This window comes from Apium graveolens, chromosome 1, assembly GCF_009905375.1.
Source record: "Apium graveolens cultivar Ventura chromosome 1, ASM990537v1, whole genome shotgun sequence".
NCBI lineage: Eukaryota > Viridiplantae > Streptophyta > Magnoliopsida > Apiales > Apiaceae > Apium > Apium graveolens.
The window spans coordinates 26,706,817-26,778,905 of NC_133647.1; the positions used below are offsets into that span (position 1 = coordinate 26,706,817).

Sequence of the window (72,089 nt, forward strand, 5' to 3'; positions counted from 1 at the left end):
ATGCCTTCAATGGAAGACTTAACTCAAAGGTTCGTTTAGTCCTTTTTGAAATATGGTCCTGGCTTATTCTCAAGATAGTTCCTTCTAAGATAGATAGCCCGCTCATGGTGATTACACGAATTAAACCTTTACCAAACTACTATTACGGTTGGGTATTGCACAGTCATCAGAAGGAATGTCAATCTTCCAAACCATAGTACAACCTTCACGGCTTCAACTATTATCACTGCATTCCTCTGGCACAAGCGCCTATAATTATCCTCTTACCTTTAAGGTGTCGGCCACCTCTTTGGCCTTTCCTGATAGTAAAATTTCCTTACAGTCAATGTCATTTTAACCACCTCCAAATAGATTTTCCACCTCATTTCAATCACTGCTTATGTCAAGATGTTTTCCTTAAAATCTGATGAGTAAAAAAAAATATCACCATTTTTCCATAAGTTATTGCTTCAGTCTTTAGAGGTTAATCACTGTCATGACTGACTCTCAATCATACTTAGAATATCTTTTATCTTAGGCCCTAATTGCCCTGAACAATTTCGGCCTTTACTGGTTCGATCCATACTTTCTTGTGGTTTAACACGTGGCCCACTTGGCATCATTATAATTACGTCATATTTCCTTTATCAACATTTTTATTCTTGAGAATTTTGAATATTACCTTTCTCCTTGCAAACCTCTAAGGTTATCCTTGAATCGTTCCTCCTGTATTCCCTAGATACAGGGCATATCACGATACCATTTATTAATACCAGAATCATTGTCTATATACTTCTGAAAAATTTCTCCACTGATTGTTAAAGGTTGTTGTTACCTTAATCCTTTCCAATTCATACTGCCAAAACTCACGATATCCCTATTAAGGGCGAAATGCCAACCTTTATGCATTCCCCTAGGATTCATCTTAAGTTATCGAGGTTCTATCCTTAATTCAGCCTTTAAAAGGGACATGCATCCTTCCATGGATAAATCAAGTCATATATCCCTGATGAGGGTGTCTTTATTCAATCATTCCCACCTCGATAGTATATGCCTAATTTCATAATAATATCCTTATCCAAAATGAGATCAATCCGTATGGCCTCCAAAAGACAATAACGGTTATCCACTTTTCTTGCCTGATTCGGTAATGATAACAAGGATGTTCTGGAAGATATTGGTCGTGTTCAACGTGAACTTCTTCTTAATAATTCCGTATTTACTTTTGTTGTTTATCTCAACAGTCATCTCAATGTTGGGATATCTCTCATTCCTGGCATCTTCCTTCCTGGGTATCAAGCCACCGGTCTTACACTCCACATTCTTGAAGGTCACTTCATCCAATTTTCCTAATTTCTTACTTTCTTGTCTCCTCAGTCTATCCGCGTCTCATTATTTATCCTTCGAACTATCTCAAGGTTTCCCGAATCCTTCCAACTTGAAGGGGGTACAACATATATGTATCTCTTATGCCTTCAACCATCAATTTAACTCATGGTGAATCACCCTTATCCTGACGATTACTTACTTTTCTATTTCTATTGCTACGAGTCTTTAGGGTTTCCTCATACCCAAATTCCTTATTATTCCTCAAACTCTATTGCCTTTATTTTTCTTTCCACTTCAGTTTCTTTTTATTTTCCTTTCTCTTATCATTATTTCCTGAACTAACATAATATAAGCATTGATTTCAAACATCCCATCATTCTGGATTCGTGTCCTCAGAACGAATCTTGACAACTTTTACAACATAGATTCATAATTCATCATACTTGTCCGCCTTGTTCTGGCTCTAAAGCTTTTATACTATCTCCATAACCTTGGGAAGTACTTTCCTGAAAACAATTGACTGAACTGTAATCAGTTTATCATAACCTCTTGTTCCGTGCCTTTCTTGGTCTTTCACCGGTGGGTGGTCTCTCTCTTAGGAGGGTAAGTGACAAAAACACTCTTTTATGATTCGTCAATCATTTAGGATCTCAAATGATTCCTGTATTTCCTTTAGCCAGGCTCTTGCCTCGGCTGGGTCAGCTATTCCCTTGGAACTCTGAGAGCTTAGCGACTTAAAGGTCCTGAAAGAATTTCACACCACATTGTTTCCTCAAGGTGGTGGTTAGGGTAAAAGTATAAGTTTTGTTTTAGGCAGGTCCATGGATTGCCCAATAGGAGTACCATCCTGGTTCTTCCTATCTTGCTCGACTTCTGTTTTCTCAGTCTAAATATTTCTTCCTACTCCCCATAATTGGGGTCATCTTTTAATTTAAAATCTTCATTTTCCACTTCATTATATTTTGGGTTCCTTATATCTTAATTACGACCTCCCTGATTATCACATTCAAGGTTTGCCCCTAATCTTATTCCTCATGGGGGCATAATGCTTGGAAAAATTTTGAGAATCTCTGGATATTTGTCTTACTTACTTTGCTTAAGTCTTTCCCTCGTTCTGTCCTTACATGATTGCAAATTATGAATTCTCAAGTTCTATAAACTTCATGACACTCTCTTAAGTGTTAATAGTGCAATTAACAATATGAACTTATCACAAACAACTGATCTGAACTGAAATTAACGAATATATACATAACCATTTGTTCGAGGGTACAACTACTGAACACATTAAAGAGAATTACATCATTTGATCTGATCGCTTCTATCCCAAAAGTACTACCATAGATAATCATCTCATCATTAAATCTAATCATTCATAACTTAGGCTAATCCTCCAAAAGCGGTGCTACATGAAACCCTTGTCTGATCGCTCTGGCTCTGCACACTACCATGGATCAAGAAATGCGGGCACGCACGACATCCCTAACCTGCTCCATCACAGAGGTGATGAGGTCTAAGATAATGGCAAGTAGAGATGGATCAATCTGACCCTCAAGATGGTCTCTAGCTGTAACACGGGTGGTAGCCTCAATCCTTTCCATGCTATACGCTAATCCTGCCGGAAGTACCCCGCCCTCAATCCTCGGTGCAGTAAGTCGACCCAACAGATCACTCCTAACATTACGGGCCTCAGACAGGCCACCCAAAGTCATATAATAATCGGCGATAAGAGAAGCCTGAGTGGTTGCATCTAGCGGTCCATAGGGTGCAGGTGGTGCAGACCCAGGAGATCCAAATGGATAACCTAGCACGGTATCAGGTGACAATGGTGCAGGAGATAAAGGTGGCATTTCCTCAGTAGGTGTTGGGCTCTGTACAGGGGAGGGAACAGGAATTGGTGGAACCTCATGGATGTCTTCAGGAACCTCAGGAAGAGGGTCTGATACTGGTATAATTGGTGACGTGGAAGGCCCCACTCCTTCTGCCCTCATTAACCTTTGTGCCCTTGGTAACTCTTCATCCTCTAGTGCCACCCTCGCGGCCATTCTTGCTCTGGTAGTCGCCCTGACTACGATCATCAATTCCTCAGCGGTCCTCTCTTCATTCTCGTTAGGATCCTCCACGAGATCCTCCTCAGCAACAATCCCTTCTGGGATAACATCCTCAACCGCAACATTCTCAATATGAATCTCATCCGGTCCCTCGTTAGGGTACTCTATCGGATTCACAATTTGATCTCCAACATGTAATAAAACATCCTCATGTTGATGCTCCTGAACCTCAGGGTTCGGTGCCCCGCTGCCCTATACGAGAACGAACTATGTTACTATCATAATATTTATAAGGGTTCCCGTAAGGGTTTTAACTGTCAGTACTACGTTAGGTAGCCCGACTATGAACTTGGCAAGAGTTCTTATTATCTTTGTGAACTTATTATCTTAACGTCACATCATCTCTGAGGTTTATAACGCTTGGCTCTGAAACCATTTCTGTAACACCCCCAAATCCGGGGTCGGGGATTCGGGTTGTCACAAGTTCCATTTCCCTTATCAATACTTAATCCTAACAGTCAACCAACTACTGAGTACTGTGACCCCACAATATACACACACACACACCACAAGTTATAGTCTCAGAGATGAATACCAAAAATAACACAAGTCATTTTATTCCACCATTATAAACCGTTACACCTTAAAAGGGTTTCTTAATAAATTTACATTTCTTTGCCATTATTACAATTCATATAGATACATAAGTCTGGTACATCAGAAGTTGAAAGTCTAGCCTATTGGTAATTTCTACCTCAGCTACAGCGGCATCAACGCTTCCTGAAAACTGCGGAACGTTTCCTAACCGCTTGCGAATTGGAAGCTTGGTCCTATTCATCTTTTCTATCTGTTATTGTGTAATGAAAGAAGAAAGCAAGGGTGAGCAACAAGCCCACCGAAATAATATATATAATAATTAACAATGTATGAACATTCTCATCGTACTCAAGAAAGTCTTGGTTAAGAAGAAATGAACCAAGTTGATATCTTAACGCGACCAAGTCGCAAAATATTCAGTATATACATACATATATACTTTTCACAATCTTTGAAATCCTGTGACATGTATAATATACACAGAGTTCCAGTTTATAACTGTATAAAAATATCGTTGCAAGGTGATCTCATATATCTAACCTTGTCTCAATGTTTTTCTGAAAATCTTTGATATGCATAAGATAATCATTTACTAGATATAAGTTTAAAAGATGAAGTTACAAGATACTCCAATATACTTATATCTTTTCCGAATACTACTTGAACTACCACCGTTCAAGGTATAAACTGTGTTAAAAGTTCATCACATAGATAAGACTACAAGATATGATTTGAATAGATTCAATCCTTGAAATATCATTCAAAAGAAATGAAGTTACGAGATACTTCATTAAGTCCCGATATATATATATATATATATATCCATATATATATCTCTCATACATTTCCTGAAAACCTCTGTCATGTAAAGTATGAACAAAGTTGTAATATCCAATGAATTTGGAAAGAAAAGAATTTTGGCATAAACCTGATATCTTGCTGATCAGGCAAAGATACCAATAAGTAACCTTTTCTACTAGTAGATGGACGAATTCCCCATAGGTCATCACCCTGGCCGCAATAGGACCTTATGTTGGACTGCCACTCAGCCACTTACGCATTTGATGGACTCCCACTGAGCCACTTACACTTTCATGGACGCCCACTGAGCCCATGTTGCTTATGCCGACTCAATAGATGGACTTACTTCCCGAACGTTGGGTAAGTAATCAATTCATTTACCAAAGCAGCATCCTCGTTGCGAATATAAAATATACCACAGAGCCGGATCCCTCAGGTTTTGAGCGAATATTTAAATCCCCTTTAAAAGGAAGATCTTAAATATAAAAATGAGTTTTGGGATCCGCTCTAACTTTTAAAAATCATTTTGAAGACTCGAAAATACTTTAAAGAGTGTTTGGAGTAATGCTGATTTAATGAAATAAATCAGTCCCGATATATTAGAAAATTGTAAGTCATATGTCATAGACCTATTTGTATATTCGAGGATTCAACTCAACTCAAATAAGAATGTAATAAGTAAATAGTGGATCGACCGTCAAAGAGATCTCGCAAAGTAATATCTGTCAAAGGATTCAGAGACAAGGTTCATCTACAGACTTGAGGAACTAATTCACTGGAAGAAGTTCAAGAAATTGATCATGCCTCAGTGATATAAGTCAAGATTGTGGATTTAATCAAGTGACAGAGATCTCGTCAGGGTATCATTAAATTACAAGGATTTAATCTGAAGAAAATCAAAGTGTCAGAGTCAAGACATGAAGAAACGTCACGGAAGTTAGTCACTCATGAACCAGACAGTACATCGAGTGTCAACGTTGAAGTGGTGGAATTGATTCATAATTTTCAGTGATTTTCAGAAGATTTGCAGAAGAATGGTTGCTGCTCAAGACTAGAATTAATTCTCTATTAATTAATTGAGTCATCTAATTTAATTAAGAAAATAAATTATATCTGCGAAGAATAATTTATTTATTAATTGAATTAATTGATTAATTAATTCTGATTTAATTCTAGGAATTTTAGGAATTTTCAGAAGTTTAATTGGATTAAATTTAAGCTTTAAATCAGCAAGACAATTGAAAATGAACTAGCATGACAATCAGGATTGTCATACCGATTGTCATGCTAGGCCATTTTAGATTGTCTCACCGAAAGTTACTCTAGGAGGGTAATTGTCTTGCTAGTTCATTCTGATTGTCTTGCTAGTTCATTCAGATTGTCTTGCTAGTTCATTCAATTGTCCTACCGAAAGTCATACAAGCTTAAAGGATTGTCATTCCAATTCAATTAACTCAGCTGTTGATAAATAGAAGCAGAAGACTTTTCTTTAAAAAGATCTCAATCATTTTTATTCAAGAACAAGAGACAGCAGCCGCCTTGAAATATAACATCCTTCATCTGCTTTATTCAAGATCATAATTTCTAGATTGTAATGTTAAATCTAATCCACTAGAAATCTTTATCTTGTTCTTGTATATCAATCTAGCGGATTAAAATCCCTAGAACTTAATCTCAAATCGCGTTTAGCATTTGATTCTAATTATTGCAAAAATAGAAAAAGTTCATGTCGAATTTATTCTAGATTTGTGATAATTGATTTGAGATTAATACCTTGTAATCGATACAGTTGTTGTAACACCTTTCAAGTTTAATAATATTTTTATTTAACTTGAATTTTGTTTCACATTTTTTATTCCGCATTTTATTCGATTATTTGGTAACGTTTGTATTCAACCCCCCTTCTACAAACTCATTGGGACCCAACAATTGGTATCAGAGCCTTCTGATTAACGAACAAATCAAGATCCTAGACTTTTGTGATTTTTCAACTCCTTGAATTTTTATTTATTCAAAAAATTCATAATGACTTCACATAAAGTTGGAACCGTTAAAATTCCACAATTTGATAAAGAGAATTATATCATGTGGAAGAAGAAGATGCTATTATTTTTACAAGTTGCAAATCCCAAATATTCAAACTTGTTAAAGAAGGGTATAAAAACTCCGATGGTTATTGAACCGGAGGTAATAATAGATGGTGTGGTGACTACTGAAGCTAGAACCTATCCAAAAGAGCCTGAAGATTTTACTCCTGCTGAGAAGGAAGAAGCCTCCTTGGATGCCAGCCTTCAATTAATATTAATTGATTCCCTTGATCCCTTGATGAACAGACATGTGATGAACTGTAAAAATTCCAAACACATGTGGGAAACTATTGAGGTGATTAATGAAGGCACAGAGGAAGTTAGGGAGAACAAGTTGGAAATCCTAACCTCTGAATATGAACATTTCAAATCAAATCCAGGAGAAGGAATTACTGAAGTGTTTGAGAGGTACAATGCGTTGATCAACAACCTGAACATCAATGGAAAGTATTATTCAATCAGGGAGGTCAACAAAAAGTTCCTTTTAACACTGCCAGCTCATCTTGAACATAGAATCACTGCCATTAGAGAAGCTAGAGATCTGAGTGAGATTTCTTTGGACAGGCTCTATGGAGTGTTAAAAACTTATGAGTTGGAGCAGATTCAACAGAAGGAAGTCTACGGGAAGGATAGAATGGTCAGCACATCTACTGCACTTGTAGCTGAAGGTCAACAACAACAACAATCTCAACAGTTAGAAAGAATGGTACAGTTTTCCAAGGGTGAGGAAAATGAGTTAGTAGCAGAATATGATCCTCCTACTACAAATCAATCAAGTGATGATTTTTATTCCTTGGAAGAGCTGGAGCAATTGGAAGATGAATCAATGGCCCAAATTGTCAAGAGATTCTCCCATGTCAGATTCAGGAGGAATCCCAAGCTTAAGTACAAGTCCAACTACAACAAATTCCAGAAAGGTGGATCTTCATCCTCTAACACCAGCAGTGGTGGGTACAAAACAGGGATGGTTGATCGAAGCACCATTAGATGCTATAACTGCAATGAGTTGGGACACTTTGCCACAGAATGTAGGAAGCCAAAGCAAGTAAGAAAGAACTCTGAAAGGGCTTATCTGGCAAAGGGAAGAAGCTGGGATGATACTGACAGTGAAGATGAAGATGAAGGAAATCTTGCTCTTATGGCTATTGATGGAAAAGCTTCATCGTCAAGAATAGAGGTAAAACTTTCTGATGCTGAAATGGTTTATCATCTAAGAGGTAACTTAGATTGTGCACGTCGTGATAATGAACTGTTAAGTTTACAGATCACAGACCTTGAGAAAGAGGTCAATGAATTAAGACTTGTGCACATTAATCAAGACAAATTAAAAGAACAGGTATCTTTTCTAGAGAATAGAGTTGACTGTTATAGAAAACTCGAAACTATTCTCAAAGACAAGATCACCGGTCTTGAGACTAAGGTTAGAGCCTACTTCAATTCTTGTTCGAAGGCTAAAGAGTTCTACAGTAAGCAAGCTGTTAATCAAACATCTGGAATAGGTTATGATTACAATGCTGCTATTGGAGAATTAGGCATAAACTCCCCTCCTCATGTATGTGCTAAAGGGAGGGAAGTACCACATGTGCTTAAGGGTGTTGATGAACCCCTCTATAAAGCATCAATTGCTGAACCATTTGATGCGACCTCTTCTGTTATTCAAGAAGAAATACGTGCTGAGGATCATGCTTATGAGAAGATTGTTTCCAAGTCAAGTGAGTCGAAAGTTCCAGTCAAAGTTGTGAAAGCAACTGAGACTAACTCAGACACACATGAGTTGGATAACAATAATGCCATGTCTGCCATGCATAAATTGCCTGCTATTAATCACTCTCAGAAAGCATGTGGTGTTGCTAATTGTATGTCTTGTGCTTTTAATATGATGTATGCTTATTTTAATGGTAAGCATGTGTCTATTGATAAGACTACTCCTCGTCAGCATGTGAATAACAAGAAGCATAATAGGTCTAAGACTGCTAGTCCTTCTAAGGCTAGAATGGAGACATTTGTGCCTAAGCCTAACCAGAAATTTGCTAAGGCTATTTACAAGGTCAAATGTTCAGTCATTGAAAATGTTGAGATCGTTAAAATTAAAAATGTTGTTTTGTCTGACAAAGGACAGTTCTACAAGTATGCCGGGCCCAACCAAGTTTGGGTTCCGAAGAAGGTCTAATCCATTTGAAGTGCAGGGTAGTATACAGGTGTAACCGGTAGTGTGGATTCTTGACAAGTGGATCATCAAGACATATGACCGGAGATAGAGCCCTGCTATCAAATGTGGATTGAGAAAGCTGGCCCCCTGGTTACCTTTGGAGATAACAGCAAAGGTTTATCTGAGGGATATGGCTGTTTGCAAGCTGGGAATGTTATCATTGTAATTTTGTATATTGTGCTAGGTTATTATCAGGAAGCAGTATCTAACATATAGCACCAGTGACGAGACTTGAGAATATTACGACATATCAGGCACCTGCTGCACATTACACTTGGAATTGTACTCTAGTAAGATGTGTACAAGTGTACTCCTGATTGGTGAGTTAAAAGAAGAAGTCAGTGCACCACAGTTCATGGACTTTGCAGCTGCAGATCTATTGGACTATGCAATTTCTTCTTCACAATCTCACTTCAGGTTGGTATGAACTAGTATACTGCTCAAGCAATCGTCAAGGACATGGTATGGCACTCTAACAGAAGTTATAATTTTATATGAATAAGTAGAGTCGTCATATTAATAACTATCTTATCACTAAGCACAATCATATTGTTTTATATGTGCAGTGGTATATTGCTAATGCAACATAACAATTAGTATCTAAAGTACTTGACAAGTATCGGTCAATGATATCTTGTTAACATTATGTTGCAGATATTTGTAAGCTTTTGATATGAATGAGAATTACTTAGACTTTACCCTAAGTGATCAATGTTTTATCAAAAACTCATTCATATTGAAAAACAAAATCAAACTTCTTTCTACATTAGTGATTTCTTATGTCATGTAAAATCTTTTGAAATCACTATTGTAAATCATTTTCTCTCTATTACCATATGTTCTATGATACAGGTTCAGTCTCCAATGACTTTCTTTCATTGACAGTCATGAGGTTGAAAACCCACAACGTCTATCCCAGACTGTAAAGACAAACACAAAAACAGAACCAACCAACACTCTTTTACCACTAAAAGTAGTATGAATGAGCGTGAGGGAGATAGTGCCTAGTGCACCACATAAGGAAGGTTCTGTAGTCAACCCAGTAGCTCTGTCTCCTACATAGATGAGTAGTATTTAAACCGAGACAACTGCTAGCCCCCATACATCTTCTCAAAAAGATGTAATGGCTGAAAAGGCACAAAAACAGTTACTAGATTCATTCTCTCAACAGGGTGCGTCTATTGAATTTTGCCTGTCGGCCAAGGTATCCGATGTAGTGTCACCACTTCAAACATAAACAATTCTTGATGCACAAGGAGAGGTTACACACACAAAGGATGAGTTGACGGAAACAAGAGTTTCGACCATTTTAAGGTCAGATTCGATTGTTCAAGGTTCGTTAGTGGACCAATTGCCTTTACAGGTGTTAGGAGAGGATACTGATCCAAAAGCCATATGTCAGTGGTCAGTATCTACCTCCCCAGGCTTAAATCCCCTGGATGCATCTGCGGATAGTGGATCTGACATAGGCGCAGATCGGCAACTTGTTGACAATGATTCAGATATTACCTGATAAGTCACAAGGAAATGTCTTCACAGGCATTAGAAGGGAACTTTGATCTTTATGCTAAATTCTTTGGATCATTGTTTACCTTCCCAGAATTCAAATCTGGAACCCAAAAAGGGAAACTAGCAACTTGTAGATTACGACTCAGATTTATCTGACGAGTTTAACAAGGATGGGGATTTGTGAACTCCCATTGCACCACCTGTGACCTCCTTAAGGATGGCTAAGGTGATTTTCCTTGTAGGTACAGCTGATTTTTGGAGCTATGAGAGAAGAGTGATACACTTGTGAGAATGAGTGTAAACACGAGTGGAGAGAAGAGTGAAACACATGTGAGGTACACTAAACAGGATCACACACTCACAGTGAGGAAGAAAGTGAAACTACTTGTTATTTCTTTTCCAACCAAGTGAAATATGAGAACTCCTTCAGACGACGGCATACATTCCTTCTTTAAGGGGGAGATAAAAGCTTAAGTAATAGTTTGGAGGATTCCTCAACTAAGGGGGAGAAATAGCAGGGAGGAAGAAAAAGATCCTACATGTACACTACACCACACCATTGTTGTTTGTAACTACGGATCCTATTGTACGGGAGAGGTGGTAAACACAAGGTGATTTCCTAGTAAGGGAAGAAGCAGTTAGGGGAGTACCATTGGTTTTTATCTGCGGATCCTATTGTACGGGAGAGGTGGTAAAACGAAGGTGATCTTCTTTAATCAGTTGATTCTCATAGGGGGAGAAGCAAGAGATATGGGCTTCTCAACAGGAAATGTGGTTGTACAAATGAAGATGGAACTACTTGAAAATATGTTCAGTCTAGAGGAACATCTACTTGGAATCTGGAAAATGTTAAATCTCATCCAGAACTTTTCTGCTATTTACTTTGCATGTATGTTTATATCTTTTTCTTATTTGTTAGTTGAGTTATCCTCTAGGTATTTGTGTGTTATTGTCTAACAAACAAATAGGGGGAGATTGTAAGTCATATGTCATAGACCTATTTGTATATTCGAGGATTCAACTCAACTCAAATAAGAATGTAATAAGTAAATAGTGGATCGACCGTCAAAGAGATCTCGCAAAGTAATATCTGTCAAAGGATTCAGAGACAAGGTTCATCTACAGACTTGAGGAACTAATTCACTGGAAGAAGTTCAAGAAATTGATCATGCCTCAGTGATATAAGTCAAGATTGTGGATTTAATCAAGTGACAGAGATCTCGTCAGGGTATCATTAAATTACAAGGATTTAATCTGAAGAAAATCAAAGTGTCAGAGTCAAGACATGAAGAAACGTCACGGAAGTTAGTCACTCATGAACCAGACAGTACATCGAGTGTCAACGTTGAAGTGGTGGAATTGATTCATAATTTTCAGTGATTTTCAGAAGATTTGCAGAAGAATGGTTGCTGCTCAAGACTAGAATTAATTCTCTATTAATTAATTGAGTCATCTAATTTAATTAAGAAAATAAATTATATCTGCGAAGAATAATTTATTTATTAATTGAATTAATTGATTAATTAATTCTGATTTAATTCTAGGAATTTTAGGAATTTTCAGAAGTTTAATTGGATTAAATTTAAGCTTTAAATCAGCAAGACAATTGAAAATGAACTAGCATGACAATCAGGATTGTCATACCGATTGTCATGCTAGGCCATTTTAGATTGTCTCACCGAAAGTTACTCTAGGAGGGTAATTGTCTTGCTAGTTCATTCTGATTGTCTTGCTAGTTCATTCAGATTGTCTTGCTAGTTCATTCAATTGTCCTACCGAAAGTCATACAAGCTTAAAGGATTGTCATTCCAATTCAATTAACTCAGCTGTTGATAAATAGAAGCAGAAGACTTTTCTTTAAAAAGATCTCAATCATTTTTATTCAAGAACAAGAGACAGCAGCCGCCTTGAAATATAACATCCTTCATCTGCTTTATTCAAGATCATAATTTCTAGATTGTAATGTTAAATCTAATCCACTAGAAATCTTTATCTTGTTCTTGTATATCAATCTAGCGGATTAAAATCCCTAGAACTTAATCTCAAATCGCGTTTAGCATTTGATTCTAATTATTGCAAAAATAGAAAAAGTTCATGTCGAATTTATTCTAGATTTGTGATAATTGATTTGAGATTAATACCTTGTAATCGATACAGTTGTTGTAACACCTTTCAAGTTTAATAATATTTTTATTTAACTTGAATTTTGTTTCACATTTTTTATTCCGCATTTTATTCGATTATTTGGTAACGTTTGTATTCAACCCCCCTTCTACAAACTCATTGGGACCCAACAAAAATATCTGAATATTATTATTTAAATAATATTCCCATAAAGAATAATATTTATAAAAATAATTGAAGTAGAAGTTGTAAAACTTATACTTGAAATGAATATTAAATAACCAAAGATATACTTATACAAAAGTAATATCTTTATTTGAATAATCAAAGTGAGTTTGATTATCGACATATTATTCTTTAATAAAATAAATAATAATAATTAGTAAATAATCGGAGTCATAAGTCCTCGAATGAATATTCAAAATAATATTCATTAATAAAATAAACGGAGTCATAAGCCCCCGAATGAATATTCAAAATAATATTCATTAATAAAATAAATGGAGTCAGAAGCCCCCGAATGAATATTCAAAATAATATTCATTAATAAAATAAAGTTATCAAATAAACCTTATTCGATTCATAGTTTTAAAAACTATATCTATATATATATAAATATATATAATATACTCGGGAACATCGACTCCCGGTTTTAGAAAAATGTTCACCTTGGGGTCCCCTATACTAAGGGTATACGCAACTACTGCTTATCTCTAGCATAGGTATTATGCAACTGAATCGACAGATATATATCAAGATTACGAAACAGGCATGCATATATACCATATCACATGCTCCAATATATCGCAAGAATTTGTTAATTAACCATCATGCATCTATCACAAGATAATGCATATACATATGTATACATCACAACAACAGTATAACGGGTAGAAAACTTGCCTGAGCGACTGGGGGTTATAAATGGCTTGGGACGAGTCTGGTAACCTATAAACAACATATAAGTTGGAATTAAACCAATGTCACTTATAAATCTATACTTTAACCAATTTAGACTCTAACGCTCGCTTTGCGCTTAATGATTCTCTTAAGTCGCTCGAGTACCCTCGGCTCCACCATTTTTAATAAATTAACCATTAAGAGTTTTAAGGTGATTCCTTTCCGAGTGCCTTACCAACTGCCTAATACACTTTACATAAATGTTTCATATTCCAATTAGTCCTTTAAGGTCTTTAACCTATGTTTAAAAGTAAGGCGAGGGGTAATGGTTCGTTCGTGAAATGCCGTTACTTAAAACGGTCGTTTCTCCTAAACCGTACATCGGATTCAAACGAACCACATATCAAAACGAAGCTCGTAACATGAACTATATAATCATGGCAATGGTCAAAACCTAGCAGTGAGTTCACAGGTCCTAATGTTAAGAACAAAAAGTAAATTGGGCATTACGACGACTATGTTTACGTGATTACCCAAATTATACCACTCCAAATCAACCCACAACCATCCCACAATCAACATCCCAACCAAACTCCATCCATACTTCACCATAACAGCCCCAACAACTCAATATTATCAATTTATACTATTCTCAAACATGAATTTAAACTATACTTAAGTTCATTAATCAATAATCCAAGAATTACAACTCCAAAAACATCACAAAACCAACTAACCTCTACATTCACAACAATCAAGCCTCTCATGAACTATAACAACAAAACTAAACCTAATACTCAAAGTAAATTTAGGGTTTGGAGGGGTTATACCTTCCTTGGAGAGTGGAGAATCAAGTAATTAGCTTGGAATCACCCTTAAAAGTCCTTATCCAAGCTTAATCTAAACAAAAACTCAAGAACAAAAATTTTAGTTCTTGAAAAACACTATTCACCCTCTTCTTCCATGATTTTTAGGAAGAGATTGTAAATGAATTAGAAGCTCAAACTTATAGGATAGCTATATCTATGTATAAGGAGTCTTAGATAATTACCTTGTTAATTAACAGAGCTTGGAGCTAGGATTTTGACTTTTTCTTTCTTTGAAGAAGAACAAAGCCGAGAGCTTTTGATGAAGAAAGGGAAATAACTTTGTGTTTTTGGTGAAATGAATTGTTGGTTGGCTTGGTTGATTTGTTTTGTTTTGATTTATTACCTTTTACCATGGTAACTTTTGTGTGGTTCTTAATCAACCAACAACACACCTTTCTTTGTCATGCTTATGTCACCTTGTTATGTCACCCTCCCCCACTTGTCCTCCTCTTATTGGTTTGATGACATAATCATCCCTAACCTCCTTGATTAACTCTTAATTGCTTGCCTAATGACCGCTGATCTTTTGTGCGGTTAGCTTAACTTTCGTTTTCGTTTATCGTTTGAGGGATCATACCCGGGATCTTATTACTTAGGTTTCCTTAACCTTTCTCAATACATTATATTACTTTTATGATCCTCTCTTATAATCCTTGAATTTAAATCCTTTTTATTTTGTTACCTTATACTCAATTCTTTCTGTATCTGGTAGATTTCCGGGAAAAATCAATGTGTTCGGATTTGGATTCTGACGATCTTTACATACACTTATATACCACATAGAGTACTAATAATATCCCAAAAGATCAATAAAAGAACCCCTACATAGTGTGGCATGAAAAGTTTTCTTATTTAGCATAATCAGCAAAACACTATTCATAAGGGTTTCAAAAATTCCAAAAATTGGGGGTATTACACCGGAATTGGTGCAACAAATGCATGGGATAGTCAAATTGATTCAGAAGAGATTACTTGTTGCTCAAGATACGCAAAGAAAGTATGCAGACCCTGCTCGTAAGGACATCAGATTCCAAGTAGGTGAAGTCGTATTACCTTCGTATCACCGAGGAAAGGATTGTTTAGATTTGGCAAGAAAGGGAAGTTAGCACCTAGATATATTGGTCCTTTTGAAATTTTGAGTCAAGTAGGGAAGGTGGCCTATGAATTAGCTTTGCCGCCTCAGTATCAGCATGTGCATAATGTGTTTCATGTGTCATTGCTTAAGAAGTATAATCCTGATGCCAACCATATGATAGAGTATGAACCTATAGAGATTCAGACAGACCTGTCATTTATGGAGCAACCTGTCAAAATACTCGACTGGCAAGAGAAGAGTCTTAGAAATAAGTTGGTCAAGTTGGTAAGAGTACTTTGGAGAAATCCCAAGGTTGAAGAGTCAATGTGGGAACTAGAGTCGAAATGCGTAACCGGTGTCCTCACTTATTCTCCTAGATTCTGAGGACAGAATCAGGGGGAGAGGATGTTACGACTCGGATTTCTAAACCTTATCTATATATAATTGTGTGTTTATAATTGAGATTTAAATTGTGTGGAATTATAAATGTGGGTGATTTATATGTTGAGTGCATATAAATTAAGTGTTTAATGTATTAGTTTATATAAAAAATTTTGAAAGGAAAATCTTATTATTTAGTATTTTTAAATGATAATCAAAAGTATTTCATTCTATATGAAAAATCGATTTTTAAAATCTTTTAACAACAAATTTTTAAATTTTATATCATTAAATTTCTAAAATCATAAGCTATTTTATAATATTTATTTTGTGATTTATGGAAGTGTATTTATTTTTATACCAATTGTTTTATATAAATTAGTTGATTTTTAATTTGCAATTTACTTAGTTGCCCATGCATGCATTTTGCTCCCTATTCAAGATAAGGGCAAATTTGGAAATTCCAACCCCACTAACTACTACTTCACTAGCCAAGTTACTTCTTTACCCTTGCATGCAAAATTGCCACAAGCTTGCTTGAGGGTTACTTCTGTCAATTCTCAATTCCACTCACATTTTAATCAAATTAAAACCATAAAACTAAGGACAAGTTGTCATAATTCTCACCTCACTCTCACTTCACTCCACTCCACTTTCACCTCCCTCATCTCCCTCTCTCGGCCCTCTCTCTCTCTCGGCCTTCACACTCGGCCGAAGCCCCCGCCCCCTTTTTCTTCATTTTTCATTCAAACATCCATCTTCCATTTAAGTAATCTTACTTCCCATATCTTGTTCTTTAATAATCCAAAAAGTTTAGGGTGAAAAATCTATGTTTTAATCTTGCATGGTAGTGTTTTGTTAAACTCAAAGTGAACACCCTTGATTCTTGTGAATCTAAGGCTTTCACCATGAGATATATTATCATAGGGTTGAGAATGGATAGACATGAGTGTGTCACACTCATGCAAATGTTGTTTTCACCCTAATCCATCCCGCCATGACTTGTTAGGAGCTGAATGGACGGTGTTCATGTTGCCTTGTTGATTTTTGTGTGTTTATGTGATAATAGCTTGGTTTTGGAAATAAAAACTTGATAAAACTCTTTGCATGCTAAGTGATCACATTAGTCATGGTTAATTCTAGGCTTGCATGTTGATTCTATGATGAAATTTATATGGAAACCATATTGTTTTTGGCTTGTAAGTTCGAAAGCATGCATGCATAGGTTCAACTCATGATTTTCAAAAGTTCTTGATTATTTGGATTGATTTTTGTTAATAATCTATAATTTCAGTTAAGTTAGGATATTAATTATGATATGTACTCCTTGTTATGTGTTTTTGATTCGTATATATATGGAGGATTTAAGTTGTTATTTTCAAAATTGAGATGACTTGTAATTAGTATAGTATTTTGACTCTTGTTTTGCTATATTGCACTCTAGGTAAGGATGATCTCCACTAAGCCAATATTGTGTGTGGGAGTGTTAGTTTAGTAGGTTACCTTGGTTGAGGGTTAGTTTGGGTTTTGGTTGATATTTGGTTTGGTTTGTCAAGTGGGAAATCATAGTGGAAAGGGTACATTAGATTCTGCAGAATTTCAGTTTGGTTCCATGAGGTTTAGAGTGAGATTTAACCTTGTCATTATAATGCACTTTGAGGCCCAAGTTACCAGAAGCTAGTACTAGGGGAACTCTTCAGATTTTAGGTGTTTGTTAGAGGTTTTTAGGTTGTTTAAATAGGTGCACGAGTGAAAATACTAAATATGTCCAACAGGGGACAGTTTTACCGCAACCTAGAAATGGGGAGTTTTGACCATGTCATGGGTAGGCCTTCACTAGGCCTTGGTTGACCCTAGTTAGAGGGAGTGTCTGAGGAGTTTTTCCAGCCATAGTTCATAGGAATTGAGTTAGAATCATGTGTCGCAAGTTAGTGCAAAACAGGACACTTTTCTGTCTAGAAAACAGGGGAACCTTGGACTTTAAGCTTAAAGTGAGACTTAATTATAATACAAATAGGAACTTCGAATTAATAATAACTCCTAATTAGTTAATAGTTATAATTCATTTTTCTACTCTCTATATAATATCTCTTGTGTTGCTGATTTTTTGGGGTGCAAGACTTTTACTAAAACCTTAGCCACCAAGAGAGAAGATGGAGAGAGCAAGAAGAAATGGGTTTGTGCTAGTACACATCCAATCCTTGAGTTCAAGCATTCGTGTGGATACCGATAGAGCGTAGATCGCGAGAGCGGGATGCGTGGTGATTGAACAAGCTTTGGATCTCTATTAGTCAGCCAATTGGTAAAGCTTCTTAAGATAAACAATCTGATCTACGAATTAAATATATGTTTTTCGCATGGATCCTGCGGTGGGTTTCAAAAATTCTGATTGTTTATGTTTTTAATTACAGTTTCCGTTGCGTTTATGTGCCTGAAACCCAACAAAATTGACATCCATCGAGTGAGTAGCTTATGTAATAAATAAGTATTGTAGCACATTTTTGCAAGCAACATGTATTAGTCAAGTAGATTACGTAGGGTTTTCTAAGTCATGTTGATTACTAGATTGATATTCAGAATAGATTGATTAATTATAAATATGAGAAGTCTTGTAATTCTGTATAAGTGAAATAGAGTCAGGTGGCAGATAGACTCCCGACGGATGATCTACAAGACTCCCGATGGATGATCAATAAAGCTCTCGATGGATGACAAACATACTCCCGACGGATGATCAAATTCAAATAGTTATTGACAGTGACAACACGGTCACATGCGTTGGGTGTTTGCAAAAGGAATATGGCAACCTGTTAAGCAGGAATTTCAGAACAAAGAAGCATTACCATTTCCATGCAATTGTGAAGAAAATCAAAGATTTTGGAAAGAGTAATGAAGCGGCATGATTTTAGACTAGATAAATTTGTTTTATTATCTTTTCTTATTGTCATGTAACTTGGTGATATATAAACCAAGTGTAATAAGTAGAACAATTAACTAAGCAAGCTTATTTTCAGAGAAATATATCAAGCTGTATTCTGTAAGCATTTCTCTGCAGTTTTGTTTGTTCATACTTGTAAAACAGCTGTGAGCTATTCAAAGCTTCACAGGGTTCTCATTTGATATATATATGTATATATATCTTTGGTGGATACTTTCAAATCCACCAGAAAGTTTTAAAAGCTAGTGTTTTTATTACTTAGTGTTTTGATTTATATAACTCTTTTATTCCGCACCATTGCTAATAAAACACTGTTATATTTATCAAGTTAGAACACTCTTTAAATTTAAAAAAGTAGCCAGAATTACATTCAACCCCCTTCTGTAATTCTTGTTGTATTGTTAGGGAATAACGATTGGTATCAGAGCAAGCTCTTAAAGTACAAAGAGTGTAAAGATCACAACAAACAACAAGATGAACAAAAAGGATGTTGGAGTTAAATTTCATTTTTGGACAAAGATAATTATCACCACTGGAAGGTGAAGATGCACCTACATCTTCTTTTCCAAGATGAGGCCTATGTGGACTGCATAGATAGAGGTCATCATGTACCAATGAGAGTTGCAACTAGCAATGAGCCATATGTTCCAAAACCTAGGCATGAATGGTTAGACCCTGATATTGAGCAAGTTAGGAAGGATAAGAAGGCCATGAATATATTGTTCAATGGAGTTGATGGTGATATGTTTGATAACATCATTAACTGTAAAACAGCCAAAGAGGTTTGGGACACAATCTAGATTATTTGTGATGGTACTGAGCAAGTAAGAGAGAACAAGATGCAGCTACTGATTCAGCAATATGAGCATTTCCAATGTGAAGAAAGTGAGTCTCTCACTGATATTTTTAGTAGATTTCAAAAGCTACTAAATGCTCTGAAGTTGCATGGAAGAGTCTATTAAACAAAAGACTCTAACCTCAAGTTCCTTAGATCTCTTCCAAATGAGTGGAAGCCAATGACAGTCTCATTGAGAAATTCACAAGATATCGAGGAGTTCACCTTGGAGAGACTATATGGCATCCTGAAAACCTATGAGCTTGAAATAGAGCAAGATGGGAGGATGGAGAAAGGAAGGAAGAAAGGAGGGTCCATAGCACTGGTTGCTGAGTTAGAGAAAGAGAAAAAGATGAAGGTAGAAGTTGTTGAGTCTACATCAAAGGTCTGTGAAAGTAAGGGTAAAGGGCTGGTAGCTGAAAATGAAGATCAATTGAGCCAAGATGACAGGGATGATATTGATGAACATCTAGTATTCTTATCCAGAAGATTTTCCAAGATCAAATTCAAGAAGAATTTTGGAGCAGCTAAGCCAAACAGAAACATGGTTGATAAGTCAAAATTCAAGTGTTTAAAATGTGGCTTGGCAGGTCATTTTGCTAGTGAATGTAGAAAGTCTGATTCCCTCAAAAAGAAGTTTGAGCCTGTTGATTATAAACAGAAATACTTTGAGTTGCTCAAACAAAAGGAAAGGACTTTTATCACACAGGAGAATGACTGGGCTGCAGATGGATTGGATGAAGATGAAGAAACAAGCTATGTCAATCTAGCCCTAATGGCCAAATCTGATGAAACAGAAACAAGTTCTTTAAGCAATCAAGTAATCACCACTAACCTAGCACATTTATCTAAAGCTGAGTGTAATGATGCAATAAATGACATGTCCACAGAATTATATCACCTGCGTGTTACACTTAAGTCCCTCACTAAGGATAATGCTAAAATTAAAGAAAATAATTTGTTTTTAAGTGAGAGGAATAATGTGCTAGAGTCTCAATTTATTGAATTTGAGAAATTGAGAATTGAGTGTAAGATTACTAAGGATGAATTAACTAAGTCCTTGAAGAAAAAAAGATTTTAAAGAAGCAGCTTGAACGAGAACAGGAAGTGATTAAGGCATGGAAATCATCTAGAGATGTTCATGCTCAAATCACTAAAGTTCAAGGTATTGAGTCCTTTTGTGATGCATCCTGGAATAAGAGTAAAGAGAAGCTTGAGTCCAATTTGGTTGAAGGATTGTTTACAGATGTGGACTCGACGGATGATGAAAATCATCCGTCGGATAATCAAAAGGATTATCCGTCGAGTGACAAGGAGCCACATCCGTCGGCTGTGAGAAAATCAGTTAGCAAAGCTAAGCTAGCTAAGTTGAATGAGAAATATGGATCAGTTTCTAAGAACTTTATTCCAGGAGAATCAATTCAAGCCAGAAAAGAAAATAAAGTAAATGTTGGTCATTTGTCTATAAAGCAATTGAATGACAGATTAGAAAAGATTGAGGTTAAAACAAAAACTAAAAAGAAAAAAAATAGAAATGGGAAAGTAGGAATTAACAAAAATAACAAATACACACCTGATAAATATGCACCAAGAAAACTTTGTGTTAAGTGTGGTAGTGTTATTCACTTGTCTGTTAATTGCAAATTTGTTATGCCTACTTCCATGTCCGCACCCTCTTCTTTTCCCAACATGACTGCCATGCCTACCATGCCTATGAATGCTATGTCTACTCAGAATATGAATGCGCGATTTGCTAATATGCCATTTGCACTTAATCCCTACTATGCTGCATTTAGCATGCCTCAAATGCTATTTAGCATGCCTTACTAGAATAACATGTTTGCAAATAGCATGCCTTTTCATGTTAATCAAAATGTGCATGATAATTCTGTTTTAATGACTGGTTTCAAAGGTCCAACTCAGATGACTAAGGATGAATCAGAAATTCCCAAGTCAAATGAGATCAAATCTAAGAAACCAAAGAAGAAAACTAACAAGGCAGGACCCAAGGAAACTTAGGTACCAAAATTAACTTGATTTGATTTTGATGTGTGAAGGAAAACCGAAAGAATCTTTGGTATCTGGATAGTGGTTGCTCAAGACACATGACTGGAGATTCTATCCAGCTCACTGAGTTCCAGGAAAGAGCTGGTCCAAGTATTACTTTTGGAGATGACAACAAAGGTTATAATGTGGGATATGGCTTGATTTCAAAAGATAATGTCATCATTGAAGAAGTTGCCCTAGTAGATGGTCTCAAGCATAATTTGTTGAGTATCATCCAACTTTGTGATAAGAGCAACTCAGTTACTTTCAATTCAGAAGCCTGTGTTGTGACAAATATAAAGAGCAACAAAGTGGTTCTCATTGGAGTGAGAAAAGGATATGTGTACTTAGCTGATTTCAACTCATCTAATGCAGAATCAGTAACTTGTCTTCTCAGTAAAGCAAGTCAAGATGAAAGTTGGCTATGGCACAAGAAGCTATCCCATCTAAACTTCAAGACCATGAATGAGCTTGTCAGGAAAGAACTGGTTAAAGGTATTCCTCAATTGGAGTTTACTAAGGATGGATTGTGTGATGGCTGCTAGAAAGAAAAGCAGATTAAAGCATCATTCAGAAAGAAGCTTGATTCAACAATTGAAGAACCTTTGCAATTGTTGCACATAGATTTGTTGGGACCAGTCAATGTGTTATCTATCTCAAGAAAAAGATTTTGTCGAGTAATTGTAGATGATTTCTCAAAGTTCACTTGGACATATTTTCTAAAGTCTAAAGATGAAGCTAGTAAAATCATCATCAATCACATAAGGCAAGTCCAATCTTCTTGACTTTAAAGTAAGAAGAATCAGGAGTGACAATGGAACTAAGTTCAAGAATTCTGTGATGAGATCATTTTGTGAAGAGAATGGGATTATGCATGAGTTTTCTGCAGCAAGAACTCCACAACAAAATGGAGTAGTGGAAAGGAAGAACAGATCTCTTATTGAAGCTGCAAGGGCAATGCTTGAAGAATCAAAGTTACCGATATATTTTTGGGCTGAAACTGTGAATACTGTCTGCTACACTCAGAATATCTTTTTTATTAATCAAACAAAGTGCATGACACCCTACCAATTGTTCAAGAATAGGAAGCCAACTCTAAATTTTCTTCATGTCTTTGGCTGCAAATGTTATATCTTAAGGAATCAAACTGATCAATATGGAAAGTTTGATGCTAAAGCATATGAAGGAATTTTTGTTGGATATGCTGTGGGAAAAGCATATAGAGTCTACAATCTAAGAACCAACATTTTTATGGAATCAGTACATGTTGTGTTTGATGATAAAAAGGTTGAAGGACTGCAAGATGGAGATTTAAATGAAAGCCTCAAGTTTGATAATGTGGAGCTGGTTAGTGATGAAAGTGATGATGAAAGTGATAAAGAAACAGTGACTAAGGATAATGCAGAAAAATCTACAACTAATGAAGCACATAATTCAACATATGTCGAGTTACAAAATGCTTCATTCGTCGGGAGACAATCTGCCTTATCCGTCGGGAGACAATCAACTTCATCCGTCGGGATACAATCAACTTCATCCGTCGAGATACAAAGTGCATCATCCGTCGGAATAATGAGAGAAGCTGAGAGTCAGAATAGATCACCTACAGAAAGTACACCTTTCTCAAATCAAAGATTCACAAACTCAGGGGGAGTTTCTCATAATCAAAACTCAGTCACACACAAGACAACAATGAGGCCTATTCATCTAGAGTTAATCTACCTCAACAAAGAAAATGGACTAAAGATCACCCTTTTGAGTCGGTTAATAATAATTTTTTTTTAATTAAAAAGGATAAACAAACCATCCAAAAAAGAACTTACCAAAATATACCCCATTTCGATTATTATATTATAGTATAGATAGATAGTATATATATAGATGTATATATAATGGCCAACCTTTCGCGGGGAACCCTCGTGTACGGAGATACGAGGAGAACTTTTGATTTTATTATACAATATCATTAAAAATTATTAAAAAAATTAAAAATATAAAATTTGATACTAGTGTAGAATAATAATTATATTTGAATATTATAAAAAGTTTAACACTTAAATTTGAAAAAAAAAAGATTTTACATTGATTGTACTATAGAATAATTTTGGGCAATTGTAATTTCACTATAGAATTATTGCGGACTATTTCATTAATTTTAAATGATTTTTTCAATAAAAAGGTTGAACAGCTTTATTTTTTGATTTGATAATTACAATTCGTAACTATATATGATGAATAAATAAATAAATATGTGTATTTCATATATTTAAATAAGATTTCCTACGGACCTCCATATAAAGGAGGCCATCATGGATTGACACCCATGATATAATTATGATTAAATTATATCATAAAAAAATTTTAAATAAGCAAATTTCATATTTTAAAATTTTAAATTCAATTTATATTTTAAAAATTATATAATATAGAATCCAGGAATTGGACGGGTTGTTATCTGGTAAATAAAAAATAAAAAATCATTTATAAGTCTATTGTAAATACAAAATTAGGATAAATAAATATACAACCCCCTCCATTATATTTTCATTCATTCATACGAAAGCTAAAGTCGTCGTCTGCTCTATCCACCAATCGCTTCTCAATCGGTACGATTTATACATACGCTAATCTTTACACACCCCGATTCTTGTGTTTATCGATTTGTATCTTCAATTGATCCAATCAATATGTATATTACATCGATTTGTATTTAATTCTAATTGCAATTAGGTTATTTAAGATTTTTTTTGTGAACGAGATTCAGTTGAATTGTAATTAGATCGGTTTTTTTCGTTTGTATCGATTTTTTATGCTTTGATTTTGATTGTTAGGGTTTTGACTTTGTGTTATTATATTTTTTTGGTTTTTGTAGTGTATTGAATTCAAATGATGTTGTGATTGTGTTTTTGTTTATGCTTGGATTTTACGGGATTAGGGAGGCTTTTTCAGTGTTGATGCATAACTAATTACATCGTAAAAGCGTAAATTTATAAAATTGATTTTATTCAGAATTATTTTGTTCAAGTTTGGTATGAGCAAATATTAAAGCTTAGGATGAATAGAGAATTTAGAAAATGAGCCATTTGGGCTGTATTTCAGTTACTGAGGTTTTGTTTTGTGTTTTCGGGTTCTTTTTTATATGATTGTGTTAGTAATCGAGTCGGGTTAGGGGTTTCAGACTTTGTGAGCCTACCAGATAGTGTGATACTATTTTTAAAGAAGGAATTGTGTTAATTAATTTAGCAAAAGGATTAGTACTATATTTTATTGTTTACCTGGTAATTGCTGTTGAGTTGTTAATTGTTGTGCAAATTAGAGTTCTAATTGAGGAGATTAGTTTTCTTAAGTTTTGCAGCTGGGATATTTTATTGACTGCATAATGATTTAATTATTTATTAGTTTTGTACAAGTTTCTTGATTAGTTTTGGGATTTCACTTGTAAAAGTCTTAGAATATGATATCAGTAAGTTGTTTGTTGCGACCTTTAATTATTAGACTGAACTCGCATTTTTGTTGTGATTAATCATCTTTGATTGTAAATATGAGTTTCCGCTATAACTTTCTCAATTAATTAATAAATAATGTAATTTTATTTATTTAAGTTCGATAATAAATATTAAAGTCCATCGAGGAAGGTAGGAAACTGATCAAGTTTCATTCAGTCTTTGATTGGACAGGTGTATAATCTGCTTTGAATTAATAGAATATGTAGTTAACAAACATAGAGAATCTCTTATGTCTTGTATCTTTAGCATAGGTCTTGCACTAATATTTTTTTACGTCCAAGAGCTTAGGATTTCAATCTGTGACTTAAAAGAAGAGTGATCGTGTTGCTTTACTAGAATATGTTATGTTTACCAATTTAAAGTTGGCCACACATCACTCTCTTTCATATTTATAATTTTTTATTGGTTTGTGTAATAGCTATTATCAATTATGCCCTTCTCTGCTAGAATAGACTGTAAGCTTACTTGTCAAGCAGTGAATCTTTTAAGCAGCTAAAAGAATATCACCTGTTGCCACATGGAGAGAGGCAAATCATCGGCGTTATTTGTTAATGATGGATCATTTATGGAGAGGTTCAAACAGCTTCAAGAGGAAAATGGAAAGGGTTCCACAAAGTCTCCCCCAACTGTTTCAGGGATTCCGATTCCAAAGCATGTCATAAGTAAGACTGTATCAGTTTCTAAAGTAAATGACTCTCGGAAACCCAGCACAAATGCTTCTGGTGGGAAACTTGCATTTAGTTTGAAACAGAAGTCAAAGCTCGTGGCACCCCCTGTTAAATTAGACGAGGATGATGAGGAGGAAAGGAATGATGCATATTTGTCAGGTAATGGATCAACAAAAAGGCAGAAAGTTGGCCAGCCTGATGCCCCTGTTCAGCCAACAAAACGGGTCGATGTTGGTAATTACTTCTTATATACTTTAATTTACCTAGTAGTTGACTCGGGGGTTTATTGTGGTAGATATATGGTTTATGATAAAACTATAAAATTCAGATGTAATGATACATGGTGCCTTGTAAGTATTCTGGGTGTGGACGTATTTGCTCCCGATGACTAAATACTTTCGTCCAAGTAGATGGCTTCGTCTGTTGTGGTGTTCAAACGTTGTTGGTATAGTCTTTGGTGAACTTGATCAATTTCAGAAGTTATTAAACTTTTTGTTTAAAAGTGTCAGTATCCCACCAGTACTTTTTTTCTGAGTTTTCCATCTTATCACTTATTAGTGCCTCTCTTTTTCTTTTTCTTAGTTTCATGCCATAAATTACAACTTCATATCAGTCTATCTGGTCAAATATGAGTCATGTGGATGTTTATATGTATCGTCACCTGATGAAAAAACATATTTGTCGGAGTCCCTTGTTTTTTCAAACAGTCTTGAAAGAAATATATAATATATTTCACCCGTGTTTTATTGATTAATCAGTGGGGATTTATATTCTTATGGCCTTAGAAGAGTTCCTATGCTATAGTGCTGTCTCTTTATCGATCTTACTGCAACCTGTCTTGGAAGTAATGAACTCTATAATTTGTCCCTTTCCTCTCTGTGATGGGCTCTTTAACTCTTGAACTGAGGAGTAAGAGGACAGAAGCATTTTTGAACTATTCGTGTCTGATATGCAGCTTAAATATTAAGTGTTTATCAGCAGTGGTGGAAAGAGATTATCAGTGACCGATTTGCAAAATGTTGGACGCCTGCTACAAGAGTAATTTGCATTTCCTGTTCATGTTCTAGGTATTAATCAGTTCTTTAAGTGACATGCAGTACCATCGTCACCAAGTGATCCTACAGTGAAGAAGGTTGCAGACAAGTTAGCTAGTTTTGTGGCGAAAAATGGAAGGCAGTTTGAACATGTCACACGGCAGAAAAATCCGGGTGACACCCCTTTCAAGTAAGCACTTAGGTTGTATACAAGCGGCCTTATCATTTATTGTAATTCCCTTTAGCTACCTTGTTCTGCACGTTTGACTGATTTGTTTTTATTTGCACTTGTTCATGCTTATCCATCTGTGTGGCCATGATTGCAAATTTGTGGTGAAGACCAGCCAAACATGGAGATAGATATCATTTACAGACTTGTTATTTACTGTATTTAGTACTCCAGTTAACATTTAGCGGGGCTAGGTGATAGTAAGGCGAAATTTGCATTTTATACTTGTTCTTAGTATTATACTATTGTGTTCTTTTGCAGAGAATAGTTCGTCTACAGTATTTGGTTCTAGTTCAGTTCATCAGCCTTTGTTACTCCTATATTATATTCAATTTCCTGATCCCCTATAGATTTTCCCCGTGTTTCTGCTGCATACCCTCTAGCCAGGTGGTGTTTGATTACTGCTTAATGCACCAGCACACCTTTTTTTAAGTCGGTTAACATTCAATTGTGTTTGGAAAAAATTATAATTCTTTAATCAATTAAATATCAATCTGAATGGTCCTGAGTAAAATCAAATTCAGATATCCTCAAGATTCATAATTGGCCAGATATAGCTTTTCTTTTCTCCTAATGTTTCAGTTTTTTGACGCTTCATGTCACGTTCTGTTGCCATGAATCTCCATCCACAAGTTTCATTGAAAACATGCTAATATAATCAGACTATATATCTAAAAACACCGAAGTTTGCGAATTTGAGCGACTCCAATAGAGATTATATATGCAACTGTCATAGAATTTAGTTGGAATTTCGAAAAAAAGAAATGAAATTAATTAATACAGTATTGCCTATTTTTAAGTTATTCTTACTATCATCTGTTTGTAAGTTATATCTTGGAGTGAAAATTATGAATAAACATTTGTTTATGTTCTTCAAATTATTTATTATTTTATGAACCTAAAAATTTTATAAACCTAAAAAATTCGTAATAATATAACTTCAACTTCTATGCTAATATTATGTATATATGTATATATTAATTAATTTATTTATTTAATAAATATTTTCTGTAATACGTAGTGTGGCTGTCAAAGGGATGCAGTTGTGAGTTTTAACTGTTGAAAGTTCTATTTGGAATTATTATCAAACAGTCAAACACCAATTTCTATTTAGCAACAACTCAACTATGCATTTTGGTGCGCTTATTCATTTTTTTATGATTCCAGTTTTGTCAAACAGTACCTTGTTCTTCTTGCATCTCAGATTGTCTCGCATATAATGATAACTCTCATAATCCTTTTTACTTATGTTTGCTCTAAAATCTTCTTAGAAAGTACAAAATTTTCCTATTCATGCATTGTCTGGTAACAAGTAAAATGTTTAAGTGGTGTATGTTCCTATAGGTACCTGAATTTAAGGTCTTGATTGCTTGTAACTTATGCTGGTAAGAAAGTAGACGGGCGAGACTAGTCAATTGATAGGATTAAGAATCTATCTCCGCAATGTGTAAGCCCGTGCAGATACGTACTGATAAGCTCAGACGTATGTGTTTGTAAACAATCTGGACTTTGATCTTGTTTGAATAAAACATGGCTGTATTAATAGCAAAATAAAAGCTACAGCTATCTGGTGTACATAGCATTATGCATTATACACTTATGTTCTGCTGGTGCTTTACTTAATCTAGATTTCTTGTTCTCCGTATTATGCAGGTTTCTATTTGATGAAAGCTGTGCTGACTACAAGTACTATGAGTTTCGGCTTGGTGTTGAGGAGAAAGCTTTAACACAATCAGCAGAACCACGAATTTCACGAAGTGGTATGTGCATCATTTTTCTATATACAATTTTTTTTTATTGCACATTATTTAGGATGTTTACGGTTAAATTTAGTGGAAGCATTACTTTTTTGTACATTAGAGAATGCATTCCTGTAGTGATCAAATGTCTATTTTGAATTGACTTCGCTTCTCTACTGTAGGGCTGTCAAAAAAATTCGAAAAAAATCCGATATTCGTCCAAAAAATCCGCATCCGTATCCGAGAAAAAGCGGATATTATCTGTATCCGAGAAAAAGCGGATATTATCCGTATCCGAATTCGGGATATTCGAATCCGAAACTAAATACATATATGATATTTAAATTATATATATATATTTGTATATAATTTAAAATTTATTTTTTTAGTTTATAGTGTGTGTATATGTATTAAATAATAAGTTTATACAAATTTTATATAATTGTACACATACTTTATACATATATAAATATATTATTTGTATTTAATCATAAAATATGTTCTATAATCATCGTCAAAATGGTAGGGGCAAAAAAAATTCAAAAAATCCGATATTCGTCCGAAATATCCGCATTCGTATCCGAAAAAAGCGGATATTATCCGTATTCGAATCCGATGATTGCGGATGCGGATACGATATAGGCATATCCGTATCCGAATTAACCGTTTGACAGCTCTGCTCTACTGGCACTTCTAGACATAGCTCAACTTTTATATCTTAATATTATGTGATGTTAACATGCACAAACCTTATGCTGCAGGTTGTGCTAGCCCTGCAACTCCTAGTAATACGGTACTTCAGAAATCATATCAACAGCAATTGAATTATCAAATTCCTGCATCTGCTTTGTATGAAGCTCCTGAGACTGATCCTACCGGGAGATCCGGATATGGTAGGGTTATAACATTGCCTTTTAATTATATATGTTAATAACTACTGATAACTTTGCGCTGGACATCCTGCAATAAATCTCAATCCTCGCAAAGAAACCTGCTAATCCTAGTGTTGGATTTCAGCCTGTGCATGTGATATTTGAAAATTTAAATAACTTTTTTGGTATTTCAGTTTAATCATTATTTTGGCTCACAATGAAACCCTAGCACGATTCCATGTAAAAATAAATAATAATAATAGTTCAGCTGTTCAACATAAATAGCATTATCACTTCAAAATAATTATGAAGTGCATGATATACTGTGTAATACAAATATGTATGTCTACATATACACGGATTTAGTTATAATGGGCCTCTGCTTGTAGGTGAATCTACTGCTCCAACATCTGCTGATCCTATTGCAATGATGGAGTTTTACATGAAAAAGGCCGCTCAAGAAGAAAAGAAGAGACAGCCTAAGCAGTCAAAAGATGAGATGCCTCCACCTGCATCACTACAAGGTTCTTCTCTAATTTTTTTGGTTATATTTTTGTGCATTATGGTTACTTATGCTGGTATACCCCTATAGATGTTATTCATTTTTCTGGTACTTTCTTCAAATCCACCTAATATCTTTTGGTGTAATAATTGTAGGCGCTGACAAAAGAGGACATCACATGGGTGATTATATTCCCCTTGACGAGCTCAATAAGTTCATGTCTAGTTGTAATGATGTTGCTGCACAGAAGGCAGCCCAAGAGGCTGCTGACAGAGCAAAAATACAGGCTGACAATATTGGGCATAAACTTTTGTCTAAAATGGGTTGGAAAGAAGGTGCGCTTTTATCTCATTCTTGAATTTTAAGTTTTTTAATCCTGTAATCTTTATTGATGATGCTCTTGCCAACTTCCTGAAACTGGAAGGTATACAAGAGGGACTTAATTGGATCTCGTATTTAACAAACAAAAACCCTTTATTGGGGTTGAAAGGGTGGACGTGGATCACTAGGATCCTGTATTTGTAGTGTTATTCAATCTGTTCACAATAGTTTTTTATGAGAATATCATGGGTACCAAAATTTGAACTCCCGACGACATCCAGTGTCGTGATAATTTACCAACTCCTAGACCCTATGGTGTTCATAGTGCGACTTAATTGGAGCTTAAATCTTCAACATTTTTTACTAAAAGAGATTGATTTTGTTTGTCACTATCTTGTAAAAATCATAAAGATGTTTTTCTTAATGCATTTAGTCACTAAGAGAATCCCTTCCCAACTTGTTATGCAAGGATTTGTACAGATTGTTCAGATGCACTTGGCCTTCCATTTTTGTGTCAACTAAAATGGTCTAGTTACACAAGATAGTCAACTTTAGGTATTAATATTTAGCAAATAATTAACTAATTAAATGATTTTAGAAAAATATGCTTTTAAAAAAACATAGAGAATGTCAAGGGGAAAATTTCGAGTAATGCTGTTTCTAGTTGCACCAAATCCTTTGTCTAATGTGATTATATGCCTTAGCATATACCAAGTAAGTTGATTTACCTTTGGATCTGAGGTATTAGGAAGCAATACAAGTGTGATTGGAACGGGATAGGTTGGGTGGTCTTTTTTAGGTTTATCGAGAATACGCAAGGGATGAACCATCAAATTTAACATAAGTGATAAGCCACCCGGAGAAATTATGCCTGTTGCGTAAGTTAATGATATTTGTACCAGATAGTTAAGTAGAGTGTTGGTTAAAAGTCAACAAATCATAATTAGATAACACCGACTTTTTCGTAATATTAAGAAATTTTTGTATTAAGTGACTTCTTAAGTTAATCCAAACAGCCTCTTGCAACTAACCTATGACAACCAATATTTGTAACTAAGATCTGAGACAGTCTGAATGTGTATATACCTGGTACTGCAATAAAGAGGGGTTAGTGAAGGATAGTTGGCCAGAATGTGATCATTTATAGCAGGGATAAATGGATAATGTTGTGGGGTGGTGATTGGGATGGTGGGTGGCTGCCTAGCTGGCATGACAGCTTGATAGAAGATAGTTCGATGTGTTAAATTATTTATTTAACGGTTTCAGTGTTTATCTAATGAATTGTGTCTCTAGCTATTTACCTTGTTAGTTCAAGCTTGAACTGACTAGGGCAGGGTGGGTATACATGGGCAGTTGCAGAGTGGTGGTTCAGGATAGTAATCAGCTGGCATAACAGATTGAAAGAAGAATAGGCCTGTGTTACCGAGCTATAGTTGTATGGATGAGTTACAAGACCCTTAGAATATCTGAATGCACCATGCTGATTTTAATACTTCTGTTTACAATAAAAACCGTACAATCTTCTGTGTTGTATGGTAGCTGGGATAATTCGTTATTTCATTTTTGCACAATGAAGGGGAGGGTCTGGGAAGTTCTAGAAGTGGTATAGCGGATCCAATTTCAGCAGGCAATGTGAAAATTGACAACTTAGGAGTTGGAGCTAGTAAGCCCGGGGAAGTGAAGCCGGATGATGATATATATGAGCAATATAAGAAGCGAATGATGCTTGGTTATCGTTACAGACCAAACCCAATGGTAATATTCTCCATTCAATTTATTAGCGTTTTGATATATACTTGCATGTTGCATACTTGATGGGATGGAAATCCTTATCTATATTTAATTAAGTTTCCAACATTTCCTAACGTTTCTCTTTTTGGTTTTCTCTTTTCAGGGTAACCCCCGGAAAGCATACTACTGAATCAACAGGCAGAAGCTTTTTCAGTGGGTTTCGCTGCAAAACAATAATTTTTTTTAAAGTTTTATCTCGTGTATCAGAGCAACTGAATATTTGGTGTTTGATTGGAGATTGTTTACAAATTTTTATGCAAAATTGACATATTACGTCAAATTACCCACATTCTGTCAATGTATTTCCAGTTTTTTCTCTCAGTCTCCTGCAACTCTTTTTTTTGTTGCATATTTAAACCTGTGGTGTAATATTTTCATGTGATGATAGAATAGTATTATGGGTTCCTTTCCAAAGTGATGTGTTGGGTTTTTCTTCTCTTATATATTAGGTTGATTTTCTTGAGTAAAGATGGCAAATTAACCCGATCCGACGGATATTCGATCCGAAACCCGAAGTTTTGGATATACCGAACCTGAAGTTTTGGATTTGGATTTGGATTTGGATTTCAACTGTACCAAACAGATACCCGAACAGAAATCTGTAATCCAATCCATACCCGATCCAAACCCGAAACCCGATTAAAACCCGACACATTTATTATAAATTATATGTAATATTTTTGATGTAATACATATAATTTACATAGTTTTCTTGTATTATTTGAGTAATAGTAGATTATTATCAAGATTGTCAATACTTATTTAGTAAATTATAACTTTTTATTTCAAAATCAACTTTTATTATATAAGATGTACTTTGTATATATATAAAAGGCAAAAGTTTCACAGCCACGATTGACTTCACGTGGCTGGGAGCCAACAAAAAAGGTTTCAGCAATTAAAAATGCGGAAGACATCTGCTATGATACATTGCAGAAGCCTCCGCAATGAAACAATGCGGAAGACATCCGCTATGATACATTGCGGAAGCCACATTGATACAATGCGGAAGTCGCATTAATACAATGCAGAAGCGTTTTGTTTTGTTTTTTTTTTTAATTTTTTATTTAAATAATATGTGCTTTAAATGTGTTTTTGATTTAAATATATTTATAATTTAAAACAAATATAATATTTATAATTTGAAACAATTAAGGTATTTTTTAAAAATAAAGTACTTAATAAAATTTAACAAAGAGATTTATATTGAATTATATATTGAATAAAATTAAAAAAAAAAAAAAGAACCACTTCCCTTACTTACCCGGTATACGTCCCTCGAACTAATATGATGGTAAGTAAGGGAAGTGGTTCTTTTTTTATTTTAAATTTTATTCAATGTTTAATTCAATATAAATCTCTTTCTTAAATTTTATTAAGTACTTTATTTAAAAAAAAATAAAAATCAAACATAAGACTATAAATTCAAATTTATTTATCATCAAATTTAATAATGAAGATTTAAGTGTTGAAGATAACATTAAACATTCAATATTAGAAATTTCAAAAGAAATGATATAACTTACTTATAGACATTGTACTCCATTCATACTTATCAAGTGCTTAATATATTTTCTCAACAAAATAATATTTATTTATTTATTCACATACCTATATATTATAAAAAACAAATTAAAATTAAGTATTATATGTTTAGACATTTTTTAAAATATTTAATGTATTTTTTTCATCAAAAAAATGCAAAATATACAATAATAATTACAAAAAAAAAATTAATTTTTTGATATAAAAAATTTATGTAATATTGACGAGTAACATGAATGTTATTATGAATTTTAAAATTTTTTTACTAATTATTTTCTTCACCAAAAAAAAATCAAAAAATAAACAATTATCAAAACTGCTTCTGCAATGAACCATAGCGTAAGTTTTTCCTTCCGCAATAATTCATTGCGGAAGGAATTAATGTTTTGACAGTTTCAGCGTGTTTTAGCGCGTGGGTTGGCTGAAGCATTAAATACACCTTCCGCAATAATTCATTGCGGAAGTGTGCATGAAATTTGCCTTACCAGCTTCGTTTTTTTGTTTTGTAAACCTAATTTCACCATTTTTCTCTATCATTTTTCAATTTAGAGCCAAAAAGAGGTTAGTTTTTCTTTACTATTTTTAATGGCATCTCATTTATTTAATTATTCAAGTTCATCTAGTGAGCATGACGATTTTGATTATTTTACACCCGTTGGGAAAAATCCGGTTTATTGTAAGCTTATTGTAGATGATGTTAATGAATTGATAGATGTTGATAATTATAAATGTAAGAAAAAATTGGATATGGATGATGATGATATTGAGTATATGGAAAAAAAGAATATGGATGATGATGATATTGAGTATATGGAAAAAGAGAAATATCATAAAAAAGAAGAGGGAGATTGTAAGGGAAAAGGAAAAATGAATGATGATGATTTTTGTAGAGAAGAGAAAATGAATATAAGTGATGATGATGTTGATGATGATGATGGAGATGATGATATGAGTTTTGACAAAAAAGGTTACGGTTTTTCAAAATCAAATATGAATAGTGTTGTGCCTTGCGTTGGTATGTTTTTTAATACTTTGGATGAAGCCGAAATTTTTTATAGAGATTATGGTAGAAGTGTTGGATTTGAGATTATTATAAAGAGTACTCATAGACATTCACGGGGTAATGGTATCTCCTCTCGTTTGTATATTTGTCGTAAGGGTGGAAGACTAGGTTCTAGTACGAAATTGGATGTTGATGATGAAAGAAAGGAAAAAAGAAGGATTAGAGATGTAATTCCGAGAACAAATTGTAGTGCTCGAATGTGTGTCACTCATAGAGTTAAAAATGATAAATGGGAAGTAACTTTGGTTAAATTAGAGCATGATCATGATATGGTAACCTCGGATAAAGTACAATTCATGCAAATGTCAAAAAATATAGATCCGGTTACCCGAGCATTACTTGAGTTATTTGATAAATCGGGCATTGAAACCGCTAAAGCGATGAGATTTCTTGGTGAAACATGGGGTGGTGTGGAAAAATTGGATTTTCTAATCAAGATGTTCATAACGTAATTCGTGATATTCGACGACGGGTGTTCGATTTCGGTGATGCGGGGAGTGGGATGGCATTGCTACGACAATTGAAAGAAAAAAGTTTTGGAAACTTTTTCTATCGAGTTGATTTGAATGAAGAAAATAGAGTTAGAGGTTTGGTTTGGGTTGATCACCGATCATTGAACGCATACACGAATTTTGGAGATGTTGTTTCATTTGACTCCACATATAGGACCAATAGGTATTGTATGCCGTTTATACCAATAACCGGGGTTAATCACCATTACCAAAATATCTTGTTCGGGTTTGCACTCATGCGGGATGAGACGGAGATCATATAAATGGGTTTTGAAGACATGGTTGGAAGCCGTCGGAAACAAATCTCCCCTCACTATTATTACGGATCAAGATATAACATTGGGAAATGCTATTGCCGAGATTTTGCCGGATACCAAGCACATATTATGTTCGTGGCACATAAGTAATAAATTTCCCGAAAAATTGTCGGCTTTGTACACACAATATCCGGAATTTAAAGGGGATTTAATGATTGTTTGTACAAGTCGTTGTCAGCCACAGAATTTGTTGGTAAGTGGGAGGTTTTGGTTGATAAGTATGGACTCGAGGATCATGTTTGGCTAAACAAATATGTATGCCATAAAAGATAAATGGATTCGTACTTACACAAAACAACATTTCTCCGCCGGTATGACCACCACCTCAAGAGGCGAGTCCATGAATTCATTTTTTGACGAGTATGTGAAAGTTTCAACCGGATTGAAAGAATTCATTGAGAATTCACAAAAGGCTTTGGAAACACAAATTCTTAATGAGGTTAAAGCCGACTACGAGACTGAGTATAAAGAAAGGAGATTGATATTTAATTCCGCCTTGGAAAATCATGCATCTTCTATTTACACAAAAGAAATGTTTAGGCAATTTCAAAATGAGCTTAGAAAAAGCACATCTTATGTGGTAAATAGTTGCAAAGATGGTTCCAATTACATGTGGAAGTTGTATTTAGTTGAGAAGTATAATGTGTCGGAGAATCTTAGAAGAAGGTATCGGGTAATGATTTCTTTGGAAGGAAATATTGATTGTGAATGTAAAAAATTTAAACATTCCGGGATGCTTTGCAAACATATCCTACGCTATCTTAACAAGAAACAAAAAACTATGATACCAACAATTTTTATCAAATCAAGATGGACGGCGAGCGCAAATAAAATTGATGGTTTTTCGCCTTATAATCCTCCCGTTCTTGTTGATGTTGGTGATTCAACAACGGCAAGATATAGTGCTTTGTGTAAATCTTTTCAAGGTTTGGGTGCTCTTGGAAGTGGTTCAAAACCACGATACAATTACGTGATGGATTTGATTGAGAAAGGAAAATGTTACGTGATTGAAAAGTTTCGTGAAGAAGAAAATAATTCAAGAATGGAAGAGGAGTTCCTAGCTTACGATGAACATGATCCAATATTCAATCCTCCAATGTCACAAACAAAGGGAAGAAAGAAGGATTCAGCAAGGTATAAAAGTGGCATTGAGACGTCAACAACAAAGAAGAATTCGGGAAGGTCTAAAAGTGGTATTGAGACGTCAACTGAAAAAATCCGTTATTGCGGCTTTTGTGGTGTTGCCGGACATGATAGGAGGCGTTGTCTAAAAAATCCAAATAGAAATTTTAAATGATTTAATTTGTAATTTATTTGAATGTAGAAATTTAAATTTGGAATGTAATATTTGAATTTGGTTGTTAAATATTATTTGGTATGTATTTGAGCTATTATTTACTTTTTTTATAAGTACAAATTTTAAAAAATTCGAAGCTGAAAAAACAGGGGAGCAGCAGAGCCCACTTCCGCAATGATTCATTGCAGAAATGTTTTGCTTCAGCAATGATTCATTGCGGAAGGTCCCCTGTTTCCCCTGTTTTCCCCTTTTTTTGCTTAGCTTCGAATTTTTGAGGAATTAACTCAATTTTAAATTTTTTAAAAATTCAATATTAAATGGAAAAAAGTCAGAAATGGTGAAAAAAATTAGTGACACTATTTTTTGATAATTTCAGTATCTCCTCTAATTTTTGATTAATTTTTAAAATAAGTCCATTTTTTTATTTTTTCTTTATTTTTAATTTGAATTAATACATATTATTAAAGGAAAAAAATCAAAAAGAAAAAAGAAAAAAGTCAGAAATGGTGAAAAAAATTAGTGACACTATTTTTTGATAATTTCAGTGTCTCCTCTAATTTTTGATTAATTTTTAAGAAAAGTCCATTTTTTTTATTTTTTTTCTTTATTTTTAATTCAAATTAATACATATTATTAAAGGAAAAAAATCAAAAAAAAGGAAAAAAGTAAGAAATGGTGAAAAAAAATTAGTGACACTGTTTTTTGATAATTTCAGTGTCTCCTCTAATTTTTAATTAATTTTTAAGAAATGTCCATTATTTTTATTTTTTCTTTATTTTTAATTCGAATTAATACATATAATTCGAACTAAAAAGCATAATATCAACATTTAATTCGAAATAAAATTCATGATGCATTTTATTCCTAATTAATCCTAACCCTAATTGTTAAATAAACTTAAATTCGAATTAAATCACCAAAAAAATCAAGAACACAAAATTCGAACTAATAATCATCAAGTCAACATATAATTCGAAACAAATTTTAAAAAAAATCAAGTACATCATGTGTGTGTATAATCAAGAACAATCTTGTGTGTGTATGTGTTTATAGTCGTATATATACATACATCTCGTGTGTGTGTATACGGTGTGTGTATACGGAGAGAAAAACAAACCTCAGGAGGAGGAATAAGAATAATGAATCGCCTGAAAATAACCTTGAAATCGCTTTGAAATCGGTGGGGCTGTGTGTGTTTTTAGTGTTTTAATCGAATGAAAACTGTTAACAGTCGCTAGTTGTGTTTATCAGTTAACGACTTCCGCAATGAATCATTGCGGAAACGTGGACTTCCGCAATGAATCATTGCGGAAGCTATGAGTCCTTCCGCAATGAATTATTGCGGAAGGGTTGGTTGGCTACGAAATAGATCTCAACCAACCATGGTTGGGGGTTGGTTGGCTACGAAATAGACTCCAACCAACCATGGTTGGGGAAGGGCACCCTATATAAAAATAGTAATATGTAATGAAATATTATGTTATCAATATATTTTAGATATTACTCATGTCAACCCATATAATATAATGTGTTTAACTACCTATTAGTTAATGCATTTTAATTTTAACTATCATATAAATGTGATTAATAGTGTTTGTATGTATAAATAATATTACATTTGATTACATTACTTATAATTTTGGATATCCGAAAAATACCCGATCCGATCCGAAACCCAACGGATTTGGATTTGGATAACCCAAAAATATCTGGATTTGAATTTAGATTTAACAATACCCGATCTGAACTCGAACGTTGCCATCCATATTCTTGAGTGGTTTCTTAATTGACAACCGGAGGTATGTGATGTTTTTTCTGAAATTTGAGGTATGTGATTTATTTGGGCTTTTGTGCCACATTTCTTTGTACCTTGAGAAATGAGGATTGCGACCCTGTAGTGCGTTTTGAGTCTTAACAGTTGAAAAGTCATTTTTTAAGCTCAAGTAATATTTATTTATTAACTTAACTAATATCAAGTTTCCAAGTAGTTATGTTTCGTACATAATTTGATTTATATGACTTTTTTGAAACTAGTCATTTCACCTGTTTTGTTCGTGTGAGACAATTTGAACGAGGTGAAAAGAGTGGTGCAAACTGCAAAGCAGCTAAATAGGAAGGATAAAATTATAGTGCGTATCCCCAACGTCAGTATGGTACACTGGTAGCAGAGGAGATAAAGATAAAGAACTGTCTTGTGGTTGTCTTTGTCGTGCATTTTTGGATTTTGCATTGTTTTTTTAATGTTTTGCAAAGCCAAGCACGAGAGGAAGTGGAAATTAAACTCAGCAGTGGTCATATTTTTTTTAGAAAAACAAACCGTTGATCTAAGAATTAATATATATATATATATGAGTTTTGTTCCACAACCCTAGGTGGTTGTAATAACCACATGGTACCCGCATTATTTCATTGCAGCAGAAATCCAGCAATGGAGGTACCTACCACAATGCAATAATGCGGCAGCATTACTGCTTTTATTTAATTTCTAAAATAACAAAAAATCATATTTTAATGAATTAATTTTTTTTCGATAATAACGGAGTTAGAAAATATATAATTAATTTTAACAACCATTTATTCTATATTTTCTAATTTTATTAATACTTCCCATTTATTATCAATCGTATAATGAGTTAAAAATTTAAAAATAAATTAGATATATAATCGGAAAAATAATTAAAATATTAGTTTTAATGAAAAAAATAAAAACCCTAAGATAGTAACTGAAATGTATGAATGTAGTATCGCAAGTATGATTGTTTATTGATCGAAAGGTGTCGTCTTCTCTAATTTTTTTTTGAGTATATTCTTATCAAACTATTTTAATTTAAATTTAAAATATGTCAAAATCATGTATAATAACACATTTGTACTCCTTAATGAAGTTAGGATGAATTAAATATTTTTTATAAATAATTTTTAATTTTAAAAAAACAAATGAGGACAAAATAATAATAAAAAACCCTCCAGCAATACGTCATTGCGGGAGGTGTTCAGCCCAGCCCCGACATATATAAAATATTGCGGCGGGTGGTTAAAGAGCTACCTACAGCAATGTTTCATTGCACTAGCCGCAATGAAACAATGTTATAGGTGACAAAAGTTATTTTTTTTATTTGTTACGAAAAAATGTTTAGCATTCCGGAGGCTCAGTTGTTTTATATTTTTTTTATAGATAACGAAAAATCGATAAAATTTCATTTTTTGTAGTTTTCCACATTTTCAATTTTTAGCATTATATTCGTTTACTATAAATTAAAAATTGATAAATTAAATTGGACAAGTACAAGAAAAATAAAAAAAGACATAAAACTCACAATATTAAAAAAAACATAAAACTCACAATATTCCGTTATAATAAAAATTCGAAAATAATATATCGAACAAATAATTAAAAAATACTTTTTCACTCAAAAATTTTAAATTCAATATTAAATTTAAATATTTTAGTTTAAAATATTAAGTCAAAATATCAAAATATAAGTTCGGAAAAATATTTAAAAATTCATTTTTAACAAAAAAAATAAATTAGAAAAATAAAGCGAGCAAGAACCGTTACATTTTAAACAGCGTCATCCAACAATGTTTCTTTGCACAAGCCGCAATGAAACAATGTTGTAGGTGGCAGATGTTATTTTTTTATTTGTTACGAAAAAAAGTTTAGCATTCCGGGGGCAGAGTTGTTTTATATTTTTTTATAGCAAACGAAAAATCGATAAAATTTCAATTTTTTTAGTTTTCCACTTTTTCAATTTTTAGCATTATATTTGTGTACTATAAATTAAAAATTGATAAATTAAATTGGACAAGTAGAAGAAAAATAAAAAAACATAAAAATCACAATATTAAAAAACATAAAACTCACAATATTCCGTTATAATAAAAATTTGAAAATACTATTTCGAACAAATAATTAAAAAATACTTTTTCACTCAAAAATTTTAAATTCAATATTAAATTTAAATATTTTAGTTTAAAATATTAAGTCAAAAATATCAAAATATAAGTTCGAAAAAATATTTAAAATTCATTTTTAACAAAAAAAATAAATTAGAAAAATAAAGCGAGCAAGAACCATAATATTTAAAACAACGTCCTCGAGCAATGTTTCTTTGCACTAGCCGCAATGAAACAATGCTATAGGTGGCAGAGGGTATTCTTTTTATTTGTTACGAAAAAATGTTTAGCATTCTGGAGGCTGAGTTATTTTATATTTTTTTATAGCAAACGAAAAATCGATAAAATTTCATTTTTTTTTTAGTTTTTCACAGTTTCAACTTTTAGCATTATATTCGTGTACTATAAATTAAAAATTGATAAATTAAATTGGACAAGTACAAGAAAAATTAAAAAAAACATAAAACTCACAATATTAAAAAAAACATAAAACTCACAATATTCCGTTATAATAAAAATTCGAAAATACTATTTCGAACAAATAATTAAAAAATACTTTTTCACTCAAAAATTTTAAATTCAATATTTAATTTAAATATTTTATTTTAAAATATTAATTTAAAAATATCAAAATATAAGTTCGAAAAATATTTAAAAATTCATTTTTAACAAAAAAAATAAATTAGAAAAATAAAGCGAGCATGAACCGTTACATTTAAAACAGCGTCCTCCAGTAATGTTTCATTGCACTAGCCGCAATGAAACAATGCTGTAGGTGGCAGAGGGTATATTTTTTATTTGTTAAGAAAAAATGTTTAGCATTCTGGGGCTGAGTTGTTTTATATTTTTTTATAGCTAACGAAAAATCGATAAAATTTTATTTTTTTTAGTTTTCCACATTTTCAATTTTTAGCATTATATTCCTGTACTATAAATTATAAATTGATAAATTAAATTGGACAAGTACAAGAAAAATAAAAAAAACATAAAACTCACAATATTAAAAAAAACATAAAACTCACAATATTCCGTTATAATAAAAATTCGAAAATATTATTTCGAACAAATAATTAAAAAATTACTTTTTAATTCAAAAATTTTAAATTCAATATTAAATTTAAATATTTTAGTTTAAAATATTAATTCAAAAATATCAAAATATAAGTTCAAAAAAATATTTAAAAATTCATTTTTAACAGAAAAATAAAGCGGCCAAACAATGTCCTCCAGCAATGTTTCATTGCACTAGCTGCAATGAAACCATGCTGTAGGGGTTGCCGCAATCCCTCAATGCGGCAGGTGGTTGCTAGAACCACCTGAGGCTGTGGAAGGGCACCATATATATATATATATATATACTATACTATTATAAGCAGACCACCCACCATTTGGTAGTTGGTCGGTCGCTCGGTACAGTTGTTTGGTACGATAAATAACAACCGTCAGATTTACTATATTATGTTTTTTAATTTATTTTTCAACTATTAAAAATCTATATTAATAATTTTAAGATAAAATATATAATTAAAAATTATTCGAGTGTTAAAAGCAATCCATTCATCGCACGGTTAACAGAAAAGCAGTGGTAGCTAACAGGTACAATGTAACAAAAAAAATAATCAGCTGAGTCGTGATGCCTTACTCGAAGCCCTGAGGCCTTACTCGAAGCCCTGAGGCCTTACTCGAAGCCCTGACTGCTCTTGAAGAGATAATTGCCCCCAGTTGTTGTGTTGGGATGCTTGCAATGCCTCCTCCAGGATAAAACAACTCAAAACTTGATGTTCACAGCAACAACAAATCCAACTACGACTAGCACCTCGGTCGCCGGAACCTTACCGGTAATCTGATACGGTGATACCGTGATATACATGAGAAGAAGTTCTTGGACACTTGGTCAATTGATTGTTTTTTGATAAAATTAAATTGTTTAGTTAATTTTAATAAAAATGTTATTATATCTATACTATCTATCTATCTATACTATACTATTATTAGCAAAATATCCTCTATTTGATAGTTGGTCGGTTGTTCGTTACAGTTATTTGATACGATAAATAACAACCGTTACATCTAAAGACAGATATATGAGAACCGTCGGATATAATAATAAAATAATATTATATTAATATTTAACTGATCTCATAGGTACATGGTTCGAATCCCGTCAACAACGTATTATATTTAAACTTTTATATTATATATTTTTAACAATTTCTACAGGTTTAAGGTTCGAGTCCCGTGAAAAATATATTATATATTATATTATTTATGTTTAGTCAAGTCTCATATTATCATAGAACATATATTATTATAACTTATTATATTTTTCAATTTATTTTTTAACTATTAAAAATCTATATTAATATATTAATAATTAAGATAAAATATATTATTAAAAATTATTCGAGTGTTAAAATTAATCAGTGCATCGCACGATTTACATGCTAGTATAAATTAACCAGGAAGGTTACACTAAAGGTCAATTGCTACTATTTTTAGGAGGCTTGATTGCATGAAAGATCTTGGTATTCATCTTTTATTTAAAAAACTAGCATAATAACCCGTGTGATGTACGGGTAATTTTTTTAGAGTTTTTTTACGCATCATGCAATTATAATATTCTTAGTTGTTTTCTTATTTGTAAATGTTGTACAATGTCTAACGTATATCAAATACAAGTTGATTGTTTATCAATGTGTATTATTTTCATACAAGAAATTACCAAATTACACAATATTTTTAATAAAGCTTATTAAGCTATATATATAAGAGTAAAGTTCTATGAAGTCCACCTTTTAATTGGAGTCATCGGAGTCCATCTATGTTCTGCAAATAAAATATCTTCTAAAACGTGTTATCTTGCAAAACATGTTTCACAAATATCATTACTTCAGTAAAATCAAGCAAATCTCATATATTTACAAGTATATTATGTATGTTCTGCAACATGAATATTTATGTTCTGCAAACTAAGCATGTTTTGTAGAATAATATATTTCGAATTTAATAATATAGTATTGATATGTGGTGGTATTAATAAATTTTAAAATAAATATATGAAAATCGTTATATTAAATATGAACAATATTCTAAATTTTAATATTTTAAATATTCAAATTTGAATCCGTCAAAAGTATAATATAAAAAATACGTGTATCATTATTTTCAAAAATACATATTTTTTATATTTTATTTAATTATCTTTTATAATTTTTTTTACAAATATTATTATATAAATAATATTATTTATGTTATAATCAGCCCGTGTATCGCACAGGTTATAGGCTAGTATATATATATATATATATATATATATATATATATATATATATATATATATATATATAAGGAGATAGTCAAATAGAAACAATTTTATTCTAAAAACTGGAAACCAATGACAAACACTAATTTTATAGCTTGAATTGAATCTCCACCACACAAATTTTATCCACTCATTCTGTCTCCTCCCTCCAATTTCATGTGACTCCCTCAGTGTACCCTTGCGTAAATAATTTTATTCCTGTTTTTAATTTATTTTTTCCATTAATCGACAAACCTTTTTTAAAATCTAACTTCACTATATTTTTCTCCATCTACCAACGATCAATTTGCATACCATATTTGCTATATTTCGACGATAATCACAATTTATACTTAATAGGATTCACTAAACCGGAATTACTATAATTTCAGAACTTTCTTAATTTTACTGATTTTCGTAAGCATAATTAATGATTCAAGATCTAGAAATTACTATCTAAAATTTAAATTGGAACTTAATTTAATAGTTGCTAAGTTTTTAGGGTTCACCAATTTCTTAAATAAGTTTTAAAAATATTTAGCTCTTTTTAATAATAAGAAATTAGTTGATAAACATTTCATCTATTTAGGGTTTAGGGTGTAGGCCCTAAACCCTAAAGCCTAAACACCAGACCGTGTAAATAGTGATTTCTATGTACAATATAGTGATTACTATGTGTAATTTGGTGATTACTATGTGTAATTTGGTGATTACTATGTACAGTTTAATGATTGTCGTCATACCATTTAGTGATTGAAGAGTATATCAGTATAAATACCATACTCATACAACGCTTTGTCTCCCCCTTTTTAATTTTTTTTCTGTTCTCGGACATTCTCCTGTATTTTCTTTTCTTTATTTATTTGGGCTTAATAAAACTATAGCGCACATAAATGGACAAGGCCTAACAAAATTCAATATGTCTCTCTGTTCCTTTTATGTTATTAGTTAAATTAGCTAGATTTAAGTGATTATCGTATGTATAATTAGTGATTTATCGCCGGAATATAGCACATATGGTATTAATACTGATCGTTGAAGGATATACAATAATACAGTGAAGTCAATTTTTTTAAAAAAACTCGTTGAATAAGAGAAAAAATTAATTTAAAAATGGAGGAAATTAGTGGTGCGTGCGTAACAGTCGCATGTCAATCATGTGTGGGTTTTCGGCGGCGCATGTAAGTTTTATTGGGCTGGGCTTGTTTGTAGTTTTTATTTTAAGTCAGTTTCTATTTGAACAGCCCATATATATTGTCTCTGAAAAAACTTAAAATTAATTGAAATATTAGCTGGACTGCAAAATTTCTACTATACAAAATTAAAACAAAAATTCATAAAAGAAAAAGTAGAAGAATGGGCAAAAGAAAAGGTAGAAGAACCACACAAAAGAAAAAGAGAACAACGAAATAAATCAAAAAAAAAAGCAAAAGAACAAATTATACCGGGCTAAGAATTTGATTCCATTAGCAGAACCTGTGGCTGTGCAAATAAACCTTTCAACACGCAATGAATCTTACGATAACAGTGCTGCTTAATGCTATGTTTGGAAGCTGAAAATCTGTATAAAAACTACTAAACTCTCGTTCTCCTTGTGTACTACAGATGGAGATCATGACACACTTTAGCCATGAGCATTCCCTAGTTCTCTCCAAATACGATTACCATGGCGCTAATGCACTTTGCCATGCCTGCCATGACCCAATTTTAATAAACACCAGTGTCTATCATTGTCTTCAGAGATCAATCACTACTCCACATTCTCCTTGTAGCCGTTTTTTTCTGCACAAGCTATGTGCAAACCTACCTATGATCATTCAACACCATCTTCACCCGGAGCACGTGCTAACTCTATCGCAAAATTCATGGTTAAGTTGTAATATTTGTGGCGACTCGCTTGGGCAATGGTTGGTTTATGAATGCACTAGGAAATGTATTTTTGCAGTTTGCCTCAAATGTGCATTTCTAGAGCGTGAACTCGATCATCCATCACATAATCACACATTAACCTTACTGCCTCTAAAGGGATCACATATGTGCATAGCTTGTGGCATGGAAGGTAGCAACGACTTTTCTTACTTGTGTCAAATTTGCTTTTTTTGGATACACAAGAGTTGTGCATCTGCACCCGCTCAACTCTTTCGTAAAGATCACCACCATGATCATCCACTTGATCTTGCTTATTCACTTCCACAAGAGTATCAGTCCTTCGGAGTGTCATGTCATTTGTGCCCTGAGAAGGTTTACCCGTTCTACTGGCTTTATTATTGTGCTGGATGTAGATATTACGCACATGTCCAATGCGCTTTATCAGCAGCAGAGTACGTTTTTCTTTCCCCTTACGTTGAGCATTTTTTTGGTCTTGGTTGGTTGCCTTATACCTAATATCATTTGAAATCCATTCAGATCATCTGGCAAAGATGGGAACGAAAATAATAATGCAGACGTGGAACGATCTAATTTGGTAAATTTCCCGATATCTAATGATCAACCTTACTTATTGTACCACTTGATCGAACAATTTGTTGAAAGGTTTGGTGCTTTAGGTTATGAGGAATTTGCAGAAAGACTTGGTGCTTTAGATGAAATCAGTCAGTGTCACAATGGTCATTCACTCAAACGCTTTGATGATAAAGATGTTCTTGAAAAAGACACTAGTCACAAAAATATATGCCACGCCTGTCTGCAACCTCTGTGTCCACCAACTAGCAAATTAGCACCTCTAGCTCCACCTGATTCAATCTACAGATGTCATAATTGTAATTTTGATCTCCATATTGTTTGTGCTGCATTGCTACCAAGGGAGTTTCCGCATACACCATATCCAGAAAATAAGCTCATTAGATGTTTCCAAACCAGTAAGACATTTAATTTCTACATATGCAATTTATGTGGCATGTACTGCAATGGAATGCTATATTCTGATGATTCGAAACCATATTGGGTAGATCTTGTGTGTGCAGCATTGCCTGGTAAGATCAAACATAATAGCCATATGCACACTCTTGAACTGAGTGATAGCCCGTTTCAGAACTGTAAAGGCTGCGGATTCCATATTTTTCGCAGCTCCTTCGGATGTAAATTCTGTGATTACTACATTCATATAAAATGTGCACTAAAACCTGGCAAAATAAAGCACAGATGGGACGAACATCAACTTATTTTGATGTATCCTCCCGTTAAAGGTCATCCACACGCTTTCAATTGTGAACTCTGCTCTGAGGATATAAATCCAAACTATTGGTTCTATCATTGTGAAAAATGTGATACTTCATTTCATACTTTTTGCGCTGATCAAGATCAGTATTCAAATATCAAGTATGGGGAAATTGTTAAATATGAAGATCTGCATGAGCACGGCCTTCAACTTACCGGGACTAGAAAGAATTTCAGGTGCGGAGATTGTGGTACAGACAGAATTCTGCATTTTAAATGGGAGCCATGTCTTCAATGTAAATCATGTAAATTTTTAGTCTGCTTGATCTGTATTCAGAGGCTTAGTTATCGTACTGTAAAGGTACTAAATAACTGTACATGATAGCAGTACTATACTGTCCAAGTACTAAAAAAGTTCACTATTTTTTTTTTGTCTCTGATCTGGGACTTTAACCTGATATAAGCCCTTTATCAGTTCTTCTCCGCACATAATGTATTACTTGAATCAGCTTTATAAGATACATTATGCTGTCCAATGTTTATCCGTACCTGGAAATTTGTATATTAACTCGCACTCTTTTATCCTCCTTTGGTGATACAAATAGAAGGGATGGAACACTTTAGCCTTGAGCATCCCTTAGTCCTCTCCTAATACAAAATATCTCCCGCGGATGCAAACTGCTTTTGGCTGCGATGACCAAATTCTAATATGTCCATCATTATATTCATAGATCAATCAGTACCCAAGATTCTCCTTGTGTGCAAATATTTATCCACAATATATGTGCAAACTTACCTATGATGATCCAACAACAGCTTCACATAGAAACATGCCAACTCCTACGTCATGGTAATTTTGTGACTACAACTTGGATAGGCGGTTCATGTATAAGTGCAAGTCTTTGTGGCTATGAACTTTGCCGCAAATGTGCATTGCCAGAGCGTCAACTTCATCATTCATCGTATAATCACACGTTAATCGTACTACCTCTGATAGCACTGCCTATATCCACAGCTTGTGGCATGGAAGGTGGCAAGGACTTTTCATACTTGGGTAAATATGCCTATATCCATAGATACCTACGTGTATCTGTTAACCATATAGCTAGTCAATTCATTTTTAGTAAAGTCAAACTCTTATAGGTCTATAAATATGACCTGCAAGTTGTCATTCTTAGTTAGTTGATTTTGCTTTCACTCTTATAAAAACATTCTGTTATCTCTGCTGTGTTGCAAAGATTACTTACAAACTTGTGTGTATACATTTTCTGTTACTTCTTTATATTCTAGATCTAAGCTTGCTCTAATGGAGATCTGTGAACCTTCTTGATCTTTAGATGGTATCAGAGCCTTCCGCACAAATACAGTATACTTAATCTCATATTGTTAATCTACGATCTGTTCTTCATCATTTTTCGATCTCGTTTTCGTACGATCTGTTCCGTACGATTTGTTAATTGTTCCGTACGATTTGTTAATCGTTAATTGTTTTGTACGATTTGTTTTGTCTCTCTCGCACGATCCCTCTCACGATCTATTGATCTCTCTTGTAAGATTCTTTTGTAATCAAGCTTCTATACTATGGCGCATCGTCAATCGTATGCAAATGTTGTATCAGGTGAAACTTCTCAACGAACTAACGAATCTGATAAAACAGGTGATCCTCTTTCTTCAGATCTCGATGATGTATCAACTATCAATGTTAATACACATCCTCTATTTCTTCATAATAATGATCAGCCTGGTATGATTTTAATCTCAAAAAAACTTACCGGTTCTGATAATTTCGCTAGTTGGAAACGATCGATGCAAATCGCACTATCGGCTAAGAATAAACTTGTTATTTTGACTGGTGATTTTGTTGCTCCTAATGTCAATTCAACACTATTTCCACACTGGAAACGTGTTAATGATATGGTAATTACCTGGATCCTCAATACTGTATCTGATGAAATTAGCAACAGTATGAATTATATGGACAGTGCTATTGATGTATGGACTGAACTTAATGATCGTTTTTCTGTGGTTAGTGGTCATAAGTTTTACGAAACACAGAAAGAGTTGTTCAAGCTAGAACAGGGTAATGACTCCATTGAATTTTACTTTCATAAGCTCAAGGGATTATGGGATGAATTACGAGCTTTAGAGCCGGTTGTTAAGTGCACGTGTGGTGCTACCAAAAATTGGGAAGATCAACTCGAAAAGAAGAGGTTGATTCAGTTTCTTATGGGTCTGCACAATAGCTATACTGCAGCTAGGGATAACTTGCTTATGATGAATCCTTGGCCATCTGTTAATCAAGCATATATGCTTTTAAAACAAGAAGAAAGGCAGCGCCAATTTCATAATACTGCTCCCTTGGCTATGATGGTAAATTTGCCCAGACATCAATCTTCTTTACAAAATCAAGGCAAACCAAGCTCTCAAGAATGCAGTTATTGTCATGGAAAGAATCATACTAGAGAAAGGTGTTTCAAGTTGATAGGATATCCTCTTGATCATCCTTACCATCCCAATAATAAAGTGAAGAAAAGGTCCTTCAAATCCGTCACTGGAAATACCTCAGCTGGTTTTTCTCAAAAAACTGATCATGCTATGCAAGTCAGTAGTGCTATTTCTTCTGGAAATTCTGGTTCTGGAAATTCTATTTTTAGTGGTTCTGGCAATACTGCAGTATCGGACATCAGTTCTTCATCTTGGACTTCACAAATGGCTGCCTTACAACAACAAATGAATACATTGATGCAGTGTTTCTCTAACAATGGTACTTCACCTACATCAACTGCTTCTACACCACCTTCATCTTTCACTTTTGGAAACAATGTGGCAGGTACCACATATTCTTTATCTACTATTTCCGATATATCAGCAAGTGTGTGGATTTTAGACACCGGTGCTACAAATCACATGTGCTGTGATATTAATGCTATGCATGATCTCAAGGCTTTACCAGAATCAATTTCTGTTAATTTTCCAAATGGAGATGCCTCTATTGTCACTCATTCTGGTTCTGTTAAGTTGCAGCCTATCGCAACTATTATTCATGATGTTCTTTTAGTGCCATCTTTTAAGTTCAATTTGCTTTCAATTAGCAAGTTAGCTTCACAGACCAATTCCCTCATTCATTTTACTACAAATGAGTGTGTAATGCAGGGCCTGTCCCAGACCAATCATCAGATTCTTGGTAAACTTGAAGGAGGGTTATATCAACTTCATAACCATACTGGTATTGCTTCTTCTCGTACCTCTTATACTTTACCTATTGCTGCTGCATCTACTTCTGTTTCTATGCCTTTACTATGGCACCAACGTTTGGGTCATGTGCCAAGCCGTCTTATGACCAAAATACCAGCATTATCTTCACTGTTTTCTGCCTCTCATAACCTTACATGTGATACATGTCCTTTAGCTAAACAGTGTCGACTTCCTTTTCCTAATAGCTCTTCATACTCTCCTCATCTTTTTGATCTTGTTCATTGCGATTAATGGGGTCCTTATCGAACCCCAAGTAACAATGGTTGCAAGTATTTTCTCACCTTACTTGATGACCATTCTCGAGCATTATGGACAATTTTACTCCCAACTAAACAACATACTTCTCAAGCTTTACAAGATTTTCATTCCTATATTCAAACTCAATTTAATGGTCAAATAAAATGCATTAGATCGGACAATGGGGGTGAATTTGTTAATACTGAATTATCTTCTTATTTTTCTAAGTGTGGCATTGTCCACCAAACTACCTGTCCGTATACACCTCAACAAAACGGCAGAATTGAACGACGTCATAGAAATCTACTAGAAATGACTCGAGCACTCTTGTTTCAAAGCAAGCTTCCTATCAGTTTTTGGGGTGATTGTTTACTGACCTCCACTTATTTGATTAATCGGTTGCCTAATTCTAAATTGGCTTTTGACACTCCTTATGCCAAATTATTCAAGGCACCACCCGATTATAACACTCTTAAGGCTTTTGGTTGTCTGGCCTATATGTCTTTGCATTCAGGTGATAAACTAGCTGCTCGAGCCCTTAAGACAATTTTCATTGGATATCCATCTCGTCAAAAGGGCTACAAATTATATGATCCTTTAACGTCTACCACTCATGTTTCCAGGCATGTCGTATTTGACGAAACTCAATTTCCATTCTTGGAATTTTCTCCCTCTACACCACTTTTTATTCCTCCTGTCTCTTTTTCTGATGAGTATGATACTCCTGTTCATGAAATTCATCTATTTTTACAGAACTCTATTTCTCATCAGCCTTGTTCTCCTGCTTCTGATCTTGTTAGTCAATCTCCACCCACTGAAGCATTTGTCAATTCTGACTTACCACATTTGTCATCACCAGTATCTACTGTAACACCTACCATAACTTCCACAGCACCACCTCCTCGTGTTTCTTTGCGAAGGAAACTACAACCTTCTTGGTTAAAAGATTATACTGTATCTTCTGTTTCTTTACCTATTAATAGCTGTGTTTCTGCCACATCTATTTTACAAGATTGCCCCATTGATCCTGTTAAGTTTGCTTATGCTCTTTACTCCAACGTTCCTTGCTCAGTTTATTCTTGTGCTGTCAATAAGGTTTCTGCAATCAAAGAACCTTATAATTATAATCAAGCAGTACTTGATTCTCGTTGGGTTGATGCCATGTCAAAAGAGCTTCTTGCTTTAGAAACTAACAATACTTGGACTGTCATGCCTTTGCCTTCAAATAAAAAAGTGGTGGGTTGTCGTTGGGTTTATAGAGTTAAATATTTGGCTAATGGTGATATAGACAAGTTTAAAGCCCGTTTGGTGGCAAAGGGCTACACCTAAACTGCTGGGGAAGATTACCACAACACGTTTGCCCCTGTAGCCAAAATGGTTACTGTTCGAACTATCCTTTCTATTGCTTCTGCAAAATCTTGGCCTGTTCACCAGTTAGACGTGAATAACGCCTTTTTACATGGTGACTTACCCGAGGAAGTTTATATGGAACTTCCACAAGGGCATCCTCAATATGATTCTGTTGTTCCACTTGTTTGCAAGCTCCATAAGAGTATTTACGGTTTAAAACAGGCTTCTCGGTTATGGTTTGAGAAATTAGGAGCTGCTTTGCTTTCTTTTGGTTTTAAGCAAACGACAGCAGATTACTCATTGTTCACTTTTAATCATCATGGTTCTTTTATCATAGCCTTAGTTTACGTTGATGATATTCTTCTAACTGGTACCAATTCTGTCCTTATTTCTCAAGTCAAGTCCTTTCTTGACAAGTCTTTTACCATAAAAGATTTGGGCTTGGTACAGTATTATTTGGGATTAGAGATTACTCGTTCTGATTCTGGCATATTTTTACATCAACGAAAATTCATCCATGATTTACTTATTGATGCTGGTTTAGATGATAGTAAGCCACTTTCTTTGCCTGTTGATACTGCAGTCAAACTGTCCTTAAATGAAGGTGTGCTTTTAGATGATCCATCAATGTACAGGAAATATATAGGAAAATTGTTGTACCTTACTGTTTCTCGTCCTGACATTGCTTACATCGTACACCATTTAAGTCAGTTCTTGCAAAGTCCACGAGTTCCTCATATGCTTGCTGTGCAAAGAGTACTTAGGTACCTTAAAGGCACTCCTTTTCAAGGCCTATTCTTTCCAGCAAATTCCACTTTGCAACTTAAGGCTTTCTGTGATAGTAATTGGGGTAATTGTGTTGATACTAGCCGCAGTATTAGTGGTTTTTGTTTACTTTTGGGAACTTCTCTTGTAAACTGGCAATCAAAGAAGCAAAAGGTTGTTTCAAAGTCTACTGCAGAATCTGAATTATGTGCTTTAGCTGATACAGCTTGTGATCTTGCCTGGATGCATTTGTTGCTTCGAGAATTGCTTGTTCCTCAGACATATCCTACTGTGATCTATAGTGATAGTCAAGCTGCTCTTGATATAGCAACAGATCCAGTTTTTCATCCGAAAACTAAGCACTTTGCTATTGAATGTCATTTTGTCAGGGAACAGGTGCAAATGAAGTTGATTCAACCTACTTATGTTCCTAGCTCTCATCAACTGGCAGACATACTGACTAAAGGCTTGTCACGCACAGCTCACTGGCACATCCTTTCAAGATTGAATGTGTCTTCCTCACCATCTTCTTCACATGTCAATCTGAAGGGGGACTGTTAACCATATAGCTAGTCAATTCATTTTTAGTAAAGTCAAACTCTTATAGGTCTATAAATATGACCTGCAAGTTGTCATTCTTAGTTAGTTGATTTTGCTTTCACTCTTATAAAAAATTCTGTTATCTCTGCTGTGTTGCAAAGATTACTTACAAACTTGTGTGTATACATTTTCTGTTACTTCTTTATATTCTAGATCTAAGCTTGCTCTAATGGAGATCTGTGAACCTTCTTGATCTTTAGAGTATCACTTTATTCATCGATCAATCTCTACCCAAGGTTTTCCTTGTCCTCGTTTTATTCTCCACAAGACATGTGCAAACTTAGCTATGTTCATGCAACACATTGAACACTTGCTAACTCATAAATCTCAATGCCAATCTGCAAAATGTCATATTTGTTATGACTGGCTCGGGCATTGATTTCTCAAAAGGAAAATGCTTGGGGGCTAAATATCTCCCACTAGCCATTACAGAAATTTAGGTATGTACCTGCATATATCAAAACGTATGAAACTATTACTGTCAATAGATGGACGGCATTTTATTACGTGGCAAATAAGGGACATAAGAAAATAGCACTTCATGTCATGTGATGCAGAAACTTGTAAATGTTAAGCAGATTCTTGGGATATTGTAGACCAAAGAGGCTCGCAAATTGTAGTGGAGATGGAGTATACATATGAAATTTATTTCCGTTTACAGTTTTCGCCATATTTTATCAAAATTTTCACTATCAAATTTCAATCATTTCATAAATCATGATAGTCTTGTTTCAGAAGTCGGTAAAAATAAATGAGAGAGTTATCCCACACCACATTTATATGACTTGATAATATAACAATCGTTCAGTCCAGGCATTGATTCGAATAGCACTTATAAGGCGCAAGGCAGCTGTGAGTAAATTTTTTAGCCCTGTTACTTTCAGTTTCTTCATTCTTCGTGTACTTGGTGATAACATTGTACAAAATTGCAGGTTAACAAGATAATTGGTTGTGGCCTCCGCCCTGCTTAACGTTCTTTATGTCATGTACAGAACAAAGTCAGTTAACTAATAAGTTGCTACAACCAATATTTGTGATTAAGCTCCGACCAAGTTTGAATGTGTATTTACCTCCTCATAAATGGTGCAACGTTGTGGCTATACTGCTAATAATTGCGACATATGCTCTAAGGATTAGAATCCTACTATTGGTGCTATCATTCTGGCAATTGTCAAGTATAGGGAACAAAGTAGTGAACTTGCAGATAATTTTAATAGTAAATTTGTCACGTAAATCATCAACTCTACAATAATGTTTTTTGTTTCTTTCTAGTCTGTGTTCTTCCGTTCAACTGAAAGTCTGCAACTACCCTTGATTATGCAATAACTTACGATGATGGTAACGACTTGTGCGCAACAAATACGATGGAAATAAAAATGACGACAATGTCATGTCTTGAAAGAATGACAATGTAATCTCGTTCACCCAATTAGATGTTATATTAAACAATACTGATATAACATAATAACTTAAAGAAAAAAAAGGAAAGATAAAGAAAAACGAGAAGAACAGGCAAAAGAAAATAGATGATATAAATTAGAAAAGTAAAAGATTATTAAATTATGGCCGGTAGTAAAAATTTGATTCGAAGTAGTTGGGTTGATTTTCGTTTATATTGAATTTATTTATGTTTATTCATTTCTGTGAACATAAAAGAGAACTGTACTGTGCTCAACTTATTCATCGCTCTTGCGTATTGCATATTACATATTGTGAACTTGAGAATCAAATAAACATTTCACAACTTTGTCTTCCTTATTGTTTGATTGTGGGATACATATTATTGCAGTTTACATATATAGCTTCATTTATCACGGTATCCGAGCTTTAATGGCTATTGTTCTTTATTTTCGCTCGCTTCTCGTGAAATCTCATGTTTTCAAATCTTTGTTTCCACGTGAATGATTCATTTCTTCCTTGAATTACTTGTTTCGTTATAATTCATTTTGTTCTATCCGTTTAGCTGTTTGTTTACGAAACTGATCTCATATACAAATGATATCTTCATCGATTTGTTGTTTTTTTGTGCTTCGATGTACTAAAAACATCTATCTCTCTTCATCGATCTAATCTTTCTTCATCGATCCAATCTCTCTTAATTTCTCGATATTTTGCTATCAATTCTCTTCAATCTCAATTTCGCGAGTCAATATCAGTCAATAAAATTTAACAATGACTCCTAGAAGTACTAAGGACCTTGGAATAGACCTCTATAGTCACCTAATCAGGACTCTTCGAGTGTGTTTCATATATATCCTTCAGACGCTAATGCATCTCAACTCGTTTCCGTAAAATTCAATGGAACATGCTACAATAATTGGAAGAGATCTGTTAGGTCTCAATATGTTTGTAGAAGGGGGTTGAATACAAACAATACCGTTTAATCGAATAAAATGCGGAATAAAAAAGTGAAACAAAATTCAAGTTAAATAAAACTATTATTAAACTTGAAAGGTGTTACAACAACGGTATCGTTTACAAGGGATTAATCTCAAATAAATTATTCCAAATCTAGAATAAATTCGACATGAACTTTTTCTATTTTTGTAATAAAAAGGATCAAATGCTAAATACAATTTGAGATTAAGTTCTAGGGATTTTGATCCGCTAGATAGTTACACAAGAACAAGAAAATGATTTCTAGTGGATTAGATTTAACAATAAATACTAGAAATAAATGATCTGAGAATTTGCAATAAGTTCTCTGCAGTTTTCTTTTGTTCTGTGTTCTTCTGTGTTTTATATTCAATGCACCGCTCCTCTTTAAAATCAGCTTCAGTTATTTTATATTAAATCAATCCTTGATTTAACTGGCAAGACAATCCTTTCTGCTTAGCATGACAATCCTTTTAACTGGTAGGACTTTCGATAGGACTTTCGGTAGGACTATCCATTGAACTGATAGAACTTTCGGCAAGACAATCTAAATGAACTAGCATGACTTTCAGTATGACTATTGATTGTCATACCGATTGTCTTGCTAATACAAAAGATAGTCTTGCTGGATTAAAACAGATTTTAATCAAATAATAATTCTGAATTAATTAATCAATTAATTCAATTAATCAATAAATTAATCTTTGCAGATTTAATTTATTCTCTTAATTAAATTATATGACTTAATTAATTAATAGAGAATTAATACTAATCTTGAGTAACAACCATTCTTCTGAAAATCTTCTGAAAATCACTGTCAATTATGAATCAATTCCACCACTTCAATGTTGACACTCGATGTACTGTCTGGTTCATGAGTGACTAACTTCCGTGACGTTTCTTCATGCCTTGACTTTGATACTCTTGATTTTCTTCAGACTAAATCCTTGTAATTAATTGATACCTTGACGAGATCTCTGTCACTTGATTAAATCCATAATCTTGATATATATCACTGAGACTTGATCAATTTCTTGAGCTTCTTCCAGTGAATTAAGTTCTCAAGTCTGTAGACGAACAATGTTACTTAATCCTTTGACATATGTTACTTTGAGAGATCTCTCTGACGATAGAACCACTATTTACTTGTTACATCCTTATTTGAGTTAAGTTAAATCCTCGAATAAACAAATAGGCTATGACATATGCCTTTCAATCTCCCCCTATTTGTTTGTTAGACAATAACAACAAATACCTAGAGGATAACTCAACTAACAAATAAGAAAAAGATATAAACAGTAATGCAAAGTAAATAGCAGAAAAGTTCTGGATTATATTTAACATTTTCCAGATTCCAAAAGAAATTTACAAGTGAATACAAGATAGATGTTCCGCTAGTCTGAACATATAACTACATTAGTCTATCTTGATTCATAAAGCCCTAATCATATTACATTAAGTTTTGAGCTAATTGAATTCAGTTGTCTTCTCTTCCGAATTCACCTTCTTCCAAATCTTGAAGCAATTCCTTGTCAAAGACACGATCCTTTTCAGAAGTGAAGCTGGCTGGTCTGACTGGTTGAACTCCAACTGACTTTAGCTTATTCTTGAACTGATTGTACCTTTTAATATTCTTTTCACAATAAGCTTGAATCAGATCAGCTGCTTGAGTTTTCAACATGGATGAATATCCATCAGTTCTTAAGTGATGTTCCATCCAGACAAGATGCTTAGCTGAGTAGTCTTTTAGAGATTGTGAATCGAGCTGGCAGATTTGAAGACAGTCAGACTTAAAGAATCTTACCTGATGAGGATTGTTGACCACTTGAGGACTAGCCCTGCTGGCAAACTCTTTGAGCCTTTCTCGAAGAGCTTCATTCAATTCTGAGCTTCTTTTGACTTTGTTGAGAAGAATCCAAATCTCTGATAAAGAACGATTCTCAAACAGATGAAGTGATACCTTGAAAGATCCTTCGCTCTGACAATATACAAATATGCTCATTTCATTTAGAGATCTGTCAAAGGCAGCTGTGATCCTTGAGACTTCAGTCTTTATAGCATTCATGTACACATCATTGTTTGGATTAGAGATCTCCAGCTTGTCCAGAAGATGTAGAAACTGCCTATCATTGTTTGTGCTCAACTGAGGCATATCAAGTACTCTCCTAGCTTCATCCCATTTTTCACCAATCTTCAGTCTGACATCTCTTCTCCTTTCTTTAGCTTTAATGTCATGAAGACGTTGCTTTTCAAGAGTTTCTGTTCATTCAATGTTTTTCCTCATATCAATGATCTGAGATACCTTTTTGAGTTCAGCTTCTTTTCTTTTCAACTCTGACTGCTGCTGCTGAAACTCTTTCTCAAAAACAGGAACCACTTGAGCTTCCTCTTCCCATTCTCCAAAATCACTTTCCTCCTCAGATTCAAAGACACCATCTTTATCTTCCATGACTGGTTCAGTGGGAATGTCAAAAATATCAAAGTCATCCTGTTCTCCACTATAGTAGGCATCATCAGCCTTCCCTGTGCCTCCAGCAGAAGAATCTTTTTCTTTTCCCTTTCCACTTCTCCCTTTCTTCTCCCCCTTAGTTGAGGAATCCTCTACAGACTTTCCCTTAGATCCTCCACGACCTCCATCACCTCCAGAGCCTGAGCCTCCACCAGACGGCCCTTCAAAGAAAGTTCTTTGTTCTTCATTAGGGCAGTGAGAATTTTTGATCATGAAGTACAAGTGCTTCATCCCTTCATTGAGATGTTCCATGCCCGTCTCTATCTTCAGAAATCTGGAGGAATCCAGTGAATGATTCATTTCAACCAAGTCTTCAAGAGAAGTCATTCTTGTATGAAGAGAGCAGAAGTTTGAAATATCTTCAGCTGATAAAGTTGGAGATGCCTGGATTGAGTTAAGATTTGGTACAACAGAGGTCTTCAAATATGATATTTCAGTCCTGATGAGAGCCAGCTGATTATTGACAGAGGTGGAAGAAGAAGACCGTTCAACCACTTGTGCTTTGAATGATTGAGCCTCATCCTGACTTTTTGCAAGTTGTTCTTTCAGTTCAGCAATTTGAGCTAACAGATTTTCAGTATTTGTGTATGTGTGTGCGCTCACCTGAATATCTCTCCTGTTTGATTCACTCAACTCACGTGCTTGTGTATCTATCAATATTATTGCTCGTGAGGAGTCTTCCTGATGCTGATCTTCTGTACCTGCATTTGAAATCACCCTAGCCTCTTCAAGAGAGGTCAGTGGTGGTGCAATGGGAATTCACGAGTCCCGATCCTCTGTCAAACCTATCTTTTCATGTGAAATAGATGTCTGAATTGCTTCAGGGATAGATTGACCGAGTTGCCCTCCACTTTCTCCAGATAAATCTGCGAGTGGAGAATCCCGTGAGGGAGCCAGAGGTGTTGGATCTGGGTGGGGAGAAAATGACTCTATTAAAGGTGGCTGAGAGTCAGATTTTCCCTCAAAAGCATGTGACTGCTCTTCTGCCGTAACTATGGCAGGCACTGTAATCGACTCAATGTGCACTCCTCGCTCCGTGTCCTGAGTATCATCTATTGGTCTGTATACTTCCATTGTGAGTAATGGAAGTGTGCTTGACTCAATACAGGATGCCATGGCCCTATGGCGAATTTTAATAGATTCATCCTGTTGATAGAATGTCTCTAGTAAATGTTCACTGGCCATATCAAAGTCCATGTCATGTTGGGAGGACAAGGATGGGCTTTCAGATGCCTCAGTAAATGTTCTTCTTTTCTTGGGAGGAGGCAGAGCTGAGGGTTCATTCACATCCACCAACATACTACTTCCTACTAACCTTCTAGGTAACATTTTAGACAGTGGGGGAGAGGTTGAGATAGGTTGTGACTCTGTGTTTGGCTCTATGACCTGGGATTGAAGCTGTGGTTCTACAACTTCATGGTCAGTCCTATCAACCACTGGGGGTCTTTCAACAGAAGGAGGAATAGTTTGAGTTTGAGGAATTATTACCTGCAGAGGAAGAGCATCTGATGTTTGAGCCTGGGTGGTTTGAACCACTGGAGGTTGAGCTTGCTGTTCATGACCGGGAAGATTGAAGATAGGTAAAGAAATGTAAGTGGCCATGAAAGCAGATACAAGTACTGGAACTTGCATGAATTTGAAGGTTGTGTCTTGGCGTGTGTAAATCTTTTTGCTTACTGGAGGGGGTTCGGTTACTGAAGAGTTAGCAAAAAGAGCTTTATGCTCAGGTGAGAGAAGATGTTCTGCTATAAGCATGAGAAAACGAGCGTAGTAGCACGAAACCCTACGATTTGTAGAATGATCACGTAAAGCAGCAGTGAGACGTCTCAGAAGAATGGGTAAAAGTAGTTTGCCCAAATTGATCCTTTGATTGAAAATAACCGCAAGACCAATATACTGCAGAGTGGAAGTGATGTTGTGAAAGTTGGATTTAGTGCAGTTGGCAAATACTTTAGAAAGTATATCGAAGAAAATGTCCCATTCAGAAACTAAATTGGATTTAGACAACTTGGTTAAGTTAATCACTCCCTGATAGTGAATAGCATGGAAAAAGTTTGAAATATCATTTTCAGAGGGCAAATTACAGAAATTGTCCAATGGAAAATTTAACGCTCGATTGACGACTGTTTCATCAACTACATACTGTGTGTTTGCCACGGTGAATGAAAAAGATTTAAAATCATCGGCCACAGTAGAGGTTGTGCAAATCAGTCTGAGCAGATCGACATTTAAAATCACATTTGATTTAATAGCAGAGCTAACAATCGAATGGTCATTTAAAAATCTAATCCACAGCTTAAATTTTTCCACATCACATTTATCTGGATTAAACTAACCAACAAGATTATGCGAGACAATTTGGAAATTGAGAGCCATTAAAAAATATATTAAAATACACACTTTCAGAATTTTAAGAGTAATATTAAGAAAATTCGAATTAATTAAATTAATTTAATGATTCGAATTTAAATTAATTATATCCGAAAAATTTAGAAAGTAATGTATCTCGTTAATGTTCTTAACTCACAATAACAGATCTGAAAAATGCACAAGACACAAAACAAAAATTAACTAAAAATACCCAAAAATAAACAAACACTGATTTTGAAGGGAACAAAAATGAAGTGAAATTTAAAAATAAAAATTGGGCAGCACTTCTGTATGTATATACGTGTATGTATATATAACAGGAGTGAAGTTTTGTTTGCTGAGTAAAAACTCGAGCAAGAAGTATCAATGGAGGTTTGAGATCGAATTGAGAGAGAGAAACAAAAGAGAGAAAAAAAAAGAACTGTTAGGAATTTTGAAAACTGAACTGAATGATTTTACAAAACAAAATAAAAAAACGTTAAGCAGACAACTTATGACAATCGAGGAAAGTCATACCGATTGTCTTCCCGATTGTCATACCAGGCAATTTGAGAAAACGAAAATAGTAATAATATAACTGGTATGACAATCTGATAGTCATACCGATTGTCATACCAGTTCAAAATAAAAACAAATATTATCTAATATAAATTTTATTACTGGCATGACAATCAATAGTCATACCGATTGTCTTGCCAGTTATAAAATTAAACTGAATTAAAATTAAACACATATATGTACTGGAATAACTTTCAGCAAGACAATTTCAATTGTCTTGCCGATTGTCATTGCAGATATATATATATATATATATATAAAACATACAAACACAGAAATATATATTAACCAGTTATAGAAAACTGAAATAAAGACTGATATAAAATAATAAAAATAAATAATAATAAATAATAAATATTTTAGAGAATATTTACAAAATTAAAATATTTCAGAGATAATTATATTTTCAGTCCAAAAATAGATTTCTTTTGAATTTTAGCAAATAAAATTCATAGAAAAATATTTTTAGAGAAAATAAAATATTCCGAGACATTAAAATTAACAGGTTGAATAAATAAATAAGATAAGATAATAATAAAAATTACAAAGAAATAAGCAAGTATTATGGAAAATATGATAAAATAAATTTGCAAATGAATTTTTCATTTATAAAAAATTTATTTGTAAATTCATTCAAGAACAGATTTCAGATATTAACAAGTTTAATCACTAAAGCTATTCAACATACCCAATTTACCAACTAATCTGGTAAATGTGGATTCATCAAGAGGTTTAGTGAAAATATCTGCTATTTGTTCTTCTGTTGGAACAAAAAATAGTTCAACAGTACCATTCATGACGTGCTCTCTAATAAAATGATACCTGATGTCAATGTGCTTGGTCCTTGTATGCTGCACAGGGTTGTTGGTGATGGCTATTGCACTTGTATTGTCACATAGAATAAGTATTTTGTTCAATACAGAGCCATAGTCCCATAGCTGATTCCTAATCCACAAGATCTGAGCACAGCAGCTTCCAGCAGCAATATATTCAGCCTCGGCCGTTGAATTGGAAACTGTTTACTGTTTCTTGCTCTACCATGAGACTAGTCTGCTACCTAGGAATTGACAACTCCCTGAGGTGCTTTTCCTATCAACAACACTTCCTGCGTAATCTGAATCTGTATATCCAACAAGGTTAAAACCAGATTCTTTAGGGTACCAAATACCTAGATTTGTGTTCCCTTAAGATATCTCAAGATTCGTTTAACAACAACGAGATGAATATCTCTAGGATCCGCTTGAAACCTTGCACATAAGCATGTAGCATACATAATATCTGGTCTACTTGCAGTAAGATAGAGTAACGAGCCAATCATACCTCTGTAGCTTGTGACATCTACCTTAATGGAGTTTTCACATGGTCCAAGCTTGATAGCTGTAGTTGACGGAGTCCTTGCTGATGCAGAATCCTCTAGATTGTACTTTTTGAGGAGTTCCTTTAGATACTTGGATTGACAAATAAAAGTTCCATCTAACCTTTGATTTACTTGTAATCCAAGAAAGAACTTCAGCTCTCCCATCATACTCATTTCAAATTTGCTGTGCATTAACTTAGCAAATCTCTTACAGAGATTATCATTAGTAGACCCAAATATTATATCATCCACATAGACTTGGACTAATATGGTATCATTCTTATGCTTTTTAGAAAAGAGAGTTTTGTCTATGACACCTCTAATAAAGCTATTTTTAATAAAAAATTCAGAGAGAGTGTCATGCCATTTTCCCGGAGACTGTTTGAGTCCATAGATAGCCTTGAAAAGAAAGTAGACAAAATCCAAATGATCTGGATCTTCAAAACCAGGAGGTTGCTCTACATATACCTCTTCATCCAGCTTTCCATTCAGAAAGGCACTCTTGACATCCATTTGATAAACTTTAAAGTTAGAGAATACTGCAAATGCAAGAAATATCCTGATGGCCTCTAGTCTAGCCACTGGAGCATAGGTTTCATCTTAATCAATGCCTTCAGCTTGAGAATACCCTTTAGCTACCAGTCTTGCTTTGTTTCTTGTAACCACACCATCTTCATCTAGTTTATTCCTGAATACCCACCGAGTACTAACAGCTTTCTTGTGTGTAGGTCTAGGTACCAGTTTCCAGACTTGTTGATGTTCAAACTGATTGAGTTCATCTTGCATAGCAATCACCCAATCTGGATCAGTCAGTGCTTCCTCAATCTTCTTAGGTTCCATCTCAGAAAAAAATCCTGAGAACAGACACTCATTTTGAGTAGCACGTCTAGTTCTGACTCCAACATCAGGATCACCAATAATCAACTCAAAAGGATGAGCTTTATTCCAGACAGTCTGTCTTGGAAGATTTGATCTTGATGATTCGCCTTGAAATTTATTGGGATGTTGTGTCCTACTAGTTGATCCTTCAGCATCTCCCCCTGAGTTGTTGCCATGTTGACTTGAAGATTCTCTGTCAGTAGCAGTGGTATCTCCATTGTTGCCAAAGTTTCCATCACCATTACCTTGAGTATTATCATGATTAACAGGTTCTTCTCCAGCAACAACCTCAGGTTCTTGATCATGTTCTGATTCTGAATCTGACATATCATCAAACTTCAGTTTCTCAGAAGGATCTTCAGTTTGGATACTAGGGAGTTTAGTGTCATCAAATGTAACATTGACACTTTCAGTTACTTTGTGTTGATCAATGATATACACCCTGTATGATCTTCTTCCATATCCAACAAAAATACCCTCATATGCCTTTGCCTCGAATTTACCACGACGATCATCTCCATCCTTGAGCACAAAGCATCTGGCACCAAATACATGAAAGTATTTGATGGAAGGTTTCTGTTCATTCATAATCTCATATGGAGTTTTCATGAAGTCTTTGTTGATTAGAGTTCGATTCTGAGTATAACATGCAGTATTGACAGCTTCAGCCCAAAAGTACATTGGAAGACCTGATTCACTTAACATCGTTCTTGCAGCTTCAATCAATGTACGATTCTTCCTTTCTACCACTCCATTTTGCTGAGGGGTTCTAGGAGCTGAAAATTGTCTGGTAATCCCTTTGTCTGTACAGAATCCATTGAGAAGTGAATTCTTGAATTCTGTTCCATTATCTGACCTTATTGCTCTAACAGGGACATTAGAATCTAACTCTATCAACTTGATATGATCAATCACAACTTGTGGTATTTCATCCTTAGAGTGAAGGAATAAAACCCACGTATACTTGGAATAGTCATCAACTATCACAAGACAGTAACACTTCTTTGACATCGAAAGAACATTAACTGGTCCAAATAAATCCATGTGCAATAATTGCAGAACACCAGTTATGGAGGATGTGTCAGTGCCTCTGTGACTTGCTTTCTTTGACTTTCCTTTCTGGCAAGCCTCACACAGTCCTTCTGGGGAGAATTCCAGCAGAGGCAGACCTCTGACCAATTCTCTTTTGATAAGAGAATTCATTATTTTGAAATTGAGATGAGAAAGTCTCTTGTGCCATAGCCAACTCTCATCTGACGATGCCTTTGCATAGAAACAATTGACTTTAGGATTGCTTCCAGAGTTCATGTCAGCTACGAACAGATTTCCTTTCCGGATTCCCATCAAGGAGGGTTTTTCACTTTTCTTGTGCAGAATCTGACACTTCAGCTTGTCGAATAAAACATTGTAGCCGTTGTCACAGAATTGAGTAATGCTAAGCAGATTGTGTTCAAGTCCTTGCACAACATACACATTTTCAGTGATTACATTTCCAGCTAGCAAACAGCCATATCCCTCAGTTAAACCTTTGCTGTTATCTCCAAAGGTAACCACTGGGCCAGCTTTCTCAACCACATTTGATAGCAGGGCTCTATCTCCGGTCATATGTTTTAACGATCCGCTGTCAAGAATCCACACTATCGGTTGTACCTGTTTAATGCCCTGCAATACAAATTGATTAGACCTTCTTCGGAACCCAAGCTTGGTTGGGTCCGGCATACTTGTAAAATTGGCCTTTATCAGGCAAAACAACATTCTTAACTTTAATGTTCTCAACTTTCTCAATGACTGGACATTAGACCTTGTGAACAGCCTTGACAAATTTCTGTTTAGGCTTATGCACAAATGTCTCCTTTCTAGCTTTAGAAGGACTAGCAGTCTTAGACCTATCATGCTTCCTATTATTCACATGTTGACGAGGAGTAGTCTTATCATTAGAAACATGCTTACCATTAAAATAAGCATACATCAAATTAAAAGCACAAGACATACAATCAGAAACACCACATGCTTTATGAGAGGGATTAACAATAGGCAACTTATGCATGGTAGACATGGCATTTGTGTTATCCAACTCATGTGTGTCTGAGTTAGTCTCAGTTGCTTTCACAACTTTGACTCGAACCTTTGACACACTTGACTTGGAAACAGCTTTCTCATTAGCAAGATCTTCAGCACGGATTTCTTCTTGAATAATAAATGAGGTCTCATCAAATGGTTCAGCAATTGATTCTTTATAGAGGGGTTCATCAACACCCTTAAGCACATGTGGTACTTCCCTACCTTTAGCACAGACATGAGGAGGGGAGTTTATGCCTAATTTACTAATAGCAACATTGTAATAATAACCTATTCCAGATGTTTGATTAACAGCTTGCTTATTGTAAAACTCTTTGGACTTCGAACAAGAATTAAAATAAGCTTTAACCTTAGCCTCAAGACCGGTGATCTTGTCTTTGAGAATAGTTTGGAGTTGTCTATAACAGTCAACTCTATTCTCTAGAAAAGATACTTGTTCTTTTAATTTATCTTGATTAATGTGCACAAGTCTTAATTCATTGACCTCTTTCTCAAGGTCTTTGATTTGTTGATTTAACATTTCATTATCACGACGAGCACAATCTAAGAAACCTCCTAGATGATAAACTAATTCAGCATCAGTAAATTTTATCTCTTTTCTTGACGATGAGGTGTTTGCATCACTAGCCATGAGAGCAAGATTCCCAACTTCTTCATCTTCACTGTTAGTATCATCCCAGCTTCTTCCCTTTTCCAGATAAGCCCTTTCAGATTTACTCTTCTGATTAGAATCATAAGAGTTCTTCCTAACTTATTTTGGCTTCCTGCATTCTGTGGCAAAGTGTCCCAACTCATTACAGTTGAAGCATCGAATGGTGCTTCGATCAACCATCCCTGTTTTGTACCCACCACTGCTGGTGTTAGAGGATGAAGATCCACCTTTCTAGAATCTGTTGTAGTTGGACTTGTACTTGAACTTGGGATTCCTCTTGAATCTGACATTGGAGAATCTCTTGACAATCAGGGCCATTGACTCATCTTCCAATTGCTCCAGTTCTTCCAAGGAATAAAAATCATCTCCTGATTGATTTGTAGTAGGAGGATCAAATTCTGCTACTATCACATTTTCTTCAACCTTGGAAGACTGTACCATTCTTTCTGACTGTTGAGATTGTTGTTGATATTGTGGTTGTTGTTGTTCTTCAGCTACTAGAGCAGTAGACGTGCTGACCACTCTTCCTTTCCCGTAGACTTCCTTCTGCTGAATCTGCTCCAACTCATAGGTTTTTATCACACCATAAAGCCTTTCCAAAGAAATCTCACTCAGATCTCTTGCTTCTCTTATGGCAGTGATTCTATGTTCGAGATGAGTTGGTAGTGTTAAAAGGAAATTTTTGTTGACCTCCCTGATTGAATAGTATTTACCATTAATGTTGAGGTAGGTTATCAATGCATTGTACCTCTCAAACACTTCAGTGATTCCTTCTCCTGGATTGGATTTAAAGTATTCATACTCGGAGGTTAGGATTTCTAACTTGTTCTCCCTAACTTCCTCTGTGCCTTCATTAATCACCTAGTTTCCCAGATGTGTTTGGAATCTTTACAGTTCATCACATGTCTATTCATCAAGGGATCAAGGGAATCTACTAAAATTAATTGAAGGCTAGCATCCAGGGAGGCTTCTTCTTTTTCAGCAGGAGAAAAATCCTCAGGATTCTTTACATAAGTTCTAGCTTTGGTAATCACCACATCATCTTTTATTATCTCTGGTTCAATAACCATCGGAATTTTTGGACCCTTCTATAACACTTCCAGATATTTGGGATTTGCAACTTATAAAAACAATAGTATCTTCTTCTTCCACATAACATAATTTTCTTTATCGAATAGTGGAATTTTAACGGTTCCAACTTTTTGTGTAGTCATTATGAATTTTTGAGTAAATAAAAATTCAAGGAGTGAAAGAATCACAAAAGTCTAGGATCTTGATTTGTTTATTAATCAGAAGGCTCTGATACCAATTGTTAGGTCTCAATATGTTTGTAGAAGGGGGGTTGAATACAAATAATACCGTTTAATCGAATAAAATACAGAATAAAAAAGTGAAACAAAATTCAAGTTAAATAAAATTATTATTAAACTTGAAAGGTGTTACAACAACGGTATCGTTTACAAGGGATTAATCTCAAATAAATTATTCCAAATCTAGAATAAATTCGACATGAACTTTTTCTATTTTTGTAATAAAAAGGATCAAATGCTAAATGCAATTTGAGATTAAGTTCTAGGGATTTTGATCCGCTAGATAGTTACACAAGAATAAGAAAATGATTTCTAGTGGATTAGATTTAACAATAAATACTAGAAATAAATGATCTGAGAATTTGCAATAAGTTCTCTGCAGTTTTCTTTTGTTCTGTGTTCTTCTGTGTTTTATATTCAATGCACTGCTCCTCTTTAAAATCAGCTTCAGTTCTTTTATATTAAATCAATCCTTGATTTAACTGGCAAGACAATCCTTTCTGCTTAGCATGACAATCCTTTTAACTGGTAGGACTTTTGGTAGGACTTTCGGTAGGACTATCCATTAAACTGATAGAACTTTCGGCAAGACAATCTAAATGAACTAGCATGACTTTCAGTATGACTATTGATTGTCATACCGATTGTCTTGCTAATACAAAAGATAGTCTTGCTGGATTAAAAAAGATTTTAATCAAATAATAATTCTGAATTAATTAATCAATTAATTCAATTAATCAATAAATTAATCTTTGCAGATTTAATTTATTCTCTTAATTAAATTATATGACTTAATTAATTAATAGAGAATTAATACTAATCTTGAGCAACAACCATTCTTCTGAAAATCTTCTGAAAATCACTGTCAATTATGAATCAATTCCACCACTTCAATATTGACACTCGATGTACTGTCTGGTTCATGAGTGACTAACTTCCGTGACGTTTCTTCATGCCTTGACTTTGATACTCTTGATTTTCTTCAGACTAAATCCTTGTAATTAATTAATACCCTGACGAGATCTCTGTCACTTGATTAAATCCATAATCTTGATTTATATCACTGAGGCTTTATCAATTTCTTGAGCTTCTTCCAGTGAATTAAGTTCTCAAGTCTGTAGACGAACAATGTTACTTAATCCTTTGACATATGTTACTTTGAGAGATCTCTCTGACGATAGAACCACTATTTACTTGTTACATCCTTATTTGAGTTGAGTTAAATCCTCGAATAAACAAATAGGCTATGACATATGCCTTTCAAGATCGATTATGTTAAGTCTTTCAGCTAAAAATAAACTAGACTTTATTGATGGTACTGTTATTAAACCACATGTGATATTTGTTGATTTTAAAATTTGGGAGATATGTAATGACCGAGCGTGCTCTTGGTTACTCTGCAATTTAGATGATACAATTTTCAGGAATGTATTATTTTTCAAAACAGCTAGGAAAATATGGTTGGATTTTGAGGATAGGTTTGGCTATGCCGCGATGACACAACTTTTTTCTATTGAGCAACAATTAGAAGAATTACATCAATGATTTAAGAGTGTGTCTAATTGTTTTACTGAGATCAAGATTTTATGGGATTCAGTGAGTGATTTTTGTCTTTTATCCTTTTGTACCTGTAATAAGTGCACTTGTAATGTGACACCGAAGGTGCTTCAAATAAAGCATGATCATAGAGTACTGCAATTTATGATGAAGATAAATGATAATTTTGCAACTGTCAGAGGGAATGTGTTGATGCAAAACAACCATTACCTAACTTGTCTAATGCTTTCAGAGTCTTCTCTCAGAAAGAAAGACATCAAGAGTTATCTCAGCCTATTGGTCACACTGATTTTTAACATTCATGGATGCGAATAGAAGAAATTTTAAGAATGACAATAATGCTGGCAATTTTGGATTTCAAAAACATCTGTTTCCGGTTGTGGGAAGGTGTATGGTTATAATGGTTATGCTAAAAAGGAGGGAACTACTTTTGTACACACTGTAAGATGAATGGCCATACCGTGGATAGATGTTTCAAAATCCATGGTTATCCTACCAATTTCAAGACTATAGGGACAAGAAACTGGAAACCTTGTCCTTTGTTACTTCCGATGATAAATATGACATTTCTAATAGTCAGTCTCTTTCTTCTACTCAGTATCAACATCTCATTGATTTGCTCAATTAGCAGTCTCTTTCTATTACACCTAATGGCATTTTTGGATCATAAAATGTACAAGAATCTTAAGAACATGCTATGTTAGCTGGTAAGCTATGTTCGTTGGTTAATAAATATGCTAAAACTGAATGGTTGGTTGATAGTGGTGCTACTGATCATATTTGTTCTCATTTAAATATGTTCAACACTTACAAACCCGTGGTTGGAGATAATGAGTATATGGACGTACCGGATGGCATACAAGTGCCAATTCTACACGTTGGGTATTTGCAAGTTAATTCAGAGTTGATCCTTCACAATATGTTACATATTCCTCATTTTGAGTATAATTTAATTTCTGTTTAGAAATTATTCAGAGGTTTGAATTGCTCAGTTATGTTTGATGGTCAAAACTGTATGATACATGACCTTTTGCAAAAAGAGAAGCCCATTCTTCTTGGTAGTTTTAGGGAGGTCTTTATAGCACAACAAGGATTCTTGAAGCAAACATTGACAACAGAGCATTCTTGAACATTAAGAAAGGTCTTAGTATTTGGCATCTAAGACTGGGGCACACCTGTCTTTTAATAAGATGAAGTCTATTTCAACTCTTTTAGGGATCCAACATCCTTCTACTAAGCTCATTTTCCAAATATGTCCATTGGACAAGCAGACTAGAGCTTCTTTTCCATTTGGTAGTATTAAAACTAAATGTGCATTTGAGTTGATACATATAGATGTTCGGGGACCCTGCAAAATTAAGTCTCATACTGGTTATAATCATTTTTTTTAACTATTATGGATGATTACCGTCACTTTACTTTGGTTCATATGCTGAAATCCAAAACAGATTTGTACATGTTATGCCAGATTTTTTTAATCATGTGAAAACTCAGTATAAAACTAAAATTGAGAAAGTACGATCTAACAATGCACCTGAACTTTGTTTTGGTGTCATGAGGGAGTTGTTTCTTAAAAAAAGGATCCTTCATTATACCAGTTGTAGCCATACTCCGCAACAAAATGGTGTTGTGGAGCGTAAGCACCGACATCTGCTTGAAATTGCATGGTCTCTGTATTTTCAGTCCAAAATACGAGCCAAGTATTGGAGTGAAAGCATTTTTATGTGCTACTTATATCATCAACAAAATCCCATTACAAAACTTTGGGAATGCCATACCTTATCATTGATTAACTGGTACATTTCCTTATGTTAATCATTTAAAGGTGTTTGGTACCTTGTGTTTTGCTTCTACAATTTCTGAAAATAGGAGTAAGTTTGATCCTAGATCCAAATTGAGTGTTTTTAGGATATTCTGTAACATAAAAGGGTTTTAGATTGCTGGATTATGGTATTCATATTTATGTTTGTATCTCGAGATATCATTTTCCATGAATCTCATTTCCCCTTTCATTCTCATGTTACCCCTCCTGTGTTTTCATCACAAATTTATTTGTTGTGCAAGACATGCATGTATATAACAAGACTAAGTCACTTTGACAACCCTAAGAATCAGTTGTATGATAATCTTAGTGTATTTTAAATTTGTATTTCTTGAGTCTGTAAAAATGCTAAGGAGATTAGACTTGAGAATTTTTCTATGAACAACCATCAAGCTAAAGAATAAACTCTGAAAGAAGATCAATCCTAATCATGCCTCAGAGAGAAGTGTAGAAGTTTGGAATTGAATAATGTTGTTCTTGAAAAAATATTCTAAGTCACATATCGACAAATCACAGATCAAGAAGTATAAAGATGTATGTCGAGAAGTAAAAAATGACTTATATAGAATTCCAAAGAAATATCGACAAGTCAATCTTCTTGTAGAGAAGTGAAGATATCGACAAGTCAAAAAGTCCATGTAGAGACCGGAGATATCGACAAGTTAAAGACTACTTGTAGAGAACTGGAGATATCGACAAGTCAAAATCTACTTGTAGAGAATTGGAGATATCGACAAGTCAAAAGCTTATGTAGTGAACTGAATATATCGACAAGTCAATCTGCTTGTAGAGAACTGAAGATCTCGACAAGTCATAATACTTATAGAGAAGTAGAGATATCGATAAGTCATTTTATTTATCAATATGTGACTTCTCTACACTGTAAAATAAATATCCACAATAATTCAGAATTCAGAATACAGACAACTTGAA

General features: G+C 34.2%; 4 protein-coding genes across 9 annotated transcripts; all 4 read left to right on the plus strand.

Annotated features, from left to right (window-relative positions):
• The first annotated feature begins 24,201 nt into the window (after window positions 1-24,201).
• LOC141661982 (SURP and G-patch domain-containing protein 1-like protein) lies at window positions 24,202-32,713 on the plus strand. Of its 3 annotated transcripts, none has more exons than XM_074469022.1 (9): window positions 24,202-24,336; window positions 25,729-26,138; window positions 27,002-27,128; window positions 28,821-28,927; window positions 29,668-29,799; window positions 30,168-30,302; window positions 30,436-30,615; window positions 32,178-32,356; window positions 32,496-32,713. In XM_074469022.1, exons 2-9 carry the CDS (start codon window positions 25,754-25,756, stop codon window positions 32,520-32,522), a joined length of 1,272 nt encoding a protein of 423 aa, XP_074325123.1. In that variant the 5' UTR covers window positions 24,202-24,336; window positions 25,729-25,753; the 3' UTR covers window positions 32,523-32,713. The 3 variants fall into 3 exon arrangements, with proteins under 3 accessions (XP_074325123.1, XP_074325130.1, XP_074325134.1); XM_074469029.1 differs by having other exon boundaries at window positions 24,233-24,336; window positions 25,713-26,138; XM_074469033.1 differs by lacking the exon at window positions 24,202-24,336 and having other exon boundaries at window positions 24,358-26,138.
• A 3,369-nt stretch (window positions 32,714-36,082) lies between these two features.
• On the plus strand, window positions 36,083-37,126 carry LOC141660264 (protein FAR1-RELATED SEQUENCE 5-like). Its single transcript, XM_074467248.1, has one exon. It carries the CDS (start codon window positions 36,083-36,085, stop codon window positions 37,124-37,126), a length of 1,044 nt encoding a protein of 347 aa, XP_074323349.1.
• Window positions 37,127-45,858: 8,732 nt separating this feature from the next.
• LOC141661997 (uncharacterized) lies at window positions 45,859-48,028 on the plus strand. Its single transcript, XM_074469044.1, has 2 exons — window positions 45,859-46,645; window positions 46,731-48,028. Exons 1-2 carry the CDS (start codon window positions 45,930-45,932, stop codon window positions 47,860-47,862), a joined length of 1,848 nt encoding a protein of 615 aa, XP_074325145.1. The 5' UTR covers window positions 45,859-45,929; the 3' UTR covers window positions 47,863-48,028.
• A 318-nt stretch (window positions 48,029-48,346) lies between these two features.
• Window positions 48,347-53,832, plus strand: LOC141662006 (uncharacterized). Of its 4 annotated transcripts, none has more exons than XM_074469077.1 (3): window positions 48,347-50,244; window positions 50,634-50,706; window positions 53,477-53,832. In XM_074469077.1, the coding sequence occupies exons 1-2, from the start codon at window positions 49,062-49,064 to the stop codon at window positions 50,666-50,668; spliced, it is 1,218 nt and encodes a 405-aa protein (XP_074325178.1). In that variant the 5' UTR covers window positions 48,347-49,061; the 3' UTR covers window positions 50,669-50,706; window positions 53,477-53,832. The 4 variants fall into 4 exon arrangements, with proteins under 4 accessions (XP_074325178.1, XP_074325163.1, XP_074325157.1 ...); XM_074469062.1 differs by having other exon boundaries at window positions 48,349-50,310; XM_074469056.1 differs by having other exon boundaries at window positions 48,349-50,706.
• The last annotated feature ends 18,257 nt before the right edge of the window (window positions 53,833-72,089 follow it).

Bases quoted from the DNA above. Each gene is read 5' to 3' on its own strand.
- LOC141661982 (XM_074469022.1), top strand. From the start codon at position 25,754: ATGGAGAGAGGCAAATCATCGGCGTTATTTGTTAATGATGGATCATTT. The intron at 26,139-27,001 runs GTAATTACTTCT...AGTGACATGCAG, and splicing joins AACAAAACGGGTCGATGTTG to TACCATCGTCACCAAGTGAT. The intron at 30,303-30,435 runs GTTCTTCTCTAA...TAATAATTGTAG, and splicing joins TCCACCTGCATCACTACAAG to GCGCTGACAAAAGAGGACAT.
- LOC141660264 (XM_074467248.1), top strand. From the start codon at position 36,083: ATGTATGCCATAAAAGATAAATGGATTCGTACTTACACAAAACAACAT.
- LOC141661997 (XM_074469044.1), top strand. From the start codon at position 45,930: ATGGAGATCATGACACACTTTAGCCATGAGCATTCCCTAGTTCTCTCC. The intron at 46,646-46,730 runs GTACGTTTTTCT...AAATCCATTCAG, and splicing joins TGCGCTTTATCAGCAGCAGA to ATCATCTGGCAAAGATGGGA.
- LOC141662006 (XM_074469056.1), top strand. From the start codon at position 49,062: ATGGCGCATCGTCAATCGTATGCAAATGTTGTATCAGGTGAAACTTCT.